Raw genomic sequence first — 72,089 nt, 5'->3', positions numbered from 1 at the left:
TGTATAGGTGAAGAGCGGGCAGTCATGATATGACGGAGAGTAAAATCATGTCATGGCACGACTTATCCAATAATTATATCATTTTGGGTATCATAGATACATGTCATTAAAGGATCTTGTTTATGCTTCATAGTTCAATGGTAGTAGTTTATAGTGATTTGAGGGTGATTATTAGGGTTTAGGGTTTAGAAACAAAAAATAATTAGTTGTTATAGTGACTAAATTATAAACTATTTTAGAAACTAAAAAAATTTGGTTTCTAAATTAGTTTCTATTACTGTTAAATAGTTTCTAAATTGGTATCTAATTAACTACAAAGGTTTTAATTACCAATTATTGAGATTCTAAATTTGGTAGCAAAAACCTGGGTTGTTAATTAAATACTAATTTAGAAACTATTTAACAATAATAAAAACTAATTTAGAAATCAATTTTTTTTAATCTCTGAAATAGCTTTTAATTTAGTCACTATAGCAACTAATAAACTTTGTGAAAGAAATTAGAAACTGGTAAAAGGATAGGAGAAATTGAACGAATATTCTAGTATATGATTAAATACATTTAGAGAATACCTTATAAAGACACCCTAAACACAAACTATCTGAAGGATAGAAATAACTCGAAAACTAACTAACTTTAGTTTCTTATATACTCCCCTCAAATTGATGTCGTGTGAAGCATTAACTATTAGTTTGTTACGTGGTTTTTAAAATTTAGAACCACTTGATGGAATTTGTTAGAATATCTACAATCTAATGTTGTGTTGACAGATGAATAACATGAATGACTCCATTAATTATCTTATCTCTCACAAAGTAAAGATCAAATTCAAAATGTGTAGTTCTTGAATGCATATGATTAGGAGCCAACAACATATCATTAAGATTGTCACAGTAGACTGTAGGCGTGTCACTGTTCACTTAAAGGTCCTTGAGAAGTGATTTAATCCAGTCAATTTCAGTAGTAACAATAGGTAAACCTCAATACTCTACTTCTATATACTACAATCATCATTTGCAGGGAGATAGAAAGAAGAAAGAGGAGTGTCACGTAAATACTAAGCTTGGTCTTAAAGAAACAGTATCTAACAAAATAAAGCTGGTGAGCGGTTAAGAGCCTTTCTCTGTTATAGGTGCTGGTTAATTGTTAAAGCAGAATAACAATGTCTTGGCCAGAAGCTGGAAAGGTGTGTTTTGTGCTATGCTGGTAAGATGAGGAGGTCTTGGAGGAAGGAAGATAACGGAAGCATAGGCACATGTTGCAAGGTCTGTGTCACTATTCATGTATCTGCAATAAAGGTTTTTGAGCATCAACATGCTTAGGTGATAGTAGGTGGTAAGCAATTTAATTGAAGGAATGTATGTAGAACCAGAAGTTGTCGAGTGTTAATAGCTATTATAGCTCTGATGGTTCTACTACACACTTTTGCTACTGCACACAAAACTGATTTTTTTATCACTGGTTTTACTGCAAATGAGTTAAGTAGAAATCTGTATCTGTGTGCCTTTGCATACAATTTTTTATCACTACACCAAACAAATTATTTTATTATATTATGATTTTTATTATATTTATTATTAATATTATTAATATAGCACATAAAAATTTTCTTAAATATATAGCTTAAATATAATTTAATAAAAATTATATTAAAATATTAAAAAATTTAATTCATTTTATTTTAAATTTATACAAGAAATAAATAAATTTAATGTATAAACAATTGTATATAATTTATAAAAAAAATTCTTTAATTTATACAAAACAATTAAATTCAATTTATACAACAAAAATAATTCATTTCATTTATACAACAAAAAGTTATTTTAAAATATATAACAAATAATAATCTATAGTTTAATTTATATATGACAATATATAAATCAAATAAATTTAAAATAAATGATCTTTAAAATAATAAAATATTTTATATAATATTTAAATAATTTAAATACATCTTTTCTTTTACTCAATTAATTTTAAATCAAACACTTAATTAATTTAATAAATTTAATTTAAATAATTTATATTACAAATTTATAAATTAAATAATTTATTATAATATTAAAGAAATAATTTAAAAATAAATACAATAAAAAATTAAATATTAAAATATTTCTTATAATGCTATACATTAAATAAATAATTTTAAAATTTTAAAATATAAACATGCGTGGACCGCGGTCAACGCAAACTAGATTTTTAAAAAAAAAAACAAATTAAATCCATAAGTGCGTCCGTTTTACGTTAAATGCCATTTTGCGTGAGTTTTGCGCCATTTTGTTCAACGATATTAACGTCCGGTCCACGCAAGTATTTGGAAACTAATTGCTTGTTTTCTTGTAGTGAACATAAGAGTTATTTTCACAAACCGACCGAGAAAAAAAAGGATTAGATTGCAGTTTATATGGAGAAAGATTTTCATCAAACTGAATATGTTGAGACATATATATTTTTCCTGAAGGTGACAGACATTTGCAACCTCTATATCGAGTAGAATAACCAAAGAAAAGACACCGGTGAGTTCAAAAATTCAATATGTGTTGATTGTGTGGTCTAAGTAAAGGATAACAAGAAAAAAAAAATATGAAAAAAAGTACAATCAAGTGATTAGTGAAACAATTTTTCATAAAGGACATACTCTTTAAAGGTATGGGAAAAAGATTGATGAAAGAACAATAATAAAAGCTTTACACCAAAAGTGGAGAGCTAAAGAAGCATTGGCGAGTAAAGTTAAACCAGTTTCGGTGATATATCTGTGTTTTCATTCAAAACTGTCATTATCTTCATGAGTATGATGGCAACTAAGACGATATTGAATGCAATTTTTTAGTGAGATATTTTGAAAATTTTAGAAAATCCTTAACATTAACAATATGTAAAGATTTTATTTTAGTGTTCAATTGAAGTTCAACAGAAGATTTATATCATTGGAAAGCAGTAAAAGCTTCATATTTAGAATTTAATAGACAGATCCAATCATATTTAAAAAAGACATCAAGGAAAACTATATATATAATATATAACACACAAGTAGTAGAAGTAGAAGCAGAAGAACCCCAAATATCAGAGTAAACTAACGAATATGAGTATGATATTTAGAAGTGGAATTTACAAAAGGAAGTTGACTAGCTTCACCCATACAACAAGATTCACACTAAACACAATCTAAAATATTATTAGAAGGAATATAATTATTTTTTAAATCTATTTTAAGAACTCTAGAAGATGATGTCCTAGTCTTAAATGCCAAAACATTAAAATCGTGGATACATAAACTCCTTTGAGAAGAAAAAACTAAAGCAAAAGAATGTTAGCATTCAGGGGAAACATAAAAATTATCTCTAAATTGCCCTTGAAGAACAATCTCCCGCATGCCGTAAGTTTTAATAGTACACAAATTAGGATAAAATTCAAAGAATAATAGTTTTAGAAAATTTAGGACAATACAAATTTGCGGTATCATTTGTAGTACCAATATGATGTATATATAAACCTATACCATTACCAATATTGACTTTGTTTGAACCAGTGTAGGGTTTCATGACAGATATGGTAGAATCATCATGTGTTATGTCATATAACTATTTTAAAACAGAGTTAGTAGTTAGTTATGTTTCCAAAATAGAACAACTGTATTGTAATAGAAAGTGGGTTTATGTCCTTTAAGCGTGTTTTGAATAATATAACAATTTTATTTTTATCCTACCAACATTTGTGTTGTGAGAACATACCTTTGTGTGTGAGAGTGAACAACAAAGTGAGAACAATGAGAGTTAGAGTGATCCAGAGGAAAAATGAGATTATTAGTAAAATCAATCATAACAAGTGGTATCGGTTTGCTAGGTGAAATTGTGACCAATAAAGAATTAGAATCAAGGATGGACTTTTTAGAGAAACTAGTGGTAGATTCCCAAGAAGCAACCCAGAAATATTTACAAGGATTACAACAGGCTATTAAGGTTTAATTTCTTCCATGTATTCTGGGGGCATTTTGCATCATTTGATGGATCCAATTTTCGGGATTGGAGGGCCAAAGTGGAGCAATTTTTCAAATTGGAGGAGACCCGAATACAACAAAGAGCAAGATTACTATTGCTTTCAATGGAGAGCAAGGCTTTTGCGTGGCAGCGTCATTAATTTCCAACGTCAATCTTGGACACAAATCTTGAAGGATGCGACTCAAAGATTTGATGATGGTGCCTTTGATGATCCCATTGATGAATTGGCTCGTTTAAAATACGGAAGTTCTTTAGTTGATTATTTGGAAAATTTTGATAATATGTTCTCCAGAGTTATGGTTCTGAAGAAATTGCTTTGAGTTTTTTCTTGTCAGGTTTAACTGTGAGATTGGAGAAATCAGTTCGTTTACATAGACCTTCTACATTTCAAGAAGAAGTACAGTTAGCCCATCTTTAGGAAGATGTATTGCCGGAATTGACAAAGGAAATTCATGGGGTTTCAATGGGAAGTTCAGGGGAGCAACACATGTATTTTAAGACAGGAAATCAGTCCCAATTTTACCATGAATCTGCACCTATTACTACATTACAATCTCATGCTCCACCAAGTTCCTTTAAGCCAATCTTAGGATTGAATAGCAAGACTAATACTGCAGGTTCTATTTCAAGAAAAAAGGTTAGTGAACATATCTCTAAGGGGTTGTGCAGATTTTGTGGTGAAAAATGGGAGAAAATCCATAGAAATAAATGTAAGGTTTGGAAAAAATTAAATGCTCTTTTTGTTTCCCAAGATAAAATGGAGGAGAAGGATGATTCAGACAAAGATGATGAGATGGATTTAATAACACACAGTCTAGAATTGTTACCTGAGTCGATAGTACATGTTTCTTTACATGCACTTCAAGGAATGGCTAGTGGGTGTACTTTACAACTAACTGGTATGACTAAAAATCAGAGGGTTCCATTTTTAATGGACACATGTAGCACCCACAACTTTATTAGTGAGAAGTGGATGAAATCATTGGGTTTAAAGACAATTTTCATCAATGTTTTTTTAGTAATTGTGGCTTTGGATAGATAACTCGGAATCACTAAACAGTGTCTTGAGGTTGAATGGTAGTTTCATAATCAGACTTTCCAGGATGACTTTTTGGTATTACCTAGTACTAATTTTGGAGTTATTTTGGGCATGCAATGGTTTCAAACATTAGGGGAGATTGTATGGAATTGTGCACAACTAACTATAACGTTCAATCATAAGGGAGATAAGGTGACTTTAGTAGGAGAAAAACAACAAAATGATAGTGTTTAGATTTCTAGTAAAGTTAAGCCTGCAAAGGGTCAACCAAATTTATTGGCCATACAAGGTGCAACTACTTTTCAGATTACATCTCATTCTCAGTTTCTGCGTTTGAGTGCACAACAACGACAACTGGATGAATTATTAAATCAATTTGAAGATGTTTTTCAAGAACCTACCCAACTTCCACCACCTAGAAGGTATGACCATAGAATCATTTTAAATAATTATGCTCCTGTTTCTTTGAAACCTTATAGGTATCCTCATAACCAGAAAACTGAAATCGAAAGACAAATAAAACAATTGCTATCAACTTGATTTATTAGGGAGAGTTCTAGCTGTTATGCTTCTCCCTTGGTTTTGGTTAAAAAGAAAGATGGTTCTTGGTGTTGTTGCACTGATTTCAGAAAACTGAATGTTATGACTATTAAAAATATATTTCATATACCCTTGATTGAGGATCTCTTCGATGAATTGTATGGGGCTATTTATTTTTCAAAATTAGACCTAAGAAGTGGATATAATCAGGTTAGAATGCATACATAAGATATTTATAAAACAACTTTGATTCAATGGTTTGTATGAGTGGGTAGTTTTTCCTTTTGGTCTTAGTAATGCCCCTACTACATTTCAAAATCTTATGAATGATATTTTTCGACCTTATTTAAGGAAATTCATATTGGTTTTCTTTGATGATATATTAATCTATACTAAGACTTGAGCAGACCATATTAGATGTATTGACATAACCTTGACCATATTATGCAATTAGGTTTTATATTTTGAATAAAAATAAATGTAGCTTTGGAAAGACATAGGTTAATTATTTGGGACATCAAATTTCTATGCAAGCAGTCCAACTCAATCCAAATAAAAATTGGTTGTTCAAGAATGGCCACAACCTACCAATTTAAAGGAGTTGCATGGATTCTTGGGACTGTCGGGCTACTATAGACGTTTTATTCAGGGGTATGGTAAGATTGCAACACCTTTGATAACTTTATTGTAGAAAAATATTACTTATGTGTAGGGTGTTGAAGCTGATACAACTTTCCACAGGTTAAAAAAGCCATTAACCACTACTCCATTTTTAATATTACCAGATATTTTCCAATCTTTTACTATTGAAAATTGATGCTTCAGGAATAGGGATTAGAGCTGTGCTCATGCAATCTAATCACCCTATTTCATACATAAGTAAAGCAATGGGACCTAAATATTAATTGTTATCTGCATATGAGAAAAAATATTTTATTGTTCTATTTGCAGTAAAAAAGTGGCAGTATTATTTTTTAGATCAATATGTGGTAATAAAAATAGATCAAAAGGTTTTGAAGCATTTACTAGAGCAACCACCTAGAACAATGTTACAAAATAGGGGTTTTGAAAATCTCACGAGTTTGGATTTCCGCATTGAATATAAAAAAAGGTAAAGACAATGTAGTAGCAGATGTGCTGTCACGAAACCCTACCCAAGGTAAGTTAGCTTCAATGTTTGTAATAACTTTTGAATTAATTCAGAGAGTTAAGGATTCTTGAACAGTAGATCATAAATTACAAAAATTAATTGATATTTGGCTGACTCAATCCCCATAAATATTATACGTTTGAGTATGATTTATTGAGGAGAAAAGGTATGTTAGTGGTTGGAGACAATGCAAAATTGTGGAAATAGATTCTCCAACACTTTCATGATTCAATAATCGGAGGCCATTCAGGATATGAGATGACTTATAGAAGGATTAAAGATGACTTCTATTGGAGGGGTATGAATAAAAAGGTCAAAAAGGGGGTCCAGAATTGCCATATATGTAAAAAAAATGTAAGCCTTTACTTCAATTTCCTACGGGTATGTTACAACCATTATCTATTCCTGATAGACCTTGAAAATCTATATCCATGGACTTTATTGGTCTATGACCGTGACTTTTGTTGTTATGGTATATTCTCATTTTGTGTCGCTTGCACATCCTTTTAGAGTGGCTAAGGTGGCATCCCTTTTCATGGACAATATTATCAAGCTTCAAGGCTAGCCACAGGACATTATATTGGACAGGGACTCCATTTTCATGAGTCATTTTTGGACTGAGTTGATGCACAAGAATGGTGTCAAGCTGTTGCGCTCAACGACTTTTCATCCACAAATAAATGGTCAAATAGAGGTTGTAAACAGATCCATCGAGGCTTATCTCCGTTGTCTTTTCAGGGACACTCCTTGCAAGTGGACTGAGTACTTACCTCTTGCATTATTATGGTACGACACCAAATGTCATACAACTATACAGTTGACTCCATTTGAAGCTATTTATGACTATCCTCCTTCTATTACCATTGTTATACAAAATACAAATTCTTTAATAGAAGCAATAGCCTATACTATGAAGACACGAGATGAAATTAATCAACTATTACAAGAAAATCTGGTTAAGGCACAACAACGTATGAAGTTTTATGTGGATTTAAAAAGGACTGACAAGCAGTACAAGTTTAAAGATTGAGTTTATTTCAAGATTTAACCATACAGGTAGACAAATTTAACCAATACACATTTTCACAAGTTAGTTGCCCAATATTATAGTCCTTACAAAGTTTTAGAAAGGATTGGCAATGTGGCTTATAAACTGGAATTACCTACTCACTCTAAGATTCATAATGTTTTCCATGTTTCCTTACTCAACCATCACATGGAAATAAACTAGTATCTACAACTTTACCTTTTGCTGACAGTGATGGTCAGTTTGTTCCACAACCATTGGCAATTCTAGCTCGTAGAATGAAGAAACAAAACAATAAATCTTTTACTAAAGTGTTAGTGCAGTGGACTAAGACAAATCTAGAAGATGCAGTCTGGAGAAACCTCTATGAAATGCAACAACCATTTCCAGACTTTAAATGGGTGTAGGGGTCGAGCCTTATGGTCAAGTCCTTGTTGATAGAGGGGACATTTGTTATATAACTCTTTTAAAACAGAGTTAGTAGTTAGTTTTTGTCATGTTTTCAAAACATAATAACTATATTGTAACCTAAAGTGGGTTTATAAGTCCTTCCATGGTGCTTTGAATAAAATAACAATTTTACTTCTATTATATTAACATTTATGTTGTGAGAGCATACCTTTGTGTGTGTAAGAGTGAACACCAAATGACAACACTGAGAATTAGAGTTATCTAGAGAAAAAGTGATATTATTTAGTGAAATCGACCCGTTATCCCTCGAATTACGATACCAAATTGGATCCACCACACTATGACATTGTAGCATTACTGGATGTAGTAGTTGGAGGATACATTTGAGAAACATGGGTCTCTGGTTGAGATTGATAATCCTTATTCTACCTGTTACAACAATCAAGAGTAACATGACCAATTTTCCCATAAAAAAAAGGTTTAACCTAATTCCAAAATTTGTCCTTCCACTGCTTGTGACAGTGCTTCGACCATGATCATTTCGTTGTCAAACTCTTGGATTGAATCTACCACTAGAAAAACCACCACGATAGGTATTGTTACCTTTGCCACAATTATTGTCACTATTTTTCCACTGAGCCGATACAGATTCAGTGTTGGCATGGATAAGAGTTACGTCATCATATGTTTTCTCCTCTCAAACCTCTCATCTTGTGCAAGAAGGAGAGATTCAATCTGCTAAACCGTGTAAGGATCCATGCGAGAGGTGATCGAATATACAAAACCATCAAAATCAAAATCATTAACCCATCAACAATCACATCAATGTGATCTTCTTTCGAGATCTGGACTCCAACTGCAACAAGAGAATCAATGATTTTCTTGATTTCTAATATGTAATCTTTAATTTCTTTTTCCTTCTAAATTGTGCCCAATTGAAGCTTTAACTTCTTAATCACTATGCGGGTATGAGACACATAATAAACCTATAAAAGCTTCCAGATCTAACGAGGTTTCCAAACTTAACTCTTCGTCAAGATTGGAGTGGACATCAAAGCCAAAAGCAATGCCATCAACCGTTGATCTGCTGTACATGTCGATTATAATCTTAACTGAAAAATTTTGTTCGCCGCATCATCTTTGTTATAAATTTTTCTGGAACACCAATGAAGAACTTGTCAAGCTTGAGTGTCCATGAATACTGACAAGCACATGTACTCCAACCATGTACAAAAATTCCCACCAAAAGATTTTTGTCATCTAATAATTTGATTGCAATAGGAATATGAGTTTGTAGAGAAAACAATTCATAAAGGAAACCAAAAGCAAAAGAAAGATTAGATGATCCAATACAATTACGAAGGCGGCCTTATAAAATTATATTGTACGGTTAAAATACATTATTCTCACACTGCCGGCGGAAGGCACGAGAAGGTTTCTAGTCTTATGTTGTCATATTTATCGAACGTGGTTCCCCTTACCTTTTGCTAGGAGCTGATTGCAACCAAAATCATGTCTGAAACAAAGTTGAGCTTGAAAGACAAAAGATGGTCACTACATGGGATGACTGCTCTTGTTACAGGAGGAACTCGAGGCCTTGGGTTTGTTTCTCTTAGCTCTTACATCAACCTTATCTCTAATTGGAGCATATGTGGCTTAATCTGCTTTCACTCACTCCATTAACTCTTCTTTTTTATTTTTTATTTTGAATTAGACATGCCATTGTTGAAGAATTGGCAGAATTTGGGGCAGCTGTTCATATATGTGCACGTAGCCAAGAAGATATTGATAAATGTTTGGAGCAGTGGAAAAGCAAGGGACTTAACGTGACGGGTTCAGTATGTGATTTGCTATGTTCTGACCAACGTAAGAGATTAATGGAAACTGTTGGCTCCATTTTTCAGGGAAAACTCAATATTCTAGTAAGATTCTACACTTAATTTGTTCCTCTTCTGAATGAAATGAAAAGATACTCATATACAATGTTCAGTTTAAGAAATATTATTATATGTTCTCAATCAAACCAGCAAGCGCATAATCATTTGCAATTTTTGAGGAATTGAATTTAGTTTATACATAGGGAGAAGCACAATAATTAAGTTTACATTGTTATGTTTATTTTAGAAACTAATTGAAGAAAATAATATAAGGCAAAAAGTTGTAGAAGTTGATTAAACGTAATTGCAAAACTGTTGAGCTGAACTGATTCGTTCATTTTGATTTACTTCAATAATATATATAATAAAATTACAATTACTGGAAGCTATAAAATAAGAATATTACCATGTAAACTGACCATTAATGCAACGGTAAATATTTTAAGGGTAATGAAATCAGAATTAATAACCAACATCTAAGGTTAATAAAATATAAATTAATAACCAACATCCTCCCTTAATTCTGATTTGGAACAACCTTCATGTCCAACATATCTCTTAACTTGATGAAAACATCGATCTTCAATGGCTTAGTGAGAATATCTGCAATTTGATCTTCTGATCTGCAGTATTCCAATTTGATCATGTTCTTCCCAACTTGATCTCGCAGAAAGTGATATCGAATATCAATGTGTTTACTTCTTTGATGAAAAACCGGATTCTTTGCAAGATTAATTGCATAGACATTGTCAACATAAATCTTAATTGGAACATTTAGATTAAAACTAATTTGAGTCATGATATTGCTAAGCCAAATTGATTGACAAGCACTTGTTGTTGCTACTACATACTCAGCTTCACAAGTAGATAATGCAAGAATTGACTGTTTCTTTGATGACCACAAGCAAACAGTCTTTCCGATCATAAAACAATTACCACTAGTACTCTTCCTCTCGTCTGAATCTTACCCCAATCACTGTCTGAGTATCCGACGATCTCAATCTTCTTAGATGAAGAGTAAAATAGATCAAAAGTTGTAGTACCTTTGATGTAGCGCATAATTCTCTTTTCAGCTTGTAAATGAACTTGTCGAGGTGACTCCATGTATCGATTGACCAATCCCACAACATAACATATGTGGGGTCTAATTTCCTCTGATGAATGAAGATTCCATCGTCTCCTTAGATGACTTCAAAGCCTAAAAAGTAGGACATAAGACTGAGATCAGTCATCTCAAATTCCTTCATCATGATATGCTTAAAGTCTCCAATCATTTTGAGATTACTTTCGGTAAAACTCACATCATCAACACAAAGACATAAAATTAGAAAATCTCCATAATCATTAGTCTTTACATAAAGACCATGATCTGATGCACATTTTTTGAATCCAGTGGCATGAAGAAATGAATCAATCCTTTTGTTCCAAGCTCTTAGTGTCTGTTTAAGACCATATAAAGCCTTAGTTAGTCTATACACCTTCTGCTCTTTGCCAGATTATATGAAACCCGGCGTCTACTTTACATAAACCTCTTCATCAAGTGGGTCGTTTAGAAATGCAGACTTGACGTCCATTTGGTGAATTTTCCATTGCCTTTGTGCAGGTAAAGTAATGATTAATCTCACTGTTTCCATTCGAGCTACAGGAGAAAATATTTCTTCGTAATCATAGCCTTCTCTTTACTCAAATCCCTTTGCCACCAACGTTGCCTTGTATATATCAATCTCACCATTTGCTTTCACTTTAATCTTGTACACCCACTTCACATCAATTGCTTTGTGTCCTTTTGGAAGATCATTGAGCTGCCATGTATTGTTTTTTCTCAATTACCATCAATTCTTCATTCATAGCCTCTTGCCATTTGGGGTGTTGAATGGCATCTGCAAGTCTCACTGGTTCTGAATCCGCAAGAAAAGCAAAGTGAACCAAATCTCTATTGTCATTAACTTCATCATCAACATTTACTTCGTAATCTTGAAGGTGTACAGGTTGTCGTTGCTGCCTTCTTGGTCGCTCCATCATAGTTGCAATTGGAGCTGCAACTTCAGATTGAATTACAGCTTCAGGTTGAACTGCAGGTTCAAGAGTGACTCCATCTTCCACATCATCGTTCAAAACGTAAATATATCATTTTTCGAATCCATTTCAGGTGTTGCATTCCATTGCCATTCCTCATCTTCGACAAATGTAACATCACGACTGACAATCACCTTCTTTGTCATTGGATTGTACATTTTGTATCCTTCATGCTTATATCCAATGAAAATGGTTGTCATTACCTTATCATCCAACTTCGATCTTGCTGCCTTGGGGACATGAGCATAAGTAATTGGACCCAAATACCTTCAAGTGCTGCACATTGGATTTGAATCCGCTCCATGCCTCAATCGGAGTTGTGTTAGGAACACTCCGAGTGGGTGATTTGTTTATCAAATATACCGCACATGTTATGGCCTCAACCTAAAAATAATTTGGCATACCTTTCGCTTTAAGCATGCTCCTCGTCATGTCCATGATTGTTCTATTCTTTCTCTCAGCAACTTCGTTGTGTTGAGGTGTGTAGGGACATGTTATGTTATGCTGCAACCCAAGTTCTTCACAGTTCCTCTTGAACTCATTAGACTTGTACTCACCCCCTCCATCACTACGCACCATCTTAATTAGTTTGTCACTCTGTCTTTCAACAAATGCTTTAAATATTTTAAAGCATTGGAATACCTCATCCTTGCTTTTCAATAGATAAATCCAGGTTTTCCTTGAGAAATCATCAATAAAGGTTAAAAAATACTTATTACCTCCAACTGATGATATGTCCATCGGGCCACAAACATTTGTATGAACAAGCTCCAAAAGAAATTTCGCACGCCAAGGCTCCTTTACAAATGGTATCCAGTGATTCTTTCAAAAAATGCAAGCCTCACACAATTGATCAGGGTGATGAATATAGGGTAAACCATTCACTAAATTTCGTTTCGAGAGATTTTCCAAACTCTGAAATTTAAGTGCCCAAAGCGTAAATGCCACAACCACGATTCATTATTCACTATTGCATTCAAGCACTTGAAATCACCCATATGAAAATCTACTGGAAACATGCGGTTTTTTTTTATAAAAAGGTTTTAAGAATCAAACTACCTTTTTTTTTATCAAAAATTGATAATTGATTTTCAATTATGTGCATCACGTAACCCTTCTCGGTCAACTGTCCCATACTCAACAAATTACTTTTCATATCAAGTACATAAAAAACATCATAGATGTACTTCTGATCACCATTCTTCAATGTGATAAGAATTCACCCTTTTTCAGTCACTAGAACGAACCTGCCATAACCGAATTTCGCTTTTGTGCGAAATGAGTCATCCAAATCCGCAAACAGCTCCTTCTGACCACACATATGATTCCTGCAACTTGTATCCAAATACCAAGTCTGACTGTTTGGAGTTTCATTTGATGTGGCTGCCATTAGTACTTCTTGATCCTCTTTATCTTGTTCGTGATTACTATCTTCTTGAGCACAATTGGCAGCATGATTATCACCTTTTGATCTGCACTCATTTGCATAATGTCTCGTTTATGATAGTTATAACACTCTACATTTGATTTATTATACATACCTTATCGTCCTCCGCGACCACATCCTCCGCACCAAGAGTTATTTGAACTTGGATTGTGATTGGAACCAGTTGTTAGAATATATGGCCTTAAACGAGACGGGGGGGGGGTGAATTGTTTAAGAAGGATTTTTGAAAACTTTTAAGCTTAGAATGAAAATACTTAAGAAGAACCTTGATTAAGGATTCAGTTTTTCCAAAACAATAAGCAAAAGTACAAAGCTGGAAAAACAATCGGTTGTTTTAACGAAACAATCGGTTGTTTAAACGAAACAATCGGTTGTTTATACCAGTTCCAAAATATCAAACCGAATTAAAGAGATAGGGATAGAGAAATTGTACACAGTTGTTTATACTGGTTCACTCCAAACAAGAGCTACGTCCAGTCTTCTCAGAAACCCTGAGGATATCCACTAAGCAATCACTAGTTGATCACTTACACCACAACCAAGAGAATGACCTTGAACACCTCAAGAAACACAAACACACTCTCCTTGGCCAACACTAAGATTGTTGATCTTGAACACCTCAAGAACACACAGCCAATCTCAGCAACACACACAAACGAATTGTTCAGCAGTTTACAAAGATTACACTTGTTACAGATGGAAATCTGAAATCAATACAAGTAGAATCCCTATTCAGCACCTTGATCAATCTCTCAACTCTTTAGCAATCTCAGAATACTTTGAAAAACTCTTGGATGAAAACTTTGTTTCAAGATTCTTAATATATCAAAACTGTTTTTCAGAATATATCTAAGAATATAGTTTGTTATCAAATCTTAACAAAGTCTTAATTGCATTTAAAATAGATTGGTCAAAGCATTTAATGACTGGAGCGTATTCAGTTAAAGCATTTAAAGCTCAGTCAAAGAAAACAGTTTTTCTGTTATGGTTTTAAAACAAACAATCGATTGTTTCCTCGAATCAATCGGTTGTTTTGTTACTTAACAAAATACACCATTCAAACACAGTGTTCAAACTTTCTCATAACACCTAAGTGTAAACAATCAGTTGTTTCGACAAAACAATCGGTTGTTTCAACTTAGTTTGAAAATAATTTTGCTTTGTTAAAATTGAGATGCTAATTGCTTTGAGATTTAATCTAAGTGTTGATTACAACATTGAACTACCCCAGAACAAGACTAAAGCCAGCACAACAGCAACAAGCAAAGCAGAGGCTTCATCATCCTTCAAAGGATTTGGATTCTTCAAAACATTGAACTCCACTTGGTTCAACAATCTCCCCCTATTTGATGAAGACAAATCCCTGGTGCTTGTGTTGTACTGATTAAATCTGAAGCAGTTCCTGCAGAGAAAGCATTCATACTATCCAAAGCTTCTTACAGCAGCAAGTTGGATTTCATTCATTAAGCATAATAAACAATCGGTTGTTTACACGAAACAATCGGTTGTTTCTATCAGCAACAACATAAAGCAATTTTAAATTCAGAGATTTAAACATTTTATGCATATAAGACATAGATATACAAGAACCAATAATTCTCCCCCTATTTGTCTTCACAAATAGACTTTTACATGTATTAAAAACAGATTTAAGAGAGATTATTAAGATCAAGAATACCTAACTCATATCTTAAGAAGAAAAACCTCTCTTTTGGCAAAGGCTTTGTGAAGATGTCAGCTAGCTGCAGTTTGGTCTCCACAAACTTCACTTCACAGTTCCCATTTTGCACATGATCTCTGATGAAATGATGTCTTATTTCAATATGTTTGGTCCTTGAGTGCTGAATCTGATTTTTGGTAAGATTGATTGCACTTGTGTTATCACACATCAAGGGAACATTGCTGATTTGTAAGCCAAAATATGCAAGTTGTTGCTTGAGCCATAGGATCTGCGCACAGCAGCTACCTGCAGCTATATATTCTGCCTCAGCAGTAGAGAGAGCAACACATGCTTGCTTCTTGCTATGCCATGAAATTAGGCTTGAGCCAAGAAGATGACAAGTGCCACTTGTGCTTTTTCTATCTAGTTTGCAACCTGCAAAATCAGAATCTGAATAACCAATTAAATCTATTGGAGAATGAGAAGGATACCATAGTCCTACAGAAGATGTTCCTTTGAGATACTTCATAATCCTTTTTACAGCTTTGAAGTGTGACTCCTTAGGATTTGCTTGATATCTTGCACATAGACACATTGCAAACATGATGTCCGGTCTACTTGCTGTGAGATAAAGCAATGATCCAATCAAACCTCTATATTTTGTTTGATCTATACCCTTTCCAGCAGCATCTGCATCCATATAGCAGCTTGATGGCATTGGAGTGCTTGCCTCTTTGCAATTCTCCATGTCAAACTTTTTTAGAATTTCCTTGCAATAATTTGATTGACTTATGAAGATCCCATCCTTTGTTTGTTTAACCTGAAATCCAAGAAAGAAAGATAGTTCTCCCATCATAGACATTTCAAACTCACCTTTCATTGCAGCCACAAATTCTTCACATAGCCTATCTTGTGTAGCACCAAAGATGATGTCATCAACATAGATTTGCACAAGAATAATTTCTGCATTAGACTTTTTGATGAAGAGAGTCTTGTCTACCATTCCTCTTTCATAACCATGAGATAGCAGAAAGTTGCTAAGCCTCTCATACCACTGCCTTGGAGCTTGTTTCATACCATACAAAGCTTTCTTCAACTTGAATACATGATTAGGAAACTTGTGATCTTCAAAACCCGGTGGTTGATCTACATAGACTTCCTCATTGATGTAGCCATTCAAGAAGGCACTCTTTACATCCATTTGGAAGAGTTTGAAACCATTCATACAAGCAAAAGCCAGCAGCAGCCTCACAGCCTCCAATCTAGCCACAGGAGCAAAGTTTTCACCATAGTCTATGCCCTCTTCTTGATTGTAGCCTTTGGCAACTAGCCTTGCTTTATTTCTAGTGATCACTCCATCCTCATCTAGCTTGTTCTTGAAAACCCATTTTGAACCAATAATATTTATTTCATTAGTTTTAGGGAGAAGAAACCATACCTCATTTCTTTCAAATTGGTTTAGCTCTTCATGCATAGCCTCAACCCATTTCTCATCCTTGAGAGCTTCTTCAATTGACTTTGGTTCACTTTGAGAAACAAAAGCTGTGTGCCTGCAGAAGTTTGAGATGGAGCTACGTGTGGAGACACCTTCCTTTATCTGCCCTATGATGTTATCCACTGACAGATCTCTAGGAATCCTCCACTCTTTGGACAGCTCACTCTGTTGCAGAATTTCAATCGGTTGTTTCTGCGAATCAACCGGTTGTTTTTCTGCACTGATATCTAGCTTCTCTAAACTGATGCTCTGTTCGTCTTCCTCAGCACTGATCTTTGGGTTCTCACTGATTCTGCGGTCTACCTCATCAAAGACTACATGTATTGATTCTTCTACAGTCATCAATCTCTTGTTGTAGACTCTATATGCATGGCTTGTGAGGGAATAACCAATGAAAATGCCAAGGTCAGCTTTTTCATCAAACTTTCCCAAGCTTTCCTTTCCATTGTTGAGAACAAAACAGCGACAACCAAATACTTTGAGATGACTGATGTTAGGCTTTCTTCCATTTAACAACTCATATGGAGTTTTCTTCAAGATGGGCCTTATAAGCACCCTATTCATCACATAGCAAGAGGTGCTCACTACATCTGCCCAAAAATACTTAGGAAGTGATGATTCACTAAGCATTGTCCTTGCAAGATCTTCAAGAGATCTGTTCTTCCTCTCTACAACTCCATTCTGCTGTGGTGTTCCTGGAGCAGAGAAATTGTGTAGGATCCCTAGCTTCTCACAGAATTTTGCAAACTTCTCATTTTGGAATTCTCCTCCATGGTCACTTCTTATGGAGCCAATGTTGTTGTTCTTTGTGTTTTGAAGCCTTCTTGCTAGCTTTTTGAATGCAGCAAAGGCATCACTCTTTGATTCCAAGAACAAAGTCCAAGTGTACCTAGAGAAATCATCAACAATAACAAGAGCATAATAATTTCCACCAAGACTCATAGTTCTAGAGGGTCCAAAGAGATCCATGTGAAGGAGTTCAAGAGGTCTCAATGAAGAGACAAGATTTTTGGTTTTAAAAGAACTCTTCACTTGTTTCCCTTTTTGGCAAGCATCACAAATGTGATCCCTCTCAAACTTGAGTTTTGGCAGCCCAATCACAAGATCTTTTGATATTAGCTTGTTCAAATGATTCATGTGAATATGAGCAATTCTTCTATGCCAAAGCCAAGATTCATCTTGCTTGGATAGAAGACATCCAATTGAACATGGTGTAGAGATATCTAGAAGATACACATTATTAACTCTCTTACCTACCAACATTACCTCTTTGGTGTTGGGTAGACAGATTTCACATGTGTTTGTCTTGAACATTACTTGATATCCCTTGTCACATAGTTGGCTAATACTCAGAAGATTGTGCTTTAGACCCTCAACAAAGAGCACATCATGAATCACCAAGATGCCTTCATCTCCTATGGATCCTCTTCCAAGTATTCTTCCTTTGTTGTTGTCTCCATAGGTGACATAACCTTCTTGCTTGAAGGATATTCTCAGGAACTTTGATTTGTCCCCTGTCATATGCTTGGAGCATCCACTGTCCAAGTACCAAAGATGTTTTCTTTCCTCCAAGATGTCCTACAAAAACATTATCAAGTACATAGGTTTGGTCCCCTTATGAATGTGGGTCCATTTGGTTTATGCTCATTGATACAAGCTTTATTTTTCTTGGGAATCCACTTCATAAGCCCTTTAGGAACATCATGTTTTCTGATTTTACAGAATCGCACAGAATGACCTCTTTTCATGCAATAGAAGCATGTAACAATCGGTTGTTTCAATGGTCCAATCGATTGTTTTTCTGGCATTTTCGAAAATGATTTTGAAAATCTATCTTGCTTGTTTTGTGGATTAAAACCCAATCCAGATTTTCCAAAAACACAATTTTGAGATGCTAGCACACTCTCAAAGTTAGATTGGCCTTTAGAAAACTTATCCACTGTTTTAACAAGACAGTGGACCTTCTTTTCAAGATTTTCGCAATTTTCACAAATTTGAGTATCACACTTGCAAGAGGAGTTTTTGTAAATAATTTCCAGATTTTCAAAATCCATTTTTGAGTTTTCTAAATCCTCTTCCAGTGCCTTTACTCTGTTTTCAAGCCAGCTATTCTTTTCTTTCAACCGATTGTTCAAGAGAGCCAATCGGTTGGCTTCTTCATGAGTTTCTTGAAAGGCTTGAAGCAATTGACCATAATTTTCAGAGTTTGAAGAGTTTGATGAACTTACACTACATGAGTCATCTTCCCTTCTGGCCATTAAGCAAAGATTGAGGCTTTTCTTGTTTTGCCTTTTCTTTCTTCTTGCTTGACTCTTTGTCATTGCTTCCTTTGATTCATGAGCAGCTTTGAGTGTCTCCCACATTTCCTTAGCAGTTTTGCACTTTGATATTCTGAAAAATTCATTAGTTTCTAGTGCAGAAGCTATAATATTTTGGGCAGACTTATCAAGCTAAGCCATCTTACATTCATCATCTGTCCATTTGGACAAAGGTTTTGTAAAGAAAGCATTTTCCTTTTTGAACTTTGGAATGTAAGGACCATTCTCAATTGAGTCCCAAATTCTTTGATCAATAGATTCAATAAAGATTTTCATTCTTGCTTCCCAAAACTTGTAATTGAATCCACAGAATAAAGGTGGTTTGTAGATTGAAGCACCCTCCTCAAAATATAGTTTTCCAGCCATAGAAAAAAGATTTTTGGATCAACTTGAATAACTTTCAAGAACCAAGCTCTTGATGCCAATTGTTAGAATATATGGCCTTAAACGAGAGGGGGGTGAATTGTTTAAGAAGGATTTTTGAAAACTTTTAAGCTTAGAATGAAAATACTTCAGAAGAACCTTGATTAAGGATTCAGTTTTTCCAAAACAATCAGCAAAAGCACAAAGCTGGAAAAACAATCGGTTGTTTTAACGAAACAATCGGTTGTTTATACCAGTTCCAAAATATCAAACTGAATTAAAGAGATAGGGATAGAGAAAGTGTACACAGTTGTTTATACTGGTTCACTCCAAACAAGAGCTACGTCCAGTCTTCTCAGAAACCCTGAGGATATCCACTAAGCAATCACCAGTTGATCACTTACACCACAACCAAGAGAATGACCTTGAACACCTCAAGAAACACACTCTCCTTGGCCAACACTAAGATTGTTGATCTTAAACACCTCAAGAACACACAGCCAATCTCAGCAACACACACAAACGAATTGTTCAGCAGTTTACAAAGATTACACTTGTTACAGATGGAAATCTGAAATCAATACAAGTAGAATCCCTATTCAGCACCTTGATCAATCTCTCAACTCTTTAGCAATCTCAGAATACTTTGAAAAACTCTTGGATGAAAACTTTGTTTCAAGATTCTTAATATATCAAAACTGTTTTTCAGAATATATCTAAGAATATAGTTTGTTATCAAATCTTAACAAAGTCTTAATTGCATTTAAAATAGATTGGTCAAAGCATTTAATGACTGGAGCGTATTCAGTTAAAGCATTTAAAGCTCAGTCAAAGAAAACAGTTTTTCTGTTATGGTTTTAAAACAAACAATCGATTGTTTCCTCGAATCAATCGGTTGTTTTGTTACTTAACAAAATACACCATTCAAAATCAGTTTTCAAACTTTCTCAAAACACCTAAGTGTAAACAAACGGTTGTTTCGACAAAACAATCGGTTGTTTCAACTTAGTTTGAAAATCATTTTGCTTTGTTAAAATTGAGATGCTAATTGCTTTGAGATTTAATCTAAGTGTTGATTACAACATTGAACTACCCCAGAACAAGACTAAAGCCAGCACAGCAGCAACAAGCAAAGCAAAGGCTTCATCATCCTTCAAAGGATTTGGATTCTTCAAAACATTGAACTCCACTTGGTTCAACACCAGTGTTGTTTTGCTCAGCGCCTCCATGATTCTAGACACCACGACCTTTGCTGGAATAGCTACCACCACATCCCCGTCCTCTGCCTCGTGAACTACCGTGTTTATGATAGGAGCTATCAACCAGACAATAACCTTACTTTCATTGTTGAAATGTCATTGGCCTTTTCAATTGCAGCAACAACATGTTCAAATCTGGGAGTTAAAGACCTCCAAAACTTCTCCACCTTTGCCTGCTCCGAATGTGTTTAACCATTGATCTTCATCTGATTTGTCAAGGCAAGAAATTTATTTATATAGACATCAACAGTCTCTGTGGTTTCCATCTTGCAGCAGTTCATATTGGCGCCTTCGGGTTTGAAGACGCACGCTCTTGATCTTGTCATCACCTTTATAATTGGTTGACAAAATGGGCCAAGCCTCACTTGCAGTTGTTGCTCCTTCTATCTGTTCAAACGTCTCATCATTCATCCCTTGATTGATGAGATACAAAGCCTTCTTGTCTTTCTTCTTCTGGTCACGATGCGCTACTTGTTGCGCCTTAGTTGCATTATGAACTAATGCAGACACTCCACTCTCAACAACATCCCATAACTCGTGATAATCAAACAAAACTCTCATCTGCACACACCACCAATTGTAATTTTTTTCCATCAAGGATAGGGACTGATAATTGGGTAGAGTTCATGATAATAGACTGACTCTGATACCAGTTGTATAAACTAATTAAAGGAAATAATAGAAGGCAAAAAGTTGTAGAAGTTGATTTAACGTAATTTCATGAAATTGCAAAACTGCTAAACTGATTCATTCATTTTGATTTACTTCAATAATATATATAATAAAATTACAATTACTGGAAGCTATAAATAGTTTAAGGGTAATAAAATCAGAATTAATAACCAACATTTAAGGCTAATAAAATCTGAAATAATAACCAACAATTATTACCCTTTTGTTCATTGTTGGATTATTTTATAAGAATTTTTTTTTATCAACAAAGAATTAATTAAATTAATGGGACACTTCAGGGGTATCCCAACCCTTATACAAGAACCACCACTACTTCCCTCATGCAAAACAATTAAATTAATGGGACACTTCAGGAGATTGCAAAACAAAGGTTTTGTTTCACTATTCCTAGTTAGGCATGAGCTTGAAAGCTGAGAAAGCCTCACAAGGATAGTAAAAAAACTACACCTTCAAGTCAGGCTCAACATCTGTTCTTCTAAACTATGATATAACAGAAACCCATCGAACCTGCACATACAAAAAATTCATCACACCAGCCAGCGTCATAACCTCCCAAATGGCATAGACACCTCACCAGCAATGCATCCTACCATAGGAGTCACAAGCTTACTGCACTTGACTATCCCATATTGGAAGCACCCACCAGCACCCCTTTCCCAGTCTAGCTTTGGCATCACAACAGATGCACCATTCAGTATACCCTGCATAGACCATCTGTCCTCTGCATTTGCTTGAATATGCCCTGTATTACTGTAGAGACAGGATGTTGCACAGGGCCCTCTACTGTTAGATCAAATTTTCCATTGGATACTCCACACTTTGCCACCATAGAAAGCCCAATATATAGGATTTGCTTCCCTATTTCAAGACGGCATGAGTTTAAGTGCTGCATAAGCCTCACATAAAACTGTCTGCTTTCCAGCAACCTGTGTGCGTAGAGAGACCAGCCTAACCTGCACTAGCAAAAAAGGGTACATCACACCACATAGCACCGCAACATCCCCTTAAGAATAGAGTCCTAGCCAAGTTTTTCTCCCCCTTCATGCTCATCAAGGAGAACCAAAGAATCCATCCTTCATGCGGCTTCCTTGTAACTAGTGATTAGAGGTTTCCATCAGCTAGCAACACCTTCATATGCAAAAGAACACAGCCACAGCTCCTGATGTAAGCCTCCCCTTTTACATACAACATTTACGAGCCAAAAAACAGAGAAAACTTATGCTACATTCTCAACCATCTTTGGCCCTTTTCTTGTATCTACAAGTTTAACCAAATAGTGGTAGTGAAAGCAGCTTCCCAAAACACACCAGGACCAGATACGAACAATCCACAACGGCTATGACTTAGAGACTAAGCTTAAACAGATTCAAGCCAGCTCCAGACAATCCCTACAAACAATGCAAAAACCAGCAAAAAAACATTGGGAATAAACCTGTATCCGCAACGCCAAAAACCAACCATGTAGTCTGCACAACACCAGTCCCTTCCATGATCACCTGCAACACCTTCTTCCCGTTCCTACACAACTATGTACCTCCGAGATCCACTTACTTATAGCTTTTTATGCAACACATTGGGTTCAGGACCCAATCCACTAAGGAGTAATTAAAAGAATCTAACTTGTGCTTCATTCATAGCCAAAATTTGAGTTGTACTTGTTGAAACATTTCTTCTGCTTCATCCATATTTTATAAGAATTTTATCAGATTCAATAATTAAGTGGTTGTGTTTTAGGTGAACAATGCTGGGATATGTATATCAAAGAAAATTATAGATTACACTGCAGAAGATATATCAACCGTAATGAGCACCAACTTTGAGTCCTCTTATCATATGTGTCAACTTGCACACCCTTTTCTAAAGCAATCTGGCTACGGGAGCATAGTGCTTATTTCGTCCATTGCAGGTGTAAAAGCTGTTCCCGTTGTTTCTGTTTATGCAGCTTCTAAAGGTATGTTTTCATCATTTTCCATAACTGTGATGTGAATCTAGCTTAATGAAATTTGAGAATGAGACACAGAACATAACATCTATATAAGTATATATAATTTATTTTTCCCAGGAGCCCTGAATCAATTCACCAAAAACTTAGCATTGGAATGGGCAAAGGATAATATCCGTGCAAATGTTGTGGCACCTGGACCTGTTATGACTGTTCTTTTGAAGTCTGTCATGGTATATATACGTTTTTGCATAAAAGTTTACTATTCAATAAGCATATAATCAAGATTGATTTACAATTTGCGAAACTTGTTTTCATTATTTTCTCTTAATTTAATATTTGTTATTGGTTATTTCCATATTCTTGTAGACAAGAGAAAATATGTTACAAAAAAATACTTATTTGATTGCTCCTACAGGATTCTTCTGATGAAGGTTACAAGATTGTGACTGAGGCAGTATCTCAAACATTAGTTGGTCGTATGGGTGAGCCCAAAGAGATATCAGCATTAGTAGCTTTTCTTTGCCTTCCTGCTGCATCATACATCACTGGACAGGTTATAGTTGCAGATGGGGGTTACACAGTATAGTAATTGCTCAATAAAATTAATAAAATCTAGTAATTGTGCCACCATTATTCATGTCTCCAATGACCGAGTCATGGGTGGTATGCAATATTGGTTGTGTTTATGTCCTAATCTGAAACATATCCGTGTGTCTGTTCATCTGTCTTTTTCGATTTAACAAGCCAGAACGAGTTAACATGAATTGTTGGTAATAAACGAAACAACACTTCCTGCATCTAGTATTCTCTGTCGTGAATATTGTCAGCAAAATAGATACTAGTAACTTCAACTTGATGATGCCAAAATATTGTGTATTGTTAATTACCTTCTCTCAAATGTTATCTTAATTGTTGTGAAATTAATTAATTTGGAAAAATATTATTTTAAACAATCTTATTATTACTCTTTAACACCTCGCAAAGTGATAAGTGGTATTAACATAAGCAGCTTGAATTACCAATCAAAATTATAGAAAAATACATGCAAAATATAGCTTTCTTTTTAAACTACAAGCTTAAATAAAAAATTGACAAATCACGAGAAAAAAAAATGTCTGGGTAGGACCTTGTCAAAACTAGATGGAAAACCAAGGAAAACTATTTTTAAAGTGTGAAGTCTCAGACATTCTGGTGGCCGAAAAAATAGGAAAATATTTATCAACTAATTAAATCTAATTATATAAGAATATTACTTTTAATCTAAAATTTTAAAATAATACGGAATCAATAACAATGACATGAGTTATGAGAATGTTTGAGTTATTAACCACGAAAAAGAGAGTGAATTTTGATTTTGGAGAGAATATTTATTCACTTTCTAAAAAGTGAATCTATACAAATTTTTGTATTTGATTCATGTCTTTCTGATGTGAGTTGATTTTAGATTTAACCATTTTTAGATGTGACACTTTACTTAGGATTGAGATTTTAACAATTAATGGTGATGATCTAAGGAAGATTCTCATTGAACACGAATTTAACCAAGTGATTAAGTAAGTGTGAATGTTCACTTCATAGAGGCAAAGATGAAAAACAAGATATAGTGAAGATGAGATGCAATTGCGGAATTCAAATGGGCACAAGGTAAACATCAATGGTGGTCATGGCCTCCCAAATGATGCACCATACTCATAATAATGAGCCCAAAACCGAGAACAACAAATAAGAGAAAAAGAGACAAAAACATATATGGAATGGAGAAATGGAAGGAAATGGAATGAGAAAACTTATGGTGGTGGGTGAAAAAATGTCATGCCACTTGGAGGACGATGTTCTCCAAGATGAGTGTGTTGGCCGCCACTTGAGAGCTTTCCAAAACCACTCAGGATAAGACCTCAAACCTAAGAGGACATAAGCCTCACTAAGAGCTCACACAATTTGTGCAAAGTTTCTTTACATCATTCAAATGCATCATGTAGTATTTAGAGCTTTGGTTTTTTAGCTTATCTTGTTTAGAGTTTATTGACACTTTACTTTCTTGCATCTTTAATTCCTTGTCTTTACATTCAAGCACCTTTAATTTCTTGTCTTTACATTCAAGCACCTTTAATTCCTTGTCTTTACATTCAAGTACCTTTAAATTCTTGTCTTTACTTTCAAGCACTTTTAAATTCCGCCCTTTATTTTTTTTTCTTTTTTTTAAATTCGGCATTTACCTTATTAAATAGCATTGTTTCGCTTTTTGAATGTTCCTTTATGTCTTTTATTGTTCTTACCTTTTTGGCTTGAGTCATATGTTCTTTAGTGTTACCGGAGTCCTTGTATTTTTGCCTCTACTTACTTGTTTTTAATTGTGAAAGTTTATAAGTAATTAGAAACTTGTTTTAGTAGAAGTAGATTTAAGTTCCAAACAAAAGATTTCAAGTGATCAATAATTTTAAATCCCAAAATTTTTGTGAAAATTGGAGTTATATGAAAATATGCATGGTCAAAACTATGGACATCTCATTTCCATAATCCAAAAAGTATTAAAAATAAGTAAGAGAAGTTGCGCAAGCTATTTGTATTCCAATCTTTCAAAGAGCAACATTTTTTTTTCAAAATTTCGGGTTCATCTTGATTGACAAATTTATTTCAACCTTGTGGAATTTTTATCATTTTGATTTGACAAATTTCTAAAGAAAGTATCTTAGAGTTTTTTTTTTTTTTTTGTCTTTTTCTTGCTTGTCTTCCTTTACAAGTTTTGTCATACTCTATTTTCCCAAAAAATGGTTTACCTTTCTTGTTTTGAGCTTTTCTTGTTTGTCTTTTCAAATTTCTTAAGTTTTGTTTCGCTTTGTCCTCTTTCACTTGAGAATTTTTTTCAACACCAAGATAGACCTTTTGTTGAGAGGATACATTTTTTTGAGTGCTTTGAGTGTTCTCTTGATTTTTTCACCAAAAGTGATGCAAACTTGAGAGAGTGTATTCTAACTTCTATTTCACTAATTGTTTTTTCACTTGTGAATTATGGCTCATCTTTCTTCAGGGGAATCATCAAAACCCCAATCTCCCCAAAAGGCATTCCTTATGGGTGAGTTGGCGGTGGCAAGAAGGTCCCAAGCACAAAAGGAGGAAAAGATGAGGCAAATAGAGGAGAGACTCCAAAGGCTTGAAACCGCCCAAGTAAGACAACCAAGGAGGTGGGAGCATAGAAGAGCTACAAGGAGTTTCACTCAATATGGCAGTCGTGAGGAAGATGAAGAATGGAGATTGAACCAATTTGATGAGAGGCGCTAACATCAACACCATGCTCCTAAAATTTCTTTGCCTTATGTAAACCTTCCTAGTTTTAGTAAGGAAGGTGACCCCAACATTTACCTAGGATGGGAAGCTAAAGTTGAACAAATTTTTTATGTACATGAGGTCCAAGAAGACCATAAAGTCAAGTTAGCCTCTTAGAGTTTTTAGATTATGTCATGCAGTGGTGGCATAAGACTGTAATGGACATTGGACTTAACAAGAGGCTAGTCGTGGTCTCTTGAGAGGATTTAAAGTTATGCATGCATGCTAGGTTTGTTTCTCCTCACTATAGGAAGAAACTCTTGTTGAAGCTCCAACGGTTTCAACAAGGAACAAAAAGTGTTGATGAATATTTTAAAGAGGTTGAAACGACTTTAACTAAAATCAACTCACATCACTTTCTTTATTGAAAGAAAATGTTATAACTATATAAACAAAGAAACTTGAATAAATTTTATAAAACATTATGGAAAATCTTTCACAAAATTAAAGAGCCTATAAAGTTTATAACTTGATTGTATGCCTTATCATGCTTTTCTTTATTGAAAATGTTAACTCGATGAATGAAGAAGCTTGAAAAAGTTTATAAAACACGATGTAAAATCTTTCACAAAAGAGTCTTTAAAATGTTAACTAAAGGGGTCAGGTAATAGTTTTTAAAAAACTTCATAAAAATTTCACAAAAGGCTAGATGATGGTAAAAAGTAGTTGATTCACGTAATAAATAACATTGAACATGTTGATTTATGCTAGTTCACCTCAAACATGTACTACGTCCAGTTCTCCTTTGCAAACCACAAAGGGTTTCACTAATCAACATTGACTACAAGCATTGTTATTGTCACTTCTAACTTATAATGAGTACATAAAACTACTTCTGCTTATTTTTCTCCCTAAGATTAAGCACGAATACACTATGTCACTCCTAATTGATGATCGAGTTATACAAGAAAATCTTTTTAAGAGAATATATAAGGAAAACTCTCAGAGAGAGGATATTTGAAATGAACACTCCATGTACTAGAGTCTAACTTCACAATAGTTTGGATTTATACATAAAACCCTTAACCTAAAATCATGTAGTAGGCCATCTTTTACAAAACACTTTAAAATCTTAACAAAAATATTGCATGCAAATATCGCTTAAGTTGTGTGTAGTTGATTTCTTATTCTGGATAACTTGATGCCCTAAAAAGTACCACTGTGATTTGCATTCTATTGATGTCCTTTGTGTCAATTGTTTTAGAATATAATTGACTTTACATTTATAACTTGCATTGTTACATGCTTTTCATATGTCATAAACATGATTTTTTTTTTTTACTTTTAGGCATTAAAATGTGTTGAGACCTTAAACGTGTAGACTTTGTAGGAGTCTAAGTTCAAGAGGGGGGTGTGAATTGTATTTAGGTTAATTTTCGCAAAAAACATTTTTAAGCAATCCTGACAGAAAAATAGTTGATTGTTTTATGGAATAACAAATTGAAATTTTCCTAACATAAAAGAATTTCAGAAAAACAACTGATTATATTTCTAACTTGAGATTTTCTATTCTAAACAACTTATTCACTTACACAATAGCAGTTTTGATTTCAGATTTCAAATAGAAAAATTTAACCGATTCTAATACTCGATAACCAATTAAGAGTTTGATTTTAATGTGGCAAGAAGGATTCCAAACTTGAATAGTTTTTAGTTACTTAGTTCCTTAAGCAAAGTTAGTAAATTTCAAGGATTATATGAACATAAAACTGGAAAACCAAATAATGCAAACAAAACAATTGATTGATCATTGAAACAACAGATTACTTTTATACCAGTTTTACAATTTTTTCAGAATTTCAAAGCAATGAATATGAAAGCAAAAAAACACAGATTTATTTTGGTTTGCTCAAAATTGAGCTACATCCAGTCCTATCTCACACTAAGATGGATTTCACTATATTAAAAGAATCTTTTACACAAGATTGCTCAAGGACAACTCTTGAACCCTACAAGAACTACAAACACACACTGAAAAATACTATTCCAGCCAAGCTTATGCTTCAAGAAACCATATCTTAGAAGCACACTATCACAACTTTACAAGATAAAAAAGTATGAAACGGATACACCTTATTTGTAGTCTTAGGAGACATAAGTAGGACCTCCAAACTGCAGCACCTTTATAAGATCCCTTGATTACAAGTTAATGATGAAAATGACAACACAAAGAACTCACAAAGTTTCAAAGAACTCTTCAAAATCCAAATTCACTCAAAGAGGTTCTCAAGATTTTTTAAAACAATAAGATTGTATGTATTCAAGTGATGTTTAGATTAGAAAACCATCCTTTTTTTATAGAATTCAAAACAGAAACAGATTTGAAAAATAGTTCAAATATGTTGAGAAAACACAGAATTAAAAGCTAATATAACACATTGATTTTTATGAAATACACTAAGAAGAATCAAAACATATTTTTGAGAAGTTGAAAACTGAATGTGGAAACAAAACAACCTTTGGAAACAAAACAAACTTTAAACAACTTCATATCAGGAAAAATTTAGTCAATTATTTCTTCAAATAACCCATTGAAAAAGGTGCAGAGTGTGTAAAACTGAAACTTAAACAGGTTGAAAAAAATTTAACAGATTGAAAACCTGTGAGTAGTTTAAAAAACATTTTAACTTCTTTTAAAAAGACTTTGTGTTTTGGCTCATCATCATAGGCTTGAAATAAGAGATAGATTAAGATATCAAAACACTTAGTCTAATCTACCTTAGCTACCTAGGCACTTTATGACGCATCAAATCTTCTCTTCAAGGCTTATGACAACATTCACTTCTCTTCAAGACATATGAAAACATCCACTTCTCTTCAAGTCCTATTGCTTCATCAAACATATATAGTTGGGTAACTCTGAGATATCCAACAAAACAGTCTAATACCTATATATCTCTTCAAAAGAGTTTTGATGATAACAAGCACTTACCGAACTAGTTACATATATATGTATATATGTGTGTGTTAATAATTCATGAACCTTCTCATGTATGTTTTATGTAAAATGCATCCTATTAGATCGTCCAGAGGTTATTACCAACATTAGATGCTCTCTTAGTGTTCATATTCTAAAGTTAAACATATTACGTGATCGAAGTCGTAACCTTAAATGTTTTCTAAAGATAAAAGAAATCAAGGTTTAAATAACATATACATTGTGAATGATTAAATGAAAAATATTTTGCATAGAAATTTTATATTCTACAACGTTCATATTAAAACATAAAAAAAAATATTATAAACATGATAAAATTTACTATATAATTGAATTATGTTGTTACTTGTTTTCAAATTATTTCCTTATGAAAAGAAGATATAACTTCAAAGTATCAAAGCTTCTAGTAAACATATATCATATATGATTTACAAAGTTAACAAAGATAATGGAAGAATATTCTTTCAAAGAAAATATTGAAGTAACAATCATATTCAAAAACTTATATAAAAGATTCAAATTAGAGTTGAAGAACACATATTTTGAAGACTATCCAACTATTGTGATTGATGAAGAAAATATCCTTCAAGAGATGTGGATGTTGTCATGGGAAGTGCATAAGCATTTGATAGAAGCATTTTCTTTTTGTCTATTAGATAGTCTTTGGCCTTCACTATACCTTAAATATTTGCGAAATTTTGATTGATTAGTGCATAAGCATTTGATTGATTCTCTTTGGCCTTCACTATACCTTCAGTATTTGCGAAATTATTTTATAAACAATTTTGCACAAGTCATGAAAGGTGGATTGACACAAGCCCAAATTACTAAGCACACCCTACTCAAATTACTAAGCACACCTTACTCTAGCTTATTCTTCTATTTGGCACCTCTAAAGGGAGCCTAGTTTATTTTACATAAACTTGTCTTGTGAAAAGACTAGAAGGAAGAACAACTGATATTTTGGTCCATGTTTGGTTTTTCTTCTGCTGAGGCTTTTCTGAGGCCTAGTGGGATCTAGTCTAGTTGTGAAGTGTCTGTTGTGTCCTTGGTCATCTGTTTGTCGAGTTGGGTTGTGATCCTGCCTGTTGACCAAAACGCTGGAGCTTTGCCTTGTCAAACTTGGATCGACGTATGCGCCGTGTTTGCCTCCGTCCTTCGCCGCGATCCACCTCAAGAACCTGCAAAAGACGAAACGGCGCCAATGCGGCCGATCGCACTCCAACGCCCAAGTCAGTGACTGAACCACCAATTACTAAGAGTAACACTAAAGAACTCTAAGGAACCGTGAACCAGTTCTCTCTCAGTATACTCAAGAACTCGCAAGCGTAAAGAAGACAATCTGAACGTGCGTACCTCAGAAGTTCGTTGGAAACTCTTATATACCTGGACATTTTCTCTCTCCTGGCAGTTACACATCTGGACACGTGGCTCGCATCCAGCTGTACACGTGCCATCATCTGGAGCCTCCTTGACTTGGGCGCTACTTCTGACTCTCCTTTGGCTAAGTTACTTATGCATGATACTACTCAGTGCATAGTTGTCTTGGAGCGCGATCTCTACTGGATTGGCGAGTTAGGGTGCCTTCGTACACACCTTCCCTGTGGTCTCGCCGGCCGCCTTCATGATCTGCACCACCTGTTTCACCGCGTATGCTCAAGCAAGCTGTCCCCCGACCTCATCCTCTGGCCAACTGGGAAATGTCCATCTGCCTTCATCTCCGGCGATGTCCTTGTTTCGGCGATCTCTAATCACTTGGTCGCCTGGGTTCACATCTGGCGACTTCATCTTTAACCCGGTGACCTCCGGTTCTGGTGTGCTGGAGATCGGAGCACGCCAACTTAATAACTGGCGACTACACGAGCCCCCCGACTTCCTTCCCTTCTGCCAGCCAGGCGTCCCATCAACACACCTATACAATAGCTTGATGCCACTTCATCATTTCCGACTACCAGGGCGGTACACAAGCCCCCCAGTCTTAAGCGAAGACTTGTCCAGCGAAAAGACTAAAGGAGTCACGTCAATACCGATCTACGTGGCGCTGGCGCAGAATTCCAAGCGGTTGTACTTTCTGCTTTCCTGACGCTCCACCAAACACTCCTCCAATCGCTCGACACGTGGCTTCATCAACGGTTACCTTTAATTGTCGTTTGCGCTTCCCAAACCCATTCGAAAAACCCTTAAACCCATTTCGCTTCTACTGTTCCATCACTTCTTCGTTTCCTCAAACGCTTCAAGTTTCTTCTGCAAAAGCTCACGACGCTCTTCAACTTCCTGAATCCTCGACTTTCTTCATCGTTCTTCCGATCATAAAAAGGTACCCCCTTTACTTCTTCTGCTGATTTTTCCTGCATTTTAACCGATTCGCATCATCCATTAACTGTCTGATGCATACGCTGTGGGCTGTTTCTTCTATTTCTCCTTTCTCGTAACTTAGGGCTTCATCTTCGTTACAACGAACCTTCGTTCGTTCATTTTTCACCCTTCTTTCACGATCGAGTCAGCCTCTGCGAAACCTGATCACCTTTTCTTTTCTTCTTCCTTTGCAGTTTCCGCGATTGCTCGCTCAAAGATCACCCCAAATCCTCCTCCCTCGTCACGAAACCATTCATCTCAAGCACACAACCCACCGCGAGCACCTGGTGCTTCTTCTTCCCAGGCTGAGAGGCCTGCACCCTCCCGCCCTAACCTGGCTCAGGCTACTCCACCTGTCGCCGGAGGAGCCTCCGTTCCTTCTCCAGACTTCAAAAAATTATACCCATGGGCCACCCCGACCTTGTTGAAGAAAACCTCCTCAGTAAACTCGGCTGGGGCAGTTCTTCGATTGAAGAAAGGGGACGAGCCTCACCTGTCGTTCCACAAGGAGCATGACGACAAGATGATGGTGCTACCTTGCCCCCCCGACATGCCAGTGTGCGCCGACGACAAAGGGAACAACGGCGGGTTGTTCTGCTTCGTATACACCACCCTGTTCAAGAAGGTGAAACTTAGGTTTCCCTTCACTCGCTTTGAAAGGGAGCTACTGACCGAGCTCGACATCGCCGCTGCTCAGCTTCATCCCAGCAGCTGGGCATTCGTGCGGGCGTTCCAGATCATGTGCGACCATCTGGGGCTGCCAGTGTCAGTGGACGTTTTTCTTTTCCTTTTCGAAGCCAAACACCCGGGAGATCGCCTGTGGGTGAGTCTGAACGAGATTGCTGGGAGGTCGATCCTCTCTATCTTCCAGCAATCCTACAAAGATTGGAAAGGCAAGTTTGTCCAGGTGCGCCCAAACGACAAGGACGCCTCACTGCTCGACGGCTTCCCCTTGTATTGGGTAAACAAGGGGAATAAAGAGTCCAAGGGAAGCTTCAGGAGGCCAAGAAGTCCTGACAGCATGGGTGCTTTGGACAAGGATCTGTGCTTCTTCTGGAAGAGCGTGGCAGATGCCAATATTACCTTCCTCACCACTACGCTCATCTCCTTCGAGTTCTTCGAAGATCAACTCGAAGTTCGCATAGGTTAGAGCTCACCTCAGTGTCTAAGTCATTACACTTGACGTTACTTCTGCTAACTGTTTCTGGGCGTCTTGTCTGTTGTGCACAAGACTTTGGTTTTATTTTCTGCACCACTTATCTGCTTTTGCTGCATACTGACTTATGCATTTATCTTTCTCTCTGAGCTAACCCATGTATCTTTGCATTATGCAGATCGTATGTTGGGCCAGGGAAAACTAGCTGAACTGAGGGCGCTCGCCCGAGCCCACGGGTTGGCGTCGGGTTCCCAGACTGTGCCAAACTCAGTGGTGGAGATCGCCGCTGCACAGGGCAGATTGCCACCCAAAGGCCCAACTCCTTCCGAGGCCCAGCCCGCCAATCAGCGCAAAAAGCTTATCCTCAGGAAACCAAAGAGGAAAACCCCTCAAGTGGTTCATGAGGAAGAAGAAGAAGACGATGAGGCGACTGAAGATGGCCTCATCACCAAGAGGAAGAGGGTGGCGCCTTCTTCACCTTCCGCTCCACCTCCTTCTCCAACATCAACACCACCTTCTACACCCGCTCCGCCTCCAACACTGCTTCCTCCACCAGCTCCCACCTCGCCAGTCCAAGCGGTTCCTCTGGCGTCCGCACTTCCTATGGTTGAGGCCGCCGAGCCTAACTTCATGGAGAACCCCCCGAGCGCCTCCACGCCCTATGTATCAGCTGGAGGGGGTCCTCCTTCAAACGCCTCAACCGCAAATGCTGCACCAGTCGGGGATGAGGGTGCTCACAACTCTCCAATCCTCATCACTGAATCCCCGACGTCGCCACCACGCTAAGAAGCACCCATTCCACAACCAACTCAAGAAGGTGGCGGTGAGAACCAACAACAAGCCCCCCCGGTGCCTCTACAAGCAAACCTCTCTCTTGAGGTCAAAAGGGTGTGGGAGCCCTTCTCAGCAAAACTGAAGATGATGGCGGAGGATTTCCCCTCCATCATATCTAAAGCTGTGGAGAGCTCCACCAAGAAGCTCCAGGATGACATCTTCACACTCCGAGCAGAGAATCGCTCCATAAGGATTGAGGCGGAGAGGTTCTCCTGCAATCTAACGCTCGCCGAGATCGATCACTCCCGAGTGGAAGATGCTATGAGCACTGAGCTCCGGGTGGCACGCAAGGAGGCCACCGATCTACGCCATAAGGTGCAGCTCTTGGCTCAAGAGAAGATTGAGCTGGAGAGCAAGCTGGTACCCTATCGCGTCAAAGTGGCTGACCTGGAGGCGTTGATCAAAGCAGACGCCGCCAAGGTAAAGAACCTCGAGAAAAGGTCAGCCGATCGGGAGGTCTTCTTGGGGAAGGTGGAAAAGGAGAGAGACGACACCATGGCCAAGCTCGCCGAAGCCAACGAAGAAAACGGGAAGATCGTCGCAGAGCTGGCCCAGGTGCAGGCGGAATCCAAGAAGGTTACTGAAGACCTTCTTCAAGCTCGGGAAACAATTGAAGAACTCAAGAAACAAGCTGACGAGCTGAAGCAGCAGAACGAGGGGCTAAAGAAATAGATTGAAGAACTTGAGCTGAGCTCTGCCCAGATTCTCGCTGCTGGATTCGAGGCCGCCCGGGAACAGTTCGCCTGCCTGTACCCCGACTTGGACCTTTCCATGGTGTCTCTCAACAACGAGGTGGTGGACGGGAAGGTTGTTCCTTCTGAAGACTGATTGCTTCCCTCCATCCACGATTCTTATGCTTTCTCCTTTAGATATACCTACCTTGTAATAAACTTTCTCTTTTCTTGTACATGAATCTTGAACTGATTATACCTTATGACAAAGTCTTTGTACTTCTTCTTATAACTTTTCTGTCTGCTTTATCTCTTCTTGTATAATTCACTTCAACGAAATTAACTTAGTAACTTCGTAAGCACAATTATATACTACCCGCTACGAACCATCAGCTTTCGAACAATAACACTCTAACAACTTGTAACTTCAAGGTAATGAACTTTAGCGTAAAATCGCTCTTTAAATAACGAACTTCAACTCAACTAATGGCTTAAGATACCGCTCATCTTATCTGCCTTATCAAAACGGGTCTTGACTTTCTCGCTATTGCTTGAATTTCCCCTGGTCGCCAAAGACTCTTGGCGATATCAGCTTCCTCTTGGCTTCACAACTTGGCCATTGTTCCTTTATCTGGGGGTAGAGGCGCCTTTCGGATCCTTCTCTACCTCCTTGAGCTTCGGAACAAGAGACCGGGTGGCTAGGCGTTCTCTTCGAACCTACCTTAGCCACCCTCCAAACTTCTTCCACCCTTCACACCATACCTGAACTCGTTCAAGACGAGAAGGATTTTCTCTTGCCTGAACTCGCTCATCGGCGAGAAGGTCTTTAACTCGTGCCTCTACATTGCCCCAGGGGTTACATCTCCTCTCCCCCAGAAACACTGAGGACTTTTTGTAGGTGCCTCTACATTGCCCCGGGGGTTACATCTTCTCTCCCCCAGAAACACTGAGGACTTTTCACTGGTGCCTCTACATTGCCCCAGGGGTTACATCTTCTCTCCCCCAGAAACACTGAGGACTTTTCACTGGTGCCTCTACATTGCCCCAGAGGCTACATCTTCTCTCCTCTGGAAGCACTGAGGACTTTTTACTCTTCCTCGCCTGCACTCGCTCGACGGCGAGGAGGTCTTTATCTCGCCTCAGAACGCGCGAGGGCGTTGAGGTCTTTAAACTGGTGCCTCCGACCGCCGAAAGACGATGAGGACTTTAACTTTAACTGATGCCGCCAATCGCCGAAAGACGATGGGGACTTAGAAACTTTTTAGAAAGCATGCAACATAACTTCAACTTGCCTTAAATCACATATAAGTGACAAGGTCTTTCTTCAAAACTTTTGGAAAACAGCAAGCATGCAATCTGAAACACCTTAAACTTCGAAAACTCTTCTTTATTGGGTGGCCTCATTAAAAACCCTCCTTAGGGAAAAAAGAGTGTCCCCTCCAAACTGTTTTAACAGAAACATTGTAATATAACTTTGTGTTCGTCTTTACTTACAAAGTTCTTAACTGTAATATAACTTGAGGTGCGTGGCGTTCCAAGTGCGAGGAATCGCCCCTCCTTCCAATGTTTCTAAGCGGTAGGCGCCGTTCCCGAGCGCCTCGGTTATTCTGAACGGTCCCGTCCACTTGGGCGACAACTTATTCTCCATCTCATACTGGTGGGCTTTCCTCATCACCAGGTCGCCCTCTCTGAACTGTCTTGGCATCACCTTCGAGTTATATCTTCGTTCAATCCTTCTCTTCACCGCCTCAGCTTTTAATCTCGCCTCTTCCCTGACCTCATCCAGTAGGTCCAGGTTCAACCTTCTCTCCTCATTTGAGTCTTCCTCCACAAAGTTTTGGAATCTTGGCGAGCTCTCCTGGATCTCCACTGGAATCATTGTGTCACACCCATAGACCAAGCTGAACGGGGTCTCATGGGTTCCTGACTGCTCGGTGGTGTGGTACGCCCAGACTATACGGGGTACCTCCTCAGCCCAACTTCCTTTGGCTTTCTCTAGCCTTCTCTTCAACCCTCTCAGCAACACCCGATTGGCTGACTCTACTTGGCCATTCGTCTGAGGGTGCTCGACGGATGCAAATACCTGTTGAATTCCCACCCCTTCGCACAACTTCTTCAACAGGTGACTTGCAAACTGAGTCCCATTGTCCGACACCAGGCGCTTGGGCACACCAAACCGGCACACAATGTTCTTCCACACGAAACCTTCGATCTTGTGTGCGGTGATCTGGGCCACTGGTTCTGCTTCGATCCACTTGGTGAAATATTCAATCGCCACCACCAAGTACTTCATTTGCCTGATCGCCAGCGGGAATGGTCCCAGGATGTCGATTCCCCATGTATGAAACGGCTAAGGGCTATAAATCGACTTCAACTCCTCGGGAGGCGCCTTGTGCCAATCGGCGTGCTGCTGGCATTGCTTGCAGCACTGCGCATATTTCTTGCAGTCTTCTCTCATTGTTGGCCAGTAGTAGCCTGCGCGGAGAGTCCTTGCGGCCAGGGCTCGACCCCCGACGTGGCTTCCGCATATCCCTTCATGGAGATCTACCATAATTCTCGTACATTTCTCGCCATGCACACATTCCAGGAGTGGGTGAGTGAACCCAAACCTGTACAACTCGCCATCAATCATTGTGAACTTGCTAGAATTCTTCTTTATCTTCCTAGCTTCCGTCGGATCCAGCGGGAGAAGGCCATCCGCCAGGCATCGCCTGTATTGTGTTACCCAAGTGTCTGGCTCATGGGTCGTGCAGACCTGCGTCATGTTCACCTTCTCTCCCCGACATGCTCTTATTCTCGGCGATCCCAAAGTCTCCTGAGTCAGGGACCTGTGACTCCTCGCCGCTTTCTCCGTCGACTTGCTTATCTGAAGAACCAGGTGATCTGCTACAAATGCCCTCGGCGTCTTCAGAGTTTCTTGAATCACCGTCCTCTGCCTACCCCCCTTGCCTGAACTGGCGAGCTTAGCTAGCAAGTCAGCTCGGGCATTCTGCTCTCTGGGCACATGCACCACTTCAAAGGAGGCAAAGGAACTCATCAATTCCTGTACATACTCCAGGTAAGCCGCCATTTGTGGATCTTTAGCCTGGAACTCGCCTGTTACTTGTCCCGTGACTAACAGCGAGTCACTCTTAGCCATCAACACCCTAGCTCCCATCTCTTTAGCCAGCAAGATACCAGCGATCAGCGCCTCATATTCTGCTTGATTGTTGCTGGCTTTGAAGGCAAACCTCAGGGATTGTTCGATCAGCACGCCGTTGGGTCCCTCCAAGATGACCCCAGCACCGCTACCCTGCTGGTTCGACGATCCATCCACTGAAAGCACCCAACGAAAGTCATCCCCTTCAGCTCGTGTCGCTTCAGACGAGAGCTCGACCACGAAGTCTGCGAAGATCTGCCCCTTGATCGGACCTCGGGGCTCATATTTAATATCAAACTCCGACAGCTCCACTGCCCACTTCACCATCCTCCCAGCAACGTCAGGCTTCTTCAAAACCTTCTGGATGGGCAAGTCGGTCATCACCAGTATCGTGAAGCTATGGAAATAGTGGCGTAATCTCCTCGCCGAAAAGACTACCGCCAGTGCAGCCTTCTCCAGGGCCTGATACCTCGTTTCGGGACCCTGCAGTACCTTACTAACAAAATAAATAGGCTTTTGAGCCTGATCTTGGTCCTGGGCGAGCACCGCACTCACCGCCCTCTCAGTTACAGCAAAATACAACCTGAGAGGGGTTCCCACCAACGGTTTGCACAAAACCGGCGGGCTCGCCAGATACTCCTTAAGCTTGACGAAGGCTTCTTCGCACTCCTTCGTCCAGGCAAATTTGTTATTCCGCCTTAAGCACTGAAAATACGGATGGCCCTTCTCTCCACTAGCTAACACAAAACGAGACAGGGCGGCCATTCGACCGGTAAGCTGCTGTACTTCCTTCACGGTAGTCGGGCTCCTCATCGCCAAGATGGCGGCACACTTATCAGGGTTGGCTTCTATTCCTCTCTCAGTCAAGAGGAAACCCATGAACATTCCAGCCTCCACGCCAAAGATGCACTTCTCAGGATTCAGCTTCAACCTAAACTTGGCGATCGTAGTGAACAACTCCTCCAAGTCCGCAACGTGCTTGCTTTTCTCTGGCGAGGTCACGACCATGTCATCTACGTAGGCTTGCACATTCCTTCCCAGCATTGGTGCAAGTACTCGATCCATCAACCTCTGGTACGTGGCCCCCGCGTTCTTCAGCCCAAACGGCATCACCTTGTAGCAGTAGCACGATCTCTCGGTCATGAAGGCAGTCTTCTCTTCATCCATGGGATGCATCTTGATCTGGTTATACCCCGAGAAGGCATCCAGGAAACTCAACAACTTACACCCTGCAGCACTATCCACCAGGGCGTCTATGCTTGGTAAAGGATATGAGTCCTTTGGGCAAGCCTTATTCAGATCAGTGAAATCGACGCACATGCGCCATTTCCCATTACTCTTCTTCACCAGTACGACATTTGCCAGCCATTCAGGGTACTGGACTTCCCTGATGTGGCCTGCAGCGAGGAGCTTCTGGGTTTCGTCTCTGAACGCCTGCCTCCTCTCCTCGTTGAACTTTCTTCTCCTCTGCCGCACTGGTCTCACCAAGTTGTCCATCGCCAAATGATGGCACAAGAAGTCGGGATCGATCCCGGGCATGTCCGAAGCGGACCATGCAAACGCATCCAGATGCCGCTCTATCACCTTGGCGATCTGGTCCTGGAGCTCGACCTCCAGAGATCTTCCCAGCTTGAAAATCTTTCCTCCGATCTCTCTCTCGAGCCACTGCTCGATGGGTTTTGGCCTGGTTTCTCTGGCGATCACCGCCCTGGTGATCCCCAGCTCCCTCGCTTCCTCAGGGCGATTCCTTGCCTCTTCTCCCTCTAAACCGGCGTTCCCCTCCCCCAGCTCAGCGTCCACCATCACTACGTCACTTCCGGCAGTCTCTTCTATTACCGTCGATCTGGGCTTCACACCAGGAGGCGGGGTGGTTGTCACGTAACTCACAGACCTTTTGTTTTTCAGGCTATTCTCATAGCACTTCTTCGCTTCTTTCTGGTCGGATTTGATGGTGATCACCACCCCCTCCATAGATGGCAACTTCACCTTCATGTGCCGGGTCGACGGTATAGCGCCTATTCTGTTGAGCGTGGGTCTTCCCAGCAGAATGTTGTATGCTGAAGGGGCGTTTACGACAAGGTATTTGATTTTCTCTGTTCTCGAACCCGCCTCATCTGTAAACGTAGTCCTCAACTCGATGTACCCCCTGACCTCCACCTGGTCACCAGCGAAACCATACAAACACCCCCCATAGGGCCTCAGCTGGTCAAGGGGTAACTCCAACTGCGTGAAAGTCGGCCAGAACATCACGTCTGCCGAGCTTCCTTGGTCCACCAGAACCCTGTGGACCTTCCTTCCTGCTGTGATCAGCGAGATGACTATGGGGTCGTTGTCATGAGGCACAACGTCCCGAAGATCTTGCTTTGTGAACGTAATGTCCACATCCGGCGAGTGGTCTTCAAACATATCCACCGTCATCACATACCTCGCGTACTTCTTCCTTTGTGACGCGGTGCATCCACCACCCGAGAAACCTCCTGCGATGGTGTGGATTTCCCCGTGGGTAGGCATCTCGTGCTGCTGAGCCTCTCCACCTGCTGGTTGGGAGCTCGACGCGCCCCCCGTCCTTCTGTCCAGCAAGTAGTCGTTTAAGAACCCGCTCTTGACCAGATCGTCGAGCTAGTATCCTAAAGCCAAGCACGAATCCACGGTGTGGCCAAAGCCTTGGTGAAACTCACACCAGGCGTCTGGCCTTGGTCCCAGCACCTTGTCGCCCACCTTCTCGGGCGCCTTCAGCCTGGCTGCTATATTGGGAATGGCAATCAGATCCGCCAATCCCATGACAAACTTGTGCTTAGGTGGGCGATTGTACTCCCAGCGTGCTGGTTGAGGGCGCCCTTGGCCCCTGCCCTTGTTCTTCCTTGGATCATAAGGATGGCGAGTCCTCTGATCCCTCCTGGCCGCTGCTGTCTCCAGCACCCTCTGTGGCTGGATCCTGGTCTGGGCACGTGGCCTAGCGGGAGCCACGCTGCCCCTCTTCTCGGCGACTTCACTCTCATCGGCGATGTGGGCCACCGCAAGTCGCCTAACCTCAGCAAATGTGGCAGGGTGAGCCCTGATCAATGCCTCGCAGAATGGTCCCGGCAGCACGCCCTTCTTGAATGCGTAGACCAGCATCTTTTCATCTTTGGCTGGCGATCGGACCATCTGCGCCTCAAAAGGATTCAGGTAGTCCCTGAGGGACTCTCCCTGATACTGCCTTATGTCAAACAAATCATAGGACACCCTGGGCGGTGCCTTGTTCACGATGTACTGCTCGACGAAGATCTTTGAAAACTGTTGGAAGTTGGTTATGTGACCTGTAGGCAGGCTCACAAACCATTCCAGCACCGTTCCCTGGAGTGTGCTCACAAACATCTTGCAGTACATGGCGTCTGATCCTCCTGACAGCATCATCTGTGTATGAAACGTGGTGAGATGTGCCTCAGGATCCTCCACGCCGGTAAAAACAGCCTTCACAGGTACCACACTCGCAGGGATAGGCGTGTCGGTAATCGCCTGAGCGAAAGGCATAGGAAAAACACGAGGCGGCGTTGACGGCGCGACCTCTTCAGCGACTGGGCGCCCTCGCTGCTCCTGAAGAGCTTGACGCAGTTCTTCAGTCACTTTGCTAAGCTCGTCATTCCTGGCCCGAGAGGCGACCAGGTCCTCATGCATTCTCCCCTGCTCTATACGCGAGGCTTCCACATTCGCCTGCAACGAACGCATGATTTCCACCATCTGCGCCATAGTCATGGCGCCTTCAACAGCAACGGGCGCAACTGGACTTGAACGGTTGCTTCTCATTTTTCTCATGAAAACTTGGCAAATCACAGAGTGCAATGAACAATACCTCCTTCAGCGACGATCGATTCAGCGATCAATCGGTCAGAACTTCGCGAAACTTCGAAAGAAACCTCAAGAACATAGAAAACCTCCACAGAAACCCGCAACTCCACCAAAAACCAGCACTTCTTCCACGAAAAACCAAACGAGTCAAAGAACTCAGATCTCACCGAACAAAACTCGCGTAAGCAGCAGAAAACTTCACCTCACCGAACAAAAAACCCAAACGAACGGTGGAAAACGCGAAATTACCGAACAAAACCTAGATGAACAGCGGACAATGGTTGCACCAGCACACAACCACACAGAAACTGCAGAAACCTTCAAGAACTCACGCTGTGGATGGGAACAGGTTTTACACGGCCCCACGGTGGGCGCCTGATGATCCTGCCTGTTGACCAAAACGCTGGAGCTTTGCCTCGTCAAACTTGGATCGACGTATGCGCCGTGTTTGCCTCCGTCCTTCGCCGCGATCCACCTCAAGAACCTGCAAAAGACGAAACGGCGCCGATGCGGCCGATCGCACTCCAACGCCCAAGTCAGTGACTAAACCACCAATTACTAAGAGTAACACTAAAGAACTCTAAGGAACCGTGAACCAGTTCTCTCTCAGTATACTCAAGAACTCGCAAGCGTAAAGAAGACAATCTGAACGTGCGTACCTCAGAAGTTCGTTGGAAACTCTTATATACCTGGACACTTTCTCTCTCCTGGCAGTTACACATCTGGACATGTGGCTCGCATCCAGCTGTACACGTGCCATCATCTGGAGCCTCCTTGACTTGGGCGCTACTTCTGACTCTCCTTTGGCTAAGTTACTTATGCATGATACTACTCAGTGCATAGTTGTCTTGGAGCGCGATCTCTACTGGATTGGCGAGTTAGGGTGCCTTCGTACACACCTTCCCTGTGGTCTCGCCGGCCGCCTTCATGATCTGCACCACCTGTTTCACCGCGTATGCTCAAGCAAGCTGTCCCCCGACCTCATCCTCTGGCCAACTGGGAAATGTCCATCTGCCTTCATCTCCGGCGATGTCCTTGTTTCGGCGATCTCTAATCACTTGGTCGCCTGGGTTCACATCTGGCGACTTCATCTTTAACCCGGTGACCTCCGGTTCTGGTGTGCTGGAGATCGGAGCACGCCAACTTAATAACTGGCAACTACACGAGCCCCCCGACTTCCTTCCCTTCTGCCAGCCAGGCGTCCCATCAACACACCTATACAATAGCTTGATGCCACGTCATCATTTCCGACTACCAGGGCGGTACAGGTTGTATTAGTAAGTGTGTGTGTGTGAATTTTAAACATTTTAAGAGTTTTACTGATGAATTAACAGTTGTGGTTACTTGATTTTTTATTTTATGTTACATAAGAAAAGAGCATGAAAATGATTAAATTATATTAATTAGAAAAACAGGGTCAAATAGCCAACCTCTATTTAAACTAATTTTATCTTTGTGATAGCCCTTTTTGAGCCAAGAATTTTTTTATTTTTATTGCGTCTTGAACCTTAACTGATATATTTTCCTACCTATTGGCATGTTTAGGGAAGAAGAACATAAAGGCAATTTATATATAGAAAAAGGGGATGGTTGGTTTTAGTTATTTTGAATATTTTAAGTTTAAATAATTAATATGGTTGGAAATAGAAATAATCTATTTTTATTCTTCTTGAATAAAAATAAAAGAGAAGAAAAAAAAATCATGAATAAAAAAAGAAAATGGGAAAAGGTGTTAAAGTCCAAGAAATTGGTGATTAGATATCACATATGTACTGTATTTGGATTATAGGTATGTTTTTTTTATAAAGCTTTCATGTTCGACATCATTATGCAACTTGACATCTCAATTATGCTAACACCTCAAGTAACAACTATTATTTGCCACCACACGAAAAAAGTATTATTAAAAATAAAAGAAAAAAAAGAAAGAAAATACAAAAAACAATATAAGGGGACTAGACCAAAACCCATACGTTAACAAAAATGATACCTATAGGTAGACTATACATATTCATAAAGAATTATAAAAACAGACTGGAAGGAAGCCTATTATACCAATGAAAGGATTCTCTATGAATAAATCCTAGATTAGCCAACTTATCACCACACGCATTCCCCTCACGAAAAATATGAGTAAACTTAAACCTGATTTTGCCACAGTAATTAAGACAAGTATGCCATCAATTACGAAACATCCACGATACATTAGTTTTGGTAGTAAATGCAACACAAACCAAGGCATAATCACATTCAAGCCATACTCTAGTAAGCCTCATCCTTTGAGCTTCCTCCATAGCATATATAACTCCATAAAACTCAACCAAAGCAATCTGAACGTCAAGAAACACAGAGAAACCACCAATAAAATCTCTCATACTCTCATGTAAAATACCTCCACAAGTAGCAAGACCAGGATATCTCCGAGCAGCCCCATTATTGTTGATTTTAACTCAGCCTGATGAAGGGAACTCCCATCTAACAGAAGAGGACAGAGAACTTTACCAGTACGAGTATTAATACCAAAAAACGTAATGAAATTGAAATCCAACATATCCTTCTTCATTGAAGCTTTATACGAATTTCCCGCAAGATGAGTTAAATCTTTAATTACCGAAATAGCCCTAGAAACATCAATCTTATCCTGAAATCTAGCATAATTCCTCATACGCCATATCATCCAAATAGAAAAAGTTATCACAACAAGCTTAAGTAATTCAACCAAAGGACTACCACCACTCTTAATAAAAGAAAGAAAATCATCCTTATTAGAGAATTGAGGAGTGAGAAAAATTTGTCGAACCCAACTCCAAATACGCAAAGCAGTAAAGCATTCAAAAAATAAATGATAAATAGATTCCTCATGTTTTTCACAAAGCGTATATATAGAACATAAATACAAATCTTTAGGGTTTAGGGTTTAGAGTTTAGACTAAATATGTTGATCTATTGGAAGTCACCCATGAAAAACTTTCCAGAGTACTAGAGTTTTGGAAGGCGGATAAATGAAGACCAAATGAATTTACCCCAACCACAGGAAACTCGTGGTTCCAAGAAAAAATTCCTAGTTATTTAAAGAGTGAAATTACCATAGTCATCTAGAATCCAATTAGGAATATCCTGTTCCTCCCTAATTATGATATGATTAAACAAATGAAGCATCTGTTGTAAAGACAAAGGAATATTCCAATCATAACCAGTCCAAAACTGGGAGACTGTATCTAGAATGCTAGAACCATCAGATAACCCTACAATCTTTGCTAAAGTAGTAGAACACCATTTATCATACTAGAAATTAATAAACGTACATGTACCAACAGTCCAAGAAGTATTATCAAGTATAGTAGAATAAAACTGCATAGGCCAAAGAGATGAGGATCAATAAACAATTCTAAGCTCACATTTTGATTTAAGAACCCTGACTTTCAGGAGAAAAGACCAAGGCCTGTTTCTATAAGCAAAGTCTTTGCTGATCAAAAAAAAAAAAGCAAAGTTCCAAACAAGCTTAAGAAGATACACTTTATTTTCATGATGAAGGTTAATAATCTTCAAACCTTCATTCTCAAAAGGAGAACAAATCATAACCCAATTAACGATAGCAATGCCTTTTTTCAGAATATCACCAGTCCAAATAAAATTTTGACACCACTGCTCAACTTGCTTAAGAAGTGAAACAGGTCATTTATACATATTAAAGCAATAAACTAGAAATCCAGTAATCACCATATTAACAAACTTAATTCGACCCATCATGCTAAGAGACTTTATCAGCCAAAAGTTGAAGAAATCAACACTTTGGAGTACAGATAAGAACTCCTAAATAAGTGAAAGGAAAACAACCATGATTACAAGAAAGAATATGTTGAATTCTAGTGACAAATCTTGCATAATTATCCATGGTGAAAAAACTAATCTTAGAATTATTAACATATTGACCCGAAAAATCATCATATGTTTTAAGAAAAATACTCAAATTTCTAAGAAACTTATTATCCGCCCTACAGAAAACAAATATTTCATCAGCATATAAAATATGAGAGGGAGTGAGATAACCTTGCGGACTAGCCATATGTAGAATCTTCTTATCATTCACAAGCTTAGAGATACATATACTGAGAACTTCCTCTGCAAGACAAAAAAGTAAAGGAGACAAAGGATCACCTTGTTTTAAACCTTTACTACAAGGGAAAAAAAAACGCATCAAACTGCCATTTATTATGATAGAAAACATAGTTGAACGGAGAGTTGTACTTATCCAACTGAAAAACGAGGGGTGAAAACCAAAGCATGTCTAAACTAATAATAAGAACTTCCAACTCAGAGTGTCAAAGGCTTTATGAATATCAACTTTATAAGCCACATTACCTCCTCTAACCGTTTTAGAAAGCATGTTAATAGCTTTAGAAGCAATACCAATACAATCCTAAATTTGTCTACCATGCACAAACCCATATTGATTAGGAGAAATGATTCTAGCAGCCACAAGTGCAAGCCTATCCGCTAGTATCTTGGAAATAATCTTAAATTTGAAATTAGCAACATCAATTGGCTTGTAATCTTTAATGGATTCAGCACCCTGAATCTTAGCAATAAGAGATACCACATTACTGTTCATTCCAGGGAGAACCTAGATTTGTTTAAAAAAATTGAACAACATTGCAAACATTTGTCCCAATAATTTTCCAACAAGAATGGTATAAAACTCCACCAAAACCATCAGAACCAGGAGCACTATTACCATTAAGATTAAAAACAACATTCTTGATTTCCAAAAAATCAGGACATTTAATCAACATCATATTCTCCTCAGAGGAAACCAACTCAAGAATATAAGTACAAATAAAACCTTCTCTATTGCTTGTATCCTGAACATTAGAAATAGACTAAGCATAATGATTTTTATAAAAATCCAAAATATGATCCTCAATGAGTTTAGGATCCTTAATAACCTCATCATCAATCCGTAAATAATGAATCCCACTAGAATTATTTCTCCTCTTGATTACAGCATGGAAAAAAGCAATATTTCTATTCCCATATTTAAACCAGAGCATCTTAGCCTTTTCTTTCCAAAAAATATTGATAGTGAAGATCATGATCAAACTCCTCCTTAGATATATTTTCTTAACAAAGAAACCCATCAATATCAAACAAACTAGCAGTCTCTAATGTTTGTTGAATACCAAGGAGGAGACCCTGCTTAAGAAGAACTGCATTATGAATATTACCAAAAGAATTTTTATTCCAGTCTCATCAAAGCTCAATTTTCAACCTTTTTAACTTATGCTGCAAAATAAACATAGGACAACCAACAACCTTATTAGCCCAAGAATCATGAATAAGCTTCATAAATGAAGCGTCCTAAAGCCACATAGAAAAGAAATGAAATATCCTAACCTTCTTTAAAGAATTACTAGCAAGACTAGCAAGAATAGGGGAATGGTCAAAGCAATTTTTAATAAGAACCGAACAAGAATCCCATTCATCCAGAAACACTCCATTACATAAAGCCCTATCCAGTCTTCTATGAATTTTGTGCAATCATTTCCTCCCATTACACCAAGTATAACAAGTTCCAGTAAAAGGCATACAAGAAAGATCATTAGTATTAATCCAATCAAGGAATTCATTATAAGAAACCTGATTAGGAGTCACCCCCCCTTTGCAGTCATCAGTCGAGAGCACAACATTAAAATCTCCCAAATACACCAAGGCCTTGTGAAGAAACTAAGATCCCTCCAAAAAAAGTCTAACCAAGTATGTGTTAGCACCATAAACACATGCAAAGCTAAAGCATATATCATGCAAAAGGTAACTTACATAAATAAACTAATCATTGACCAAGAAATTTTGGACAAGATTTGGAACCGACAAACACCAAAGCTTAGCAGTTTTATTAACAATAAGAGACATAGCCACCAAATGCATATTAACATATTTGAAAAGGACATTGAAAGCATTAGTGTACTGTATCATAGGTTCAACAAAAAAAAGGAGAGATTTATGTAGTTTAAGTAAACTAATCAACACCTTCAGAGTTTTGTGGTTTCCCAGTCCTCTAACATTCCAGAAAAAATGAAGAGAATTTCATTACTTCTTTTTAGAGAGAATTGCCTAAACAATTTTTTGGGATTTACCAGTCCCCTTAGGTGGTCCCCGTGGTTTTCTTTTAGTGCAAACAATTTTCTCCCCAATATCACTGGCATGCTCCTCCATCTCACTAGGATCCACCCAAAATTTGGTGACAACCTAATTTTCAATAGTGGTATGTTCATAATTAAATTCAACAATGGCAGTCGGAATAATTGGCGTACAAGTATGAGGATCACCTCCCGCATTTGTAGTTTCCAAACCATCAAGAGAGGAAAAGTGATTTTTTAGTTCCAACATATCATTATTTGGGAGTAGTGCTTTAGCATCCCTAAGTGATTTAGCCTTTCGAGGAAAGGTATGACATGACAAAGATGGTACAACCCCAATAGCAAAGACCTCCTCATGATGACCATCAATAATAGTCGTAACCTTTTGTGAATCTACTACAAGTTGTGAATCTGAGCCCTTGGCTTGCATAAGAGCCGGTGAATCCCTTTCCATACCCAGTTCTAAAACCCTAACTATATCAGAAGTGGGAGTGGACAACCCCTGCTTGGGTGAGGACCTATCAATGTCTAAGGCATTCTCGAGAGGAGGCATATCTGCAAAATCATTCTCCCCTCCATCTGGTTTATCATAAGCAAGGTGACCCAAGAGTGACCCTGCATTAGTCCTGCCAGGAACATCAATTGCCAGATTACCAATAGGGCCTTCCATGAGCTTCGATTGTAGATCTTTTTTCCGATACTCTTTATGTTGTTTAGGGACCACGGGGTCCCCCACAGCCTTCCCCTCTTCCCGTTCATCAGGAATTTTCTTCTAAGACTTTTGTTTAGGTCTAGTAACACGAACCTGAGCATGAATCACTCGACACTGAGCAAGTTCAAGCCCAATCATCTCAAAGTGAGAGCAAAATGGAGGGAGCCATTCATATTCCACGTCAACTACAAATGCAAAGCCTGAGCGTTCAACCAAAAGCTGATTTGGAAGAGAGGACAAAAGATCAATATTCATCAACACTCTAGCAAACAAACCCCTATTCTTTTTCATGGTATGATCATCCAAAGGCAAAAGAGCACCATTGCCTTTAGTGATGAAAAATATCGCCCTTTGTCTCCAATATTCCAAAGGCAAATTGTAGATGCTAACCCAAGCCTGGGTTTTAGTACTCTTCATAGTAGACGGAACAAAATCTTTTGTCCACACAAACAATCTCAAAAAGCTAGGAGATAACTACCATGAACCCATCCCGAGAACCCACTGCATGTCTTCTAAAGAAGAGAATTCAAACTCATAAAAACCTTTCCTAAGAGGGATTTCTTTCCACAGTCCAATAGCCTTCCATACAAGCTGCATCTTTTTAGTTAAATCAAGGTGTGTGAGAGGTTTATCGCCCTTAGATATAATAATCCGACCATGTAGATGGGTCTTACAATCCTCAAGACCAGCCAAGTAATCTTCCTCATCAACCCATACTGCAACCATGTCTTCCTTAATACAAAAAGTAGGTAGTTGGGACAAAGGAATGTCACACATATTTCCCAAAGCCTGAGAAAAATTCTTCCTTTGGCTTGGCATAGTAGACACTTTCTTATTAGGAAACAATTCTCGATCCATTAAACAAGCCCATGGGATGAGGAAACCTGTAGAGCCCTCTGCCATTTTTAAAGGCTATCAAGCTGCCGACCAGCCCACCCAAGCCACCACCATCCCATTAGCCGCAACATCGCCACACACCATCCGCTCCAGAGCATGCACAAAAGGTGGCAACTTTTGTTATGTGCAATGCCTTGACACTAACGCTAACAACACCCACAGAAGTTTCGTTATAAAAATCTTTACTTTACCACGAATTAGATTTGACTACATGAAAAAGGAGGCAACTTTTTTTTTTGTATGCAATGTCTTGACACCTCCGCCAATAGCACCCGCACATGTTTCTTGATAAAAATCCTAACTTTACCACAAATTTTGATAAAAATCTTGACTTTACCACAAATTTTAATAAAAATCGTGACTTTACCACAAATTAGAACTGACTACGGGAAAAAGGTGGCAACTTTATTTGTGTACAATAGAATTACCAAGAATAAAGTTTGAAGTCCCACTTCAAGATACTCTATCCTATAAGCATATTAACACACCTTTACAAAGAAAAAGATTTAAGGAAAGAATACACCTTGCATGCATACGTAAAGAGTCGTCGCGCCACCACCTGCGTCTCGGCAGACTGTCATGCTGCCAGCAACCAGCACCCACAATCCCTGCGCCACCACCATCCACCACCAAGCTGGAGAATGAACGACCACCCACACAAACCCTAGCCGCGCCAAAACCCTTCGGAGGAGAGAGAACAGAGCAAAAATCTTATCTCCAAAGAGATTTGTTTTTCCCTTCCTTTCTACCTTTGGTTTATTTGTCAGGATTGTAGGTATGTTCTTCTTCTTTTAAGTGTGCATTTTGTTATCTGAAAAATCAATATTTTTTGGAAGTCCAACCTCATTATAACCCTAAAAAAGACCTTAAGATTCATGTTTCTAATGTGATTGTAGTATAAAGATGAAATGAAAAGCAACTATGATTTTTTAGGATAAAGTGGAAATCTAGAGAAACACTAACCTGTGAGAATATGGGAAGAAATTTCTTGATAAATTGTCATTTCATTGTTTCAGTTGTTATCCTAGAAATTGATTCTGTTTATATCTTGTTGTATTTGAAGTTGGAAGCACCATAATGTTCTAACTTAATCTATTGTTTATTGAATAAAGTTGTTTTGATATTGGTACCCGAATATGATTTATTTAGATTCATTTACTTTACTTGAGGACAAGCAAGATTTTAGATTGGCGGAAGTTGATAAATACCATAATTTAGTGATATTTCATGCAAAAAGATAGGCACTTTTGGACTTTAATTGTTAATAAAGTTATAATTCAACCTCTAATTTGGGAATTTGAACTTTTTTACATATTTTTGGATTATGAGAGAAATAAGAACGATTTATTCCCAAATTTGTGTTAATTTCATAAATATATGGGAGATGGAGATGAAGGGCTAAAGGAGGAATGGACAAGATAAAGACAAAGAGAAAAGAAAAAAGTTGGAACATTGAAAACTCGCCCAAGCAAGATCACTCCAAAGGAAAAATTGCTCTCTAGAGCAAACTCGCTCAAGAGCTCACTCGGGCTCACTTAAGCAGGTTCAATTCAGTAAAGTTAGGTTTTTTCTCGTGAAACTCGTTTAAGCAAACAATATCTCACTTGAGCGAGATGTCACTTACCCTAGATCACATTAGGTTAAGCAAAAGGCATGAGGCATAACCCTAGATGACAGAGGGAGTATAATCAGAGGTAGAAAACCTTGGAGGAGGTGTTAAGGAGAAACACCATGGATCTTCTTTTCTTGCTTTACATGCTTGTAATGACAAATATGAAAGGCTAAGTCTTCCCTTTGGGATTTGGAGTAATTTGTTCAAACTCTTATGTATTGAGGTGATATTTATAATATTTTTTTCTTGATTGATATTGATATTATCATTTTATTCTTAAAGTTTGAATCTTTATTCATGTTTTGATCCTTAAATTTGGCTGGAAAGTACTTCTAAGTATTTGACCTAAATGATAATGTTTAACATATATGAATAGATTTGAAATGTTAATTGTTTTATGACATTTGTTCGTAATGATAAGAACGTTTTTATAAATATGCGAGGAATCGATATTTAGGAGACAATCTTAATAATTTTATATGTGAGAAATCAATATGAATGAATTTTCTTGGAATGTCATGTCTTTATTCATTGAAAATACAGACGAGTAAGAAAGATTAACCTCATTCCCAATTTTCTCAATTGAATTATATTAAATAATTTACTTTGTTTTCATTTAATTTCTTACACAAATTTATGATACCAACAGCCTTTTAAACAAACTTTTGTACATCTTTTTTATATTTAGTGAATATTATACCTTGTAATTTTAAGACTGTTCCTTGTGGATTTAATATTCGTCATTATGAACAATTTATTACTTCTAACTCGGTACACTTGCTGAAATAAAGAGTCATAAATTATTCGTATATAATTTTAATTGAACACGATATGTAATTGTTTTAAGAATGTTGTCCATAGATAATTACACACAAACTTTACTTACGAATATGACCATATAAAAATACTTTCAAATTTCTAACATATGTAAGTATTTACCGATGAAGGATTGACCTACAATTTTTTTTGTCGTAAAAATCTAAAATTACAAGAAAATAATTAAATAAAAATTAAATTTAAATAAAAAATAATAATTATTTACTATATTATTAAATTAATTACTATTTTAAAGACAAAAAAAAATTAGTATTTAAAGTTATTTTTTTATTAATAAAATTTATAAATTAATACTAAAATTTTATATTAAGATTTTAATTACTAATATTTTATATTTTAAATTACTATATTGACTAAATTAGTTATTATTTTAAAATAAATAAAAATTCATATTAAATTAATATTTAAATTGTTTATCAAAATTTTAATTACTAATATTTTATATTTTAAATCAGTCTTATACTAATAAAGATTAATTTAAAATATAAAATAATAAATACTTAAAACTTTTACAACTAATAATTAAATACTAATTTAAAAATTATTTTATAACTTTTTATTAATAATAAAAACTAATATGCTAATAATTTTTTAATTTATAAAATAATCTTTAATTTAATCAAATAATAATTAATTATTTTAATATTTAAAATAAGTTTCTATTTAATAATTCTTAATTTCTATATGATAACTAAATTTTATTTACAGATTTATTTTAGTACTTATATATAGATATATGCCGTAAATAATAAAGAATTTTCTTGTAAAAAATAATAAAACATACATAATAATTCAATATAATTTATTATAATGTAAAAGATAATTGATTTATGTTTACCAACCTACCTAATTAATAATTTGTAAATATTTTAGAAACTTACAAAGTAATTCAATTAAATAATTTTCAAAATTTACATAAATGATCTAAGATGGAAATCTGTTTCCCATATCTTAGTGTCATTTTCTCTTCTAGTACAATCATATCTATCTCATCTCCATGAGCTCAATTACAATCTCCTCATATTACTTCAAGTAAGAGAGCACCATCAAATTGGATACTCTCACATTTCACAAATCTAAGTACATCTTAACTTATATAAATAAAACACACTCAAATAATTAATCATATCTTAATCCTTAATCATATGTTAAGATCGTATTAAACTATATATATATCTACAGGTAAACATATATTAAAATATTACAAAGTAAACATTTCATCATTTATCACGGTAGACAATGCTTAAGAACATAAGGATACATATGAAAGATGGAGAATGAAAATTGAACACTCTCTTAATTAATTATCAGGTCACTAATTGAAATTTAAGATGTGAAACCACCATCTACATATAAAATCTGCCCAGTGATGTATGATGCAGCAGGAAGACAAAGAAAAGCAACGAGTGATGATACTTCATTGGTTTCTCCTATACGACCAAAAGGTATTTTAGACGTAATATTAGCTTCAAACTCTTTTGGTCCAATTTTCTCCTGAAAGAACAACAATTACTATGATATCAACATAAACATATGAGAGAATCATAATGGTACATATGTGTCAAATTAGAAATTGCAGGTTAATGAAGTTAAAGAGAACTCCAATTTTTTATCAACTACATTTTAACACTCAATACTATTATTTTAATTCTATTTTAAATTATTTAATTACAAATTTATGTTTTATTATATATATTTATTTTTAAACCAATCTCATCAATAATTATAAAACATTACACAATTAATACCACATAACACAAAGTTTCACAAGTACATAATATCCTAATGATCGATTTTCCACAAGATACGAAGTTTTACTAAAAAAAGTAGGTTAGGTCTATCTACTTCGAAGCCTAACTCATACACTACCTTTTACCTAAAAAATTTAATACAATAAATTTGTGAATTTGTCATTATATAATATTTAATTCTTTTATTTTTATTTATTGTAAGATTTAAACTTATACTTGAATTTCTAAGAATGTATATACCAATAGATAAAAAAAAGTTAAAATTCATGTGTCTAATGTCATGGTTATATTAAGTTTTGTTACCTAATGAATAAATTCTTAGCATGAGGGTACAAGCACATTGAAGAAGATGCATTTTTACTATAATGTTTTAAAAAAATCTCCAAACTTAACTATGTATAACAAATCCATTGCTTATTTACTGACAATTCTTTAAGGGGGCATTTGGATTATTTTAAAAATAATTTAGTATAACCTTTTAAACGTTAAAAACCAAACTGGACATGATCCAAATTTACAATAGTAATATGCATCTTTCTCTTAATTTTAATTGGGGAAGAAGGGAGTATTCACGTGCAACTTCTTTTCTACATTATGAACATCTAATAAAAGGCTGGGTGTTTTGGAAGGGTCCACGGTGCTCCAGATGCCAGATGGAAGCTTACGGAAGTCTGTGTAAGGAGGTATGGAGTACATACCTGGGGGCGTGGTCTGGGATGAATGAAGGCTCGGAAGTGAAGGTTGAAGGTGATGATAACTAAGAGAGGTGCATGGCTAGTTTTTGGTGAAGCTGTTCGGTCTTCCAAGTAAGAGGTGTGTGCAGGGACTCCGGTATAGGTTAGTATCGTGTTGAGGCTGGAGTCTTGGTTGTGTCTTGTCATATTAGGTTGTAACTTTGGAGTAGTGGAGCAGAGGAATGCAGCTTGGAGGGTTGTTAATAGGTGGTTGTATTAAAGCTGGAAGGTTCTGATAGTGGAGCTAGTCGGTGGTGGAATGGATGCCATCATAAACCCCTGGTTGGTTACAGCTTTTCTCTTGCCAGTGGCAGGTGGTTCTCAAGCCTGGAAGATTCAGGTTTTTTCTTTCTTGCACTACTGTTGTGGCCTGGAACAGTGATAGAAAGCTTACTACAGGTTCGGTGATAATCTTATAAGGGGAGCAGAATATGTGATTGGAATTTTTCAATTTGAGAGATACTTTATAAGAAGATATGTTTATGTCGTAGTTTGGCTATGGATGGGGCTATAATTTGGTTTTTGTTTTTGGGTAATGATGGTGTTTTAGTCCTTGTATATGGGTTGTGTGAGTTTATGACTCACCTTTACCGTTATCTTGGCATAAATGGGAGGTTAATTGTCACAATCAATTGCAATCAATAGGAGGTTAATTGCCGCAATCAATGGGAGGTTAATTGCCATAATCAATTGCAATCAATGGGAGGTTAATTACCATTAGTTGTATTTATTATTGTTGTCTCCTAGAACCACTATATATAGTGACTTCCTTCCAACAATGTAACACACTACAAACAAGCAACACACACTTGTTTCCTCTCTCTTTTCATATACTCTCTATTTCTGTTCTTGGGTGTAAGTGTTTAACCCATATAGAGAGGATTTGTTTTAGGGCTATTTATCTATTAGTCTGAGAGGAATTCATTGTACTCCCAGTATCATTATAGTGAAAGTTTTGGCTCTCTCGTCGGTGGTTTTTTTACCTCTATTTAAAGGGGTTTTCCACCTAAAAATTATGGTATCATTCTCACTTTACTTGTTACTTTAATTTCTCATAATCTTTGGTTGAAATTATCACGCTTCCGCACACGATATCCCTACAAATTGGCATCAGAGCTTTTTCGATAATTCAACCAGGATCTATTGTTCAATAATGTCAAAATTGGATATTGAGAAATTTGATGGTAAAATCAGTTTTGCTATCTGGCGAGTCCAGATGCTAGCTGTTCTCACCCAGAATGGTTTAAAGAAAGTTCTGGCAGGTATAAATGATGAGACCAACCACTATGACGGAGGAGCAGTGGGATGAGATGGATGAAAAGGCATTGTCTGCAATCCAGTTATGCTTGTCCCGTGAGGTGTTGCGTGAGGTCATCAACGAGAAAAGTACAACAGACATATGGAGTAAATTGGAGTCTTTATACATGACCAACAGTCTTGCAAACAAACTCCGGTTAAAGGAGCGACTCTTTACACTCCGAATGTCTGAAGGTACTCCCATCCAATCTCACCTTGATGAATTTAATTCCATCATAATTGATTTGGAAAATTTGGATGTTAAAATTGATGATGAGGATAAAGCCGTTCTACTTATTGTTTCTCTACCACCCTCGCATCGCCAATTCAAAGAAATTATGTTATACGGTAATTATCTTACCTTAAACTTTGATGATGTCAAGATTAATTTACTAGCCAAAGAAAAATTTGATACTCAAATTCATTCTGAAAGTTCTGGTGAAGGATTAGTAGTTAGAGGGAGAAACCAAGAGAAAGGTAAGAACAATAAGTATAAATCTAGGTCAAAATCTAGAGGCAAGAACTCCAAATATTGTCGTTATTGCAAGAAAAAGGGACACGAGATCTCTGACTGTTATAAATTGAAAAATAAGCAAGATAGAGAAGATAAGGGAAATGGTAAACAACTAGAAAAATTTTCCGAAGCTAGTATTGTTGAAACTGAATCTGATGGGGATTGTTTTGTAGCTTCCAACACTGAACAAAGGTCTAAAAATGAATGGATTCTTGATTCTGGTTGTACTTTTCACATGTCTCACAATAGAGATTGGTTTACCACTTATGAACCAGTTTATAATGGTCTTGTTTTGATGGGAAACGATGCTCAATGCAAAGTTGTTGGTGAAGGAACAATCAAAATCAAGACACATGATGGAATTGTTAGAACTTTAACAGGTGTCAGATATGTCCCTGAGTTGAAACGGAATCTCATTTCCTTAGGCACCCTTGAATCTCATGGGTGTAGATACTCAGCTGAAGGTGGAGTTTTAAAAGTGTCTAAAGGAGCTCTTGTGTTACTAAAGACAATTCGATGTGATAGTTTGTATGTGCTGCAGGGTTCAACTGTTACAGGTTCTGCAGCTGTTGCCTCACCCAACAAAGATAACACCAAGTTGTGGCATATGAGATTAGGCCACATGAGTGAGAAGGGAATTCTAATCCTCAAGAAGAAGGGTCACCTTGGTAACCACGGTACTGGAAAGGTTGATTTCTGTGAACATTGCATTTTTGGTAAGCAGAAAAAGGTTAGTTTTTCTAAAGCCATACACAGAACCAAAGGTACTTTGGATTATATTCATTCGGATCTTTGGGGTCCTTCAAAAGTTCCCTCCAAAGGTAAATGTGAACATTGCATTTTTGGTAAGCAGAAAAAGGTTAGTTTTTCTAAAGCCATACACAGAACCAAAGGTACTTTGGATTATATTCATTCGGATCTTTGGGGTCCTTCAAAAGTTCCCTCCAAAGGTAAATATCGTTATATGATGACAATTATTGATGACTTCTCACGAAAAATGTGGGTGTATTTCCTTAAACATAAGAATGAAGCATTTTCCACTTTTAAAGAGTGGAAATTATTGATTGAGAATCAGACTGGCAAGAAGATAAAGAGGTTAAGGACAGACAATGGTCTTGAGTTCTGTTCGAATGAATTCAATGATTTTTGGAAGGAAATTTTATTATATTCTTTACTGATAAAAAAAATATATTAAAACATACCCTGATAGAATCTAAGAGTGGAGTCCAAACTGGTCCAGGTGCTACAGCATTTGCACGAATGTTATCCTTTGCCCACTCCAATGCCACGTTCTTGGTGAATTGATTCATGGCTCCTGAATTAAACTATATATTCAGATCAAATATCTTCTACCACCCATTTCATTCATATCAACAAGTTAGATTCGCAAAATTACAAAAAAAACAAATTAGTATGTATATACCTTTAGTGGCTGCATAAGCAGATAAAGCTGGAACAGCTTTTAGACCTGCAATGGATGAAATAAATACAATGTTCCCAGATCTAGATTCTTTAAGAAGTGGATGTGCAAGTTGAGTCAAATGAAAAGCAGACTCAAAATTGGTAGCCATTATAGTTGATATATCTTCAGCAGTGTGATCTATTATTTTCTTTGTTATCTCTCTCCCTGCATTGTTCACCTAAGAGGGAACCACATGAAATCATCCCAAATACAATAATGAAAAACGAATCAGAAAATGAAGAATAATTTATTCATAAGCCTAAATATTAACGAAGACTTCAGTAAATTGTTAATGAAATTAAAAGCTACCACGTTAATGCATCAACTGAATCGAATTCCTCAGAAGTAGTTTAGTTACATAGTGGACTGCTTAAAAGTTGGATGGAATTAATTTTAGCATAATTATATTTTTTTTATGTAAAAAAAGCATAATTATAATTTTAAACTGTTAAATGTAATTAAGTTTAAACAAATTTTATTCTCATTGTAAGATTTTATCTTCAAATTTCTGAAGTGGAAATTTGTAGAAATGTCTCTAATAATCTCAATGAGTCTATGTTAAAAATGATTTTGTTACAGTGAATATTTAACATAATTTTAATTTTCGTCTAATTTATCGTTTGATTTTTATTGTTAACGAAATATTGTGACTTTTACTTTTCTAACTCAACGACTAACTTGTTTTCCAACTTAGTAGTCAACTCAATCATTCCCCTCTTAAGAGTAAATAAATTGAAGAGGGAAAACAATAGTTTATAGTTTATTGGTGAGTTAGAGATGAAAGAAGGAAATAATATTTATGCTTGTTTAAAATATTTTAATTATTTTTAATTTAAAATGTTATTATATTATTATAATAGATGTTCGATTGTATGTGGTTTATTTTTTCGGTGTTAAAAGAATGTTTTCCAATTAAATAATAGGTACTTGGAGATGAAACTCAAATATATTTTAATAATTAATTCTGCTAAAAAACCTTAAATTTATCATGAATTTAAAATTTAATTAAGACTTTATATTTAATTATAAAATAAACTTGTTTATTAAACTTTTAAAAAGATTAAATCATGTATGTTTTTTTAGCATCATTTTAAATCATATGTGTAAATTTAACACAATTTCACATGACGGATAGGAAAATGAGATATTTACCATCATTTATATACTACATTTTATTTGATTTTATCTTTTATCGAAGTCAAATTTTTAATATACTATTTTTAATTTTATTTATAATCGAAAATTCCAACTGTTCCTTTTATATCGAGAATTAATCCTATACGGTCTAAAAACAAAAATATTTACGGTAGTACAATAAAAATCATATATTACTAACAAATCTTATCAGAAAATAAACTTTTTTATATACTTAGTAAATGAATTTAAGTGTAACTCTGTGTTATATAATCATTTTATAATTAAGATTTGCACCCGGGTTATGTATCTCCAACAAATAGGTTAAGAGTGGTTGAGTCTTACTAGAATGTTAAGCTTGCCCTGAAAGATGGATGAAACAGTTTCCATGAGAGTTTGGCGTTGGTGGCGATGTAAGACATCACAGACTGAACCAGTGACGTTGAAGCCCTTCTTTTTCCACTCTTCTAAACACCTATTAATATCTTCTTCCTTTCGTGAACATACATGAATGCTTGCTCCAAATTCTGCCAATTCCTCCACGATGGCATGCCTAATCAAGAATAAACAAGAGAAAGTAAACAACTGAAGAAAAGGAAATATGTTCGTAAAGTATGTTACCAACCCAATCCCTCTGGTGCCTCCTGTCACAAGAGCTGTCATGCCATGAAGTGACCATCTCTTGTCCTTCATGCTGCTCAACTTTGGTTCCCCCATTTTTGTTTCTAATCCAACATTCCACAAATGGAAAATAGATGTGATGTGAAGCAGAAAGAAAAGCTCAAAGATACCTCTTTATATATGCATGTTTGCAGCACTTTGTGGCTGTCAGTGATTTTAAGCCTATCGCCATATACAACTAATCAGCCACAACTACCTGTTCGTACGTCAATAAATTTTAATAAACTGAAATTTTATGAATTTTACAATTAAACTTAGACTTTCAATTTTATGAATTTTACTTACGCTGAAAATTAAAATTAAACTGAAATTCTGGGAGGTTATTTGTTAGCCTTTTCCCCGAACGAGCTTAGATCGATTAAATGTTGGGATGTGAGTAATGAATTGGAATTGGTGCAGAGAGTGGTGAGAAATCAAGTGTTACTGATATATGGTGTATCAAGGGGAATTACTGCATGATTTTCTTTGTTTGGTCTCATTAAGCTTCAGATTGTATTTGTTAAAGTTCTGTAACACTTTGTGGCTGTCGGTGGTTTTAATATTATATAGAAATAATAGGTCTTTCTAGTTTCCAGAGATATTTTTAGATATACTTTTTCTTTTATGACTACTATTATTATCAGTAACAATCGTCATATCTTAAAACTTCCACAATAAAAATATCTTTTGCTTGAATATAGAAAAAAGGCTTATGAAGAGTTTTTGAATTTTGGATTAACACATTTGTTTTATATTTTCTTCATGAAATAGAGGTTAAAGATAATTTTTATTATTATTTGTTTTTAATTTTCTTCATTAAATAAAAGGAGATGGTGGATGAATTTTTTTATTATTTGAATTTTTTATTTTCAATATTATTTTATTGTCTAATATTTAAATTTGAATTTTTTATTTTCAATATTATTTTATTGTCTAATGTTTTAAACTTAAGGACAAATTCTAATTCCTATGGTATATAACAAATGAACTTTTATTTGAATGAAAATTTATTGAATTGAATGAGGAATTACATATTACACTACAAGAAAATCATCAAATAGAAATCAATTTTTAGATACCAAAATAATTAGTTATAATAGTAACTAAATCTAAATTAAAAGAAAATTTGTTTCTAAATTAGTTTTTATTATTATTAAATAGTTTTTAAATTGGTATTTAATTAGCAACCAATATTTTAACTACCAATTATTTAATTTCTAAATTTGGGCTCTAAAACCTTGATTTCTAATTAGATACCAATTTAAAAACTATTTAACAATAATAGAAACTAATTTAGAAACTAAAATTATTTTTAGTTTCTAAATAGTCTCTAATTTAGTTACTATTACAACTAATTATTTTGGTCTCTAAAAATTGGTTTCTATTTCAGGATTTTCTTGCAGTGTTATATTCAATCTCATTATTTTTGTCAATCTTAAGTTTTTCATAATTTTGAAACCTATATTTTAAAAATGTTTGATTTTATCTTCTTATTCGAAAAGATAGTGATATTTATTGGTTCAAGTAACTTATTTCTTGGAAATCAACTAAGAAAAAACTTCTAAACCTTAAAATTTATTTGTGAAAACCTTTATGACTCATTTTTAAATTAAATATTTTGTGAAAATCTTTCTTTTTCTAATTCAAAAGAATGATGATAGTCATGCATCTATTCGATACCAGAATGAGTTAAAAACAGCTCATAAAAAACCTCTTGTTTCCTAAATTATTGGAAAAGGGATATATATTCGAAGATAACAATTTATCAATAAATTTAATTTTTTTAATATATATTTATTTTAATTTTTTATAAAAAAATAAATTAAATAGAAAAGATTTACTTAAATGTAAAAATTAAATAAATTCATCTAATATAATTAATTTATATATATAAAGAATAGAAAAATGTAACAAATTAAAAATTAATTGTATAATATATTATATATTTTTAAAATAATATTCAATTATTATGTTATTTATTTAAGGTTATTGTATATTTTTAATTTTAATATAATTATTATAAATATATTTTTAATATTTAATTATTTTCTTAAGTAAAAAATTAGTTTATCGCTTTAAAATATTTATTTTTAATAAAACTTTAATTTACTTTTTAAATGCATATTTAAATTATAAAAATATAATTTTATGTTTTCAATTTAAAAATAAAATAAAATAAAAGTATAGTATTTAAATTATAAAGAAGATAGAATATTATAAGTATTATAATAAATTATATTTAAATTTAAATTGAAAAGATATAAATTAAATAGAAAATATTAAATTCAAAATCAAAGCTCTGTTTGGCAGTTAATGTTGCTGACTTTCTATTGCAAATTTCAAGACTGGCACAATGAATGCGTGTTTAATAAGCTATGCTTCGTTTTCAATTACAAAAGAGGTACTGCTACCTAATTTTCCCAATTTGTTTTATAGTGGTGCAGCTGTGTTGTCGATACGGTGTAGAAAAATATAAAAAGTAATATGGCTAGACAACTTTAAAAGTTATGTATAATTTTTTTATGTGATAAATTTAAAAGTAAATATATAATAAAAATAAGTTTATAATTAAATAATATTAAAAGTGGTAATGCAGAAAGTTTATAAAAAAAAAGTAAATGAATTTTGTGAGAAATTACAGATAGAGGTGTGAAAGGATGGGAGTGAGAAAGTGAAAACGGTGAGGGTGTGTGAGAAGTGACCGTCAGTGAGAGAGAAAAAGGCAACGTAAGATGACAAAATGTAGACAAAATGTTCTTTCCTACAGGATGTAAAGGCACCCACCTCGCCATCATTTCTCCTTTGTCCTTTACTTCTTTTTCTTCTCTGTCATAATTTTCTTCATCACCTTCACCAACTCTACTCTTTTTTCCTGATACAACTTGTCAAAGAAAAAATGTACATTGCCAATTATAGAGTTGTAATTGTAAAACATTTCATGCAATTGTTTAAACAAATTAAAAATATAGTAAATGGATCATTTATAATAAAATAATATGAAAAACGATTTTTCTTAACACGGTTAGACTTGATGTTACATAGTGGTATTGAGATGAGGTTTCTTGTATTTATGATGGAAGTGATGTGGTATAAAACAGGTTTATATACGAATTTTGAATCTGTATGTAAATTACATACGGATACCCAAGCCCATAGGACTCAAAATCAAGCCGCAGTAGCCAGGATTCAAAGCCAGGATTCAAACCCAAATCTTTTCAGTGACCAGACAAGTTCTTTGATCATATTATCATTTTTATTATATTTATACATATTAATATAATTTATACATATTAATATAATTATTATTAATAATAATAATAAAATAAATTATATTTATATTATTAATATTATTATTAACATTATTATTAATATTATTAATATTATTATTAATATTATTAATATTTTTATTAATATTATTAGTATTAATATTCATATTATTATTGATATTTATTAATATTATTATTAATATTATTAGTATTAATATTCATATTATTATTAATATTTATTAATATTATTATTAATATTATTAGTATTAATATTCATATTATTAATATTATATTCATATTATCAATATTATATTCATATTAATTTTGATATAAATATACATTTAGATATTTATTGAGAGTGTATAGTAGTTTTATTTGACTTGAGTAATATTACTTTTATCCGGATATAGATAGATAGAGAGAAAAATGAAGAAATTATATAATATTAATATAACTTTAATACTATAAATACATATATATTGATTAATATATTTCTTTATTTAATCATTAATTTTTTAAAACTCATGGTTAAATTTAAATTTACTTTCATATTATATATATTTATATATATATATATAAAATTATTTGATATCTTATTTTCAAATATAGGTTATTATAGGTAGTTGTGAAGTTTTTGTTAGATGGCTATATAGGTGCTTGAATCTTACACTTCTTTTCTGATTTGAGATTCTTGTATAAGGATTGAAATATCCTTAAAATGTTTTGTTTAATTTTTTTTATTCTTTGTCGATAAAAAAAATCTCATTTTCAAATATTTACTTACATAGATTAAAATTGATATAATGTATAATTTTTAAAATATTTTAAATTATAAATTATTTAATCACTTTGTCATTATGATTTATATATTAGTAGAAAGGGTTATTTAGTAACAACTTTTTACATAGATTTATGGAATAATTAATATAGTTTAAACTATAATGATATGCTAACTAGTAGGTATTAGAGATTTAATTAATAGTTAATGTAAAAGTCATCATTTTATGTTAAAAGATAATATTGTTTGTTGACAATATTCTTTACTATAACACACAAGTAAAACCAACTACCTATAATGAACTTAATTAAGTCAATATGATCGTAAAATAATAATTAATATGATAGTTGATTTTAATGTAATAGGTAATATGATGACTATGAGTATGACATATATTAAATTTGATTCATACTAATAGATAATATAATAAATTATGTTTAGATTCAAGTAGATTATAGATAAATTAAATGTGATTCATATGTTAATATTGTTAGTATCATTAATATTGTTAGTATTATTAGTATTGTTAGTATTATTAATATTGTTAGTATTGTTAGTATTATTAATATTATTAATATTTTTAGTATTGTTAATATTGTTAGTATTGTTAGTATTATTAGTATTGTTAGTATTATTAATATTGTTAATATTATTAATATTGTTAATATTATTAATATTGTTAGTATTATTAATAATAATAAGTATAATAAAAATCATAATAAAACTAAAGAATTTGCTTGTTGTAGTGGTTAAATTTTACTTGATTGTTGAAGGAATCTGTCTTCGAATCTCATTCACTGCTAATTTTATTTTATGGTACTACTATTTACATACGGATTTTGATCCGTATGTAATTCGCATTTTTCTTGTAGTGTCTTAATACTATTATTTTAATATTATTTAATTTTAAATTTATTGTGTATTATATATGTTTATTTTTAAATCCATCATATATAAATATATGGAAGGCCACCAATTTGTTTCATAAGAAAAAAAATATTCACTGTATTCAAATAAAACATAGAAATAATATGCAAATTAAAAAAAAAATGAAACTTTTTTGTTTTTTATAAAAATTTACATATATATATATATAATTTATTATTTATAATTTATTCTGTTATTTTTTTATTTTAATCTTAAATTATTATTTATTTTTATTTAAAACAAAAGTACATAATTAAATATAATATAATATAATAATATTTAAAAAATAAAAAAATATTAAATAAATTATGTCAGAAAAATATATAATAATTAATAATTATTATAAACATAATTATTAATAATAATAAATAATTTTTTATAATAAAAAAATTATATAATAATTATATTAACTATAAAAAATAAATATAAAAATAATAATTTTATTGATATAAAAATAATTTTTTTATCAAATATTTAATTATAAATATTTCAATACTTTTATTAAATTTTAAATTATTTTATATTTTTTTATCAAATAATTCTAATATATTATCAAAAATAATATTTCAATCACTTGAAAATAATATTTTAATTAAAAATAATTATAATTTATAAATAAATAAAATTAATTTTTAAAAACTTTTAAATATAAAAATAATTTTATAAATTTACATATTTATCAATTAAAAAAATATAATTTTAATTATGTCTATCATATTATTTACCAACTTTCTTATTTTTTTATATTTTTCATTTTATTTATTTTAATTTAAACAATATTTTTTGTCACACTTTTCCTTTTAAATCATCTTAAATCTAATTCAAATAAACAATAAAATTACTTTCTAGGGCATAACAAACCATAAAACAGAAAATCCAAAACAAAACATGACGTCTGTGTCAGAAAACAGCACCCACTCCCTGCAGCAATGCCACTTGATTCCTCACCATATATCACATCCCAACATTCAATGCATCGAAGTTCATTGGGAAAAAGGCTAACAAATAACCTCCCATAAATTCACTTAAGTTTAATTTTCAGTTAAGTCAAATTCAGAAAATTGAAAGAAAATCCCCAAACTTTGTATTACAATGTTCTCTTATGATTTGATTCATAATTCATTACTTATTATTGTATATTCTTAATTTATTATCTCTAGAAAGAAAAATAACAAAAATCTCATAATAAAATAAAGAAATAAACTAAGTGAAGTTTGAAAAAAAAATGACTTTGAACAGTATAAAAAAAATTCAAGTAATATCCACACTTTCTTGCATGCAAATACATAATTTTCTGGCTACACACTTTAGAATAATATATGATTTTTTTTTTACGTCTTAAGGTTGTGTGATCTCCAATGTCCACATATTCTTCATTTTCTGCTTATTTTTTTAGTTACTTCATAACTGCTTTCTCTTTTAGGTGAACATCGCTCGTAACAAAGAAAATGATTGTTATAATGCAGAAGATATATAAACCACAATGGGTACCAATTTGGAGTCCCTTTTTCCTTGCACATTTTCAATGACCTTTTTCAAGAAATAATTATTAAGGAAGTTTATATATATATATATATATATATATATATATATTTCAATCATACATGTTAATAATTTGTTTGAATATTAATTTTTATTAATTATTCTTAAACGGTTGAATTCAAGATAACTATTTCTTCTTGTTTGGTCGTCGTATTGGAGTGAAACTTTCTTTCTTGTAAGTTTCTTTTTTTCCTTTTTAGTCATTTCACCTTTTGGTCTTCTCGTAATCCAGATTCAAATAGTACTTTCAAAAGACATTTTAACACTCAAATCAGTAATAATATTCAATATTCGGTATTCAGAGCACGGTATCATGACGTACCTAATTTAGAGAACTTGAATCATATTTACAAATACATTACATAATTTTTAACCATTAATTATTTTGATTAATTCTAGTAATTGAATTCATGATATTATGGGACCGACAAAGTGTCGGTCGTACGGCTTAAAATTACAAAGTGCTACAGAACTTGAACATGCATATATGAAGAGGGGTATCTTTGAGCTTTTCTTTCTGCTTCACAACACATCTATTTTCCATTTTGTTGAAGTGTTCGAATAGAAACAAAAAATGGGGGAACCAAAGTTGAGCAGCATGAAGGACAAGAGATGGTCACTCGATGGCATGACAGCTCTTGTGACAGGAGGAACCCGAGGGATTGGGTTGGTAACATACTTTACCAAGATATTTCCTTTTCTTCAGTTCTTTACTTTGTCTTGTTTATTTTTGATTAGGCATGCGATCGTGGAGGAATTGGCAGAATTTGGGGCAAGTATTCATGTATGTTCACGAAAGGAAGAAGATATTAATAGGTGTTTAGAAGAGTGGAAAAAGAAGGGCTTCAACGTCACTGGTTCAGTCTGTGATGTCTTACATCGCCACCAACGCCAAACACTAATGGAAACTGTTTCCTCCATCTTTCAGGGCAAGCTTAACATTCTAGTAAGATTCAACCACTCATCATAACCTTTTTTTCCCCTCCCTCCAAACAAACATTCTGAAGCAAGATTTAATTGTTAGAAATATATGGTTTTTATTGTACTACCATAAATATTTTTGTTTTTACACAATATATGATTAATTCTCAATGTAAAAAGGTATGTTGGAAATTTCTATTAGAAATAAAATAAAATAAAAATTACTATATTAGAAATCTCAGTCAATAAAACAAATAAATTACAATATACAAATGATTTGTAATCTCATGTAAAATTGACTTAAACTTACACACATGGTTTAATCTTTTTAAAAGTTTAATAAAGAAAAAATATTTTATAATTAAATATTCTCAATCAAATATAAAATTTAATTAAGTTTTAAATTTCTGTATTTTTAAAAGAATTTTACTAAAAACTATTTATTAAGTATTTAAAATATATTTGATTTTAATCTAAATACTTATTATTTAATTGAAAAAAAATACTTTGACACCAGAAAAATAAATCACATCCACTTGATAACCTATTATAATAATATAATCATATTTTAAATAAAAAAATAAATTAAATATAATTAAAATATTAATTTATTAGATTGTTAATGTTTCTTTACTGCTTTTTTTGTCAACTTATCACCGTCCTATGAAAATTAACTCACTGACTGGTAACTTAAAAAACAAGTTGATCGTTGAGTTAGAAAAGTAACAGAATATATATTCATTGTAATAGGTTACAATGAATTATTCTTCATTTTCTGATTCATTTTTCATTATTGTATATGGGACGATTTCATATGTGGTTCTCTCGTAGGTGAACAATGCAGGGAGAGAGATAACAAAGAAAATAATAGATCACACTGCTGAAGATATATCAACTATAATGGCTACCAATTTTGAGTCTGCTTTTCATTTGACTCAACTTGCACACCCACTTCTTAAAGAATCTGGATCTGGGAACATTGTATTTATTTCATCCATTACAGGTCTAAAAGCTCTTCCAGCTTTATCTGCTTATGCAGCCACTAAAGGTATATACATACTAATTTCATTTGTAATTTTCCGAATCTAACTTGTTGATATGAATGAAATGGATAGTAGAAGATATTTGATCTAAATATATAATTTAATTCAGGAGCCATGAATCAATTCACCAAGAATGTGGCATTGGAGTGGGCAAAGGATAACATTCGTGCAAATGCTGTAGCACCTGGACCAATTTGGACTCCACTCTTGGAATCTGTCATGGTATGTTTAAAGATATGAAATGGATATTGATAATGTAGAAAAAAAGTTAAGATCAAGAGTAGCAGATTAGTATTGTAAATTTGGATCATGTCCAATTTGGTAATGTTTTAAAAAGGTTATAAATATAAAAATTTTTATAAGGTTGGGTTTTTCCTAGAGTGACTTCTTTTATCTTCTGCTTCTGGTCTTTTTGGCCTTTAGGTGTTGTAGTCTTCGGTCAAGTCTTTTGTTTCTTTGAATGATTGTGGGAGGCACTTGTGAAGGTACTTTAACGATCAAGTTAGTCTGAATAAAATATGTAGGTGAGTTAAAAGAGAAAAAATTACCTCAAGCGTCTGTCGGTCTCTCGTATTTATACCTTTTGGATGAACCCCTATTGTTATGGGTCCGTTCGTGGGTACAAAAGAGGGTCTGATTGTGTCCTAATCACTCTTTGCAAATAAACTGGCTTCATTATGGTTAAATGGAAATTTAAGGGTTCTATTTAGGTTAAGTGGGCCGAAAGGTTGTTGACTACTCGACCATCTGGTAGTACATATGTCCCTTAGGCTCAAGTGAAATGATTTTTTGAGTGTCACATAGAGTCTGTGAAAGAAAAAATTCTTTATCTTTAACTAGATGCTCGTCCAGGGCTATATGCCCCGGGCCCTAGTAGAGGAATTCTATGTAGGGTCTATGGGGTCGCTAAGTCGGCTAACCGCTATGTCGGATATTAATTTTCTTGTTGGCTGGTATATCCACGTGACTGTTATGCCGTGTGACCGCTTACACGACCTAGGAGCCGAGTGGGAAAACTTATTGTGGCGTTCCAGGCGCGTGGATGTGACGTACTGTGAGGATGTGCAAGGCCAGATGATCTGAATCGTTGATGCCGACATGATCCAACGGTTTAGAATGGGCAAGATGGTTCATATTCCCCCCTTCCTCCACCTATAAATAGGAGTGGTAGTGGGATCCACTTCTTACACTTTACCTGTGAATTTGCTCTAAGAATCTGAATGTCGAGAGTGTTTGTTTTTTTAGAATTTGTGGGTGTACCGGTTGAGGAGTTTTTGGAGGTAACCATGTCTTCTCTTTCTGTTAGCACTTTGTTTTCTTTTGCGTCAAGGGTCCAAGTGGAGGAAGGCCGATGGTCGTAGATATTAATTCCAGTTCTATTGATACCAAAAGCACTGGCAAGTTGTTGATCTTGTAGGTAGGAATGACATAGGATTTTTGGCATCCTCTTTTACTTCCCTAAGTTCATATAGAGGTGAGGAGATTCGAGAGACCAACTATGTGTGGGTGGATAACTGAGTCCAAGAGATTTTCTCGAAATTTCGACAACCATCCGTGCTTCAAACTTTCGTCGAGAGTGTAGACATTTTTTTAAAAGGTACCCCTGATGGGATATTATCCTTGCGTATGTGTAAAGAGTTCGAGACCGTTTGTCTGGGTAGTGGGAAGGAACCTAAATACTTTTTCTACTTCTATTCCTGCTTAATCTCAGACATTCATGTCCGCTTTCCTTTAGATAGTTTCATTATAGATATTCTGCGTGTCTTAAATGTGACTCCTACCTAATTATATCCAAATAGATGGGTTGCGATGTAGGTTTTTTGAGCCAAATATTTAAGGTAATTTTTTATAACCATGACATTAGACAAATTTATGTATTGGTGTATAACTTTAAGTTTAGTTATTACATTGAATAAAAGTAAAAATTAAATATTATTTAATCAAAATAGTCACAAATTTATTGTATTAAAAAGTTTACTTAAAATGTAATGTCATATGTCATATGCTTTCAAATGGATAAACTTAACCTACCTTCCTTACTTCATATGGAAAATTGATGGTTAGGGTATTACGGTAGTTGTAGAACTGTGTTATGTGTAAAAATGGTATTTATTGTGCAATTTCTTATTTGACACATATGTTACCATTATATTTTTATTTCTCTTATGTTAATATCATAGTAATTATTGTTCTTTCAGGAGAAAAGTGGACCAAAAGAGTTTGATGCTAATGTTACATCTAAAATACCTTCCGGTCGTATAGGAGAACCCAACGAAGTATCATCACTTGTTGCTTTTCTTTGTCTTCCTGCTGCATCATATATCAATGGGCAAATTTTATATGTAGATGGAGGTTTCACATCTTAAATTTCAATTAGTGATCCGACAATTAATTAAGAGTGTGTTTAATTTTCATTTTTCATCTTTCGTATGTAACCTTTGAATCTTCTTTTCTATTTATTTTATGTTCTTAAGCATTGTCTATGTATCCTTTGAATCTTGTATTCTATTTATTTTATGTGATAAATGATAAAATATACTTGTAATATTTTAATATATTTTTACTTGTGTTTTTTTTTTAAATAAAAAAAAAATAAAAAAATAATATATATATATATATGGATTTGTTAATAGAGAACTATTGAAAGGATTCCTCTTTCTCCTTCTATCGGTCAGCCGTACTATCCTTCAACTCCCTTCCTTGTAAACTCCCCACTCTTCCTTCCTAGTCTCGACTCTCGGTCTTCTTGTAATCCAGACTCAGAGAAGGCATTCCGGCGCTCAAGTCAGCAAAGGTATTCGACGCTCGGTTCTCACAGCATTGTATATGACAACGTACCTATTCTTGAAATATGTGCTATTTATATTACCTTTGGTGGACTTTTCTTATTGGGCTAGGTTAAGGAGTTGGACCGCCTTTAGGGCAGTAATACCTAGTTCTTAATCGTGGATTAGGTTCGCTGACCTTGATTGAGCGTAATAGGACTTGTACTATCAGTCGACCCCATTGACGTGGGCAGTCGGCTCAGTGATGGCAATCAAGACGTGACATCAGCCGTACACTTAATACGATCTTAACACTTAATTAAGATCTGATTAATTGTTTGAGTGTGTTTTTTTTTATATATATATAAATTAAGATGTTTGCGAAATGTGAGAGTATTGAGTTTAGTATTAATTGAGCTCATGGAGATGAGATAGGTGTGCCTGTCCTGGAAGAAGATATTACGAAGTGGACTTTAAGCTTAACTCAACCTCATAAAACCGACTCATGAAGTTGAGGTTTGCACGCACTTATATACAATGAAATACTCTAATCTCTGGTCGATGTGGGATTTCCAACAGAGAAAACAACATTAAGATATGGTCAATCAAGATTTTTCATCTTAGATCAAATATGTAAAATTTGAAAATTATTTATATTTGAATTACTTTGTAAGTTTCAAAAATATTTATACACTATTAATTAGGTATGTAGGTTTTTCAACATAAATAAATTATCTTTTAAATTACAATAAATCATATTGAATTATTATGTATTATCTATTAATTTACTAAAAGAAAATTCCTTATTATCTATTGCATAAATATATAGGTACTACCAAAAATATATAGATAAAATTCAGCTATCTATATATATTACTTAGGACGAAAAATTTATAGGTCAATCCTTTATAGGTAACTACAATTTACAGATGTTAGAAATTTTAAAATAATTTCATATAGTAATATTTCTGTAAGTAATTTCCGTCTGTAATTATCAATCAACAACATCCATATGTAAATAACTAATGGACGATATCCATATACATATATTATTATTTATGTACAATATCGAGATATAATTAATTACGGATGTTTTTCGTATAAAGGGAAAATTTCCTATAAATGGAAGCCTAATGAGACCAAACAAGGAAATACAGCACCCACTCCCAACATGCAATGGATCTAAGGTGAAAGGGAGTTGATTTAGCAACTACACACATTGAGTTTTGTTTTTTCTTGTATTAGAATTGGACATGGTTTAACCAAATTGTTAAGTAAGTGAGAAAGTTCTCTTCAAAGAGTAAAAATAAAAGACACACAGAATAAAATGAACACAAAGTTATGAATTCAACGTAAGAAAGATTGGACGAAAATTGAAAGAGAATGGAGAGAGATAAGAGAATGGAAAGCTTATGCGCCTGTAACATTCATGCAGATGAAGTGATGGAATGATTCAAGCCACTTGGAAGAGGAGATCCAAGATGAGTGAGGAAAGGAGTCAAGATAAGACTCTGAGGAAAAATAGCTACTCAGAAATTCACTACAACAAAGTTTC

General features: G+C 35.3%; 4 protein-coding genes and 1 pseudogene across 5 annotated transcripts; 2 read left to right on the top strand and 3 right to left on the bottom strand.

Annotated features, from left to right (window-relative positions):
- Positions 1–9,600: 9,600 nt before the first annotated feature.
- LOC137823888 (tropinone reductase 1-like) lies at positions 9,601–24,115 on the top strand. Its single transcript, XM_068629203.2, has 5 exons — positions 9,601–9,769; positions 9,883–10,090; positions 23,091–23,307; positions 23,419–23,531; positions 23,717–24,115. Exons 1-5 carry the CDS (start codon positions 9,681–9,683, stop codon positions 23,885–23,887), a joined length of 798 nt encoding a protein of 265 aa, XP_068485304.2. The 5' UTR covers positions 9,601–9,680; the 3' UTR covers positions 23,888–24,115.
- Positions 15,218–15,976, bottom strand: LOC150025438 (secreted RxLR effector protein 161 pseudogene; annotated as a pseudogene).
- A 24,340-nt stretch (positions 24,116–48,455) lies between the features above and the next one.
- Positions 48,456–49,298, bottom strand: LOC137824621 (uncharacterized). The gene is made up of 2 exons (XM_068630288.1): positions 48,938–49,298; positions 48,456–48,829 (listed from the first exon to the last, which is right to left on the bottom strand). Exons 1-2 carry the CDS (start codon positions 49,296–49,298, stop codon positions 48,456–48,458), a joined length of 735 nt encoding a protein of 244 aa, XP_068486389.1.
- Positions 49,299–52,934: 3,636 nt separating this feature from the next.
- Positions 52,935–59,695, bottom strand: LOC137823884 (tropinone reductase homolog At5g06060). Of its 2 annotated transcripts, none has more exons than XR_011083175.2 (6): positions 59,599–59,695; positions 59,258–59,509; positions 58,978–59,185; positions 57,460–57,676; positions 57,239–57,361; positions 52,935–53,235 (listed from the first exon to the last, which is right to left on the bottom strand). XR_011083175.2 is itself a non-coding variant. In XM_068629196.2 (6 exons), exons 2-6 carry the CDS (start codon positions 59,347–59,349, stop codon positions 53,068–53,070), a joined length of 798 nt encoding a protein of 265 aa, XP_068485297.1. In that variant the 5' UTR covers positions 59,350–59,509; positions 59,599–59,686; the 3' UTR covers positions 52,935–53,067. The 2 variants fall into 2 exon arrangements, 1 of the variants encoding a protein (XP_068485297.1); XM_068629196.2 differs by having other exon boundaries at positions 57,239–57,351; positions 59,599–59,686.
- A 6,588-nt stretch (positions 59,696–66,283) lies between these two features.
- LOC137823883 (tropinone reductase homolog At5g06060) lies at positions 66,284–70,324 on the top strand. The gene is made up of 5 exons (XM_068629194.2): positions 66,284–66,471; positions 66,544–66,751; positions 67,558–67,774; positions 67,879–67,991; positions 69,968–70,324. The coding sequence occupies exons 1-5, from the start codon at positions 66,380–66,382 to the stop codon at positions 70,133–70,135; spliced, it is 798 nt and encodes a 265-aa protein (XP_068485295.1). The 5' UTR covers positions 66,284–66,379; the 3' UTR covers positions 70,136–70,324.
- The last annotated feature ends 1,765 nt before the right edge of the window (positions 70,325–72,089 follow it).

The sequence above is a fragment of the Phaseolus vulgaris genome, chromosome 8, assembly GCF_051622355.1.
Source record: "Phaseolus vulgaris cultivar YP4 chromosome 8, ASM5162235v1, whole genome shotgun sequence".
In the NCBI taxonomy this organism is placed as follows: Eukaryota; Viridiplantae; Streptophyta; class Magnoliopsida; order Fabales; family Fabaceae; genus Phaseolus; species Phaseolus vulgaris.
The sequence above is the reverse complement of the archived record's forward strand: the minus strand, read 5'-3'. Positions and strand labels throughout refer to the sequence as shown.

What these genes read in the sequence shown, in the direction of transcription:
- LOC137823888 (XM_068629203.2), top strand. Translation starts at nt 9,681, where the DNA reads ATGTCTGAAACAAAGTTGAGCTTGAAAGACAAAAGATGGTCACTACAT. An exon ending in AGGGAAAACTCAATATTCTA is followed by an intron (nt 10,091 to 23,090) that starts GTAAGATTCTAC and finishes GTTGTGTTTTAG; the next exon opens with GTGAACAATGCTGGGATATG. An exon ending in TGTTTATGCAGCTTCTAAAG is followed by an intron (nt 23,308 to 23,418) that starts GTATGTTTTCAT and finishes TATTTTTCCCAG; the next exon opens with GAGCCCTGAATCAATTCACC.
- LOC137824621 (XM_068630288.1), bottom strand. Translation starts at nt 49,298, where the DNA reads ATGGCAGAGGGCTCTACAGGTTTCCTCATCCCATGGGCTTGTTTAATG. An exon ending in AGAAATCCCTCTTAGGAAAG is followed by an intron (nt 48,830 to 48,937) that starts GTTTTTATGAGT and finishes TGTGGACAAAAG; the next exon opens with ATTTTGTTCCGTCTACTATG.
- LOC137823884 (XM_068629196.2), bottom strand. Translation starts at nt 59,349, where the DNA reads ATGGGGGAACCAAAGTTGAGCAGCATGAAGGACAAGAGATGGTCACTT. An exon ending in AGGGCAAGCTTAACATTCTA is followed by an intron (nt 57,677 to 58,977) that starts GTAAGACTCAAC and finishes GTTCCCTCTTAG; the next exon opens with GTGAACAATGCAGGGAGAGA. An exon ending in CACTCTTAGATTCTATCAGG is followed by an intron (nt 53,236 to 57,238) that starts GTATGTTTTAAT and finishes TTGTTCTTTCAG; the next exon opens with GAGAAAATTGGACCAAAAGA.
- LOC137823883 (XM_068629194.2), top strand. Translation starts at nt 66,380, where the DNA reads ATGGGGGAACCAAAGTTGAGCAGCATGAAGGACAAGAGATGGTCACTC. An exon ending in GGAGGAACCCGAGGGATTGG is followed by an intron (nt 66,472 to 66,543) that starts GTTGGTAACATA and finishes ATTTTTGATTAG; the next exon opens with GCATGCGATCGTGGAGGAAT. An exon ending in AGGGCAAGCTTAACATTCTA is followed by an intron (nt 66,752 to 67,557) that starts GTAAGATTCAAC and finishes GTTCTCTCGTAG; the next exon opens with GTGAACAATGCAGGGAGAGA.